Source organism: Medicago sativa, chromosome 8 (genome assembly GCF_051527215.1).
Source record: "Medicago sativa cultivar Bolivia chromosome 8, Bolivia_mono, whole genome shotgun sequence".
NCBI lineage: Eukaryota > Viridiplantae > Streptophyta > Magnoliopsida > Fabales > Fabaceae > Medicago > Medicago sativa.
In genome coordinates, this window is record NC_140756.1 from 13,187,111 (window position 1) to 13,259,199 (window position 72,089).

Sequence of the window (72,089 nt, forward strand, 5' to 3'; positions counted from 1 at the left end):
GTCAGCATGCCACATGTGCAGATTCTGTTGACAGGATTAGAGGAGGGACCAAAAGTGGAAGAATCTCAAATTACAGGGACAGAATCTAAACTTTTTTTTTTTACAGGGACCAAAACCGGATTTCCCTCATATTACAGGGACCGAAAGGGGTATTAACCCTAAATATTATTTATTCTTTTCCTTTTTCGGACTTGCCTCAATAGTCAACTTTCACATATAAAGTAATAGAAAAAAGGTAATATTTTTAGGGTTAATTATGTTTTAGGTCCCTGTAAATAGGCGTGTTTCCAACGTTAGTCCCTACTTAAATTTTATTAAATTTTTGGTCCCCAACATTTTTTTCAGTTAGCAAAATAGGTCCTCGCTGTTAATTGTTGCTGATTGAGCAAACGGTGAAGCACACGTGGATGCCACATCTGACTTTTTTTGTTGGGTTAAATATGTTTTTAGTCCCTATAAAATTGAGGCATTTTAAGTTTAGTCCTTACTTAATTTTAATAGTTGTTTTAGTCCTTACAAAAATACTATGCACTCAATATTAGTCTCTGCTTAATTCAAATTTGTTTAATTTATGCTTAAACTCTTAAGTTTTTTAACAATTTTTTGCAGACATGTTAAGAACATTACTAAAAGTTCTTCCGCAAAAAATTATCGCAAAATTTGATTTATATGTCCAGATTTTATTACTTTTATCTTTAACTTTTATTATTTTTATAAATTCATATTTAATTCCCTTCATGTTAAAAAATTCTAAATTTTGTAATTGAACCTTTCATAGTGTTCTAAACTTGTCTTAAAAAAACCGTTCAAAAACTTAAGAGTTTAAGGATAATTAAACAAACTTTGTTTTAGCATGACTAAAATTAGAAGTATTTTTTTTTTTTGGAGGGACTAAAAAACCTACTAAAATATGATAGTATTTTCATCACGACAATTTAGCAAGATTGTCGGATAATACGACATAATCAATGAAAATTACACAAAACATCGTTTTTCTCACAATCACATAATCACACATAACGATCCAAACGGTCCAAATTACACAAATTCGCCGGTAATGACCCGTAATCACTTAAACACACTTAATGACATGTAAACGATCCAAATTACACAAATTTGTCCATAAATTTCTAAAATTACATTATCTCACATAAACGATCAAAATGACCCAAATTCATCGTTAAATTACAAAAATACAAATACATTAAAAATCAACATTACGGACATAAATTCGAAAAACATTACACTATTACACTCAAATTGGTGAGAATATTCCGAGGCACCGTCATGCTCTATCATGTAGATAACTTTTTTCTTCATCGTTAGAACCAATTCCTAGAATTATGAAACCCATATTAATTCGAACCAACCTATATGCTCCCATTTCATGCAAAACTAGTGGCAGTATACAAGATGTCTACAGATCAACCGAGTAATGCTTAATTCAATTCTACAAAACCAGATGGTATTGTGAGGGATGCCTCCTACTTATAAACACCTTTTCAAGTTATAGTATAGTCCTTACTTAATTTTAATAGGTTTTTTAGTCCCTACAAAAAAAATTACTTCTAATTTTAGACCCTGCTAAAACAAAGTTTGTTTAATTATTCTTAAATTTTTGAACGATTTTTTTGAGACAAGTTTAGAATACTATGAAATGTTCAATTACTAAAATTTAGAATTTTTTAACATGAAACGAATTAAATATGAATTTTTGAAAACGATAAAAGTTAAAGATAAAAGTAATAAAATCTGGTCATATAAATCAAATTTTGCGATAATTTTTTGTGAAGGAACTTTTAGTAATGTTCTTAACACGTCTACAAAAAATTGTTAAAAAACTTAAGAGTTTAAGCATAAATTAAACAAATTTGAATTGAACAGAGACTAATATTGAGTGCATAATATTTTTGTAAGGACTAAAACAACTATTAAAATTAAGTAAGGACTAAACTTAAAATGCCTCAATTTTATAGGGACTAAAAACATATTTAATCCAACAAAAAAAGTCAGATGTGGCATCTGCGTGTGCTTCACCGTTTGCTCAATCAGCAACAATTAACAGCGAGGACCTATTTTGCTAACTGAAAAAAACGTTGGGGACCAAAAATTTAATAAAATTTAAGTAGGCACTAATGTTGGAAACACGCCTATTTATAGGGACCTAAAACATAATTAACCCATAATTTTATATATCTTTCTTATAATTTTGGCCTACGGTTATAGATTTACTATTTTATCGTTCTTTTTCCAAATAAATTTTATCAAAATTTCTGTATCTCTATCTTTACCTTTATAAAGTTGATATAATGTTATTATTTCGGTACAAACTTTAATAATTAACTTTTAGATAAATAATATAGTAAAAATGTATCTTTCAAAAAATAAAGTAAAACTGTAATTAATAATAATAATCAAGAAAACACAATCTTCCCAAAAAGTTAAGAAAATAAATGAAAAGATACTCTGAATTTATAAAGACAAAATCAAATATTTTTACAATATCTTTTCAAACACAATCTTCCCAAAAAGTTAAGAAAAGAAATGAAAAGATACTCTGAATTTATAAAGACAAAATCAAATATTTTTTACAATATCTTTTCAAAAAGTTAAGAAAAGAAATGAAAAGATACTCTGAATTTATAAAGACAAAATCAAATATTTTTTACAATATCTTTTCAATTAAGTAAAAAGATATGATATATTAAGAAATATAAAATTCATTTAGATTTTAAAATTTCTTATCAACTAAGTAAACAAATCTTTTCTGGTTTATAAATTATTTGCAATTTATCTAATAACCCCAATCCAACAAGCATACAAACCTCTCTATCCTTCATCATAGAGAGATTTTAATTCATGGCTGCTGCAACACATAAGCTGGTGAGTACTACTTACATTCCTAACGACCTTGCTATCCCTATTCTTTCCAAATTGCCTCTTAAATCCCTCAAACGATTCACATGTGTTAAAAAATCATTTTCTCTTTTGTTCGAAAGCCCTGATTTTATGACCATGTTTCGCACCAATTTCATATCCAAACACGATGAGGACAACGAAAATACACTTCTCATCCTAAAGGAAAGGACACAAAGGATTCCCTTTCCCTACACCTTCTGCACATTTGTTGGTGACAAGTTGGAGGTTGGGGAGAGATTAGATTTTCCACCTCCATTAATTAAGGGGATTCAAATTGAGATTTTAGGTTGTGCTAGTGTTAATGGCACTCTTTGTCTCTACCAAGGAAATTACTATTACGATAACACAAGAATTGTGTTGTGGAATCCTGCTACCACAGAATTTAAGGTTGTTCCACCTAGCTTTCAACTGTATGACAACATAGAGTTGAAGACAAGTCCTAAGGCATTTGGTTATGATCGTGTTAGATATGACTATAAGTTGATTCGCATTGCATATTATCCCTCAAACTTTGAAGGTAATTGGGTTAAAGTACCTGATAAGGATAGCTATTTGTGGGATGTGGATTATGATGAGTATCACACTGTTTGGGATAGACTAGTAGTGGAGACGAATGACCCTTTCTGGGAGATATATAGCCTCAAAAGTAACTCTTGGAGGAAAATCAATGCCATTGAGATGAGTTTTAATTGTTGGCCAGATGGCCATCCGGTGAACTTGAATGAATTTTGCCATATGTTAGGCCCATCTGATGATATTGTGTCATTTGACTTTATCAATGAGATATTCTCTACCACGCCTTTACCCCCGGATGGGCGCTTAAGCAACAAGTCTTCCTTTGCATTAGGAATCTCATTCCCATGTTTTTATGAGTTACCTACATTGGAAAAGTACTTAGTGTTGATACATGGGTCTATTGCTTACATCTCTCATATTGAGGCGTCATGTTTTTATGACATATGGATTTTGGGTGAACTTGGTGTTAAAGAATCGTGGATTAAACTCTTTGTTGTTGGACCTACACCTTGCATAATGCGTCCTTTTGGGGTAGGCATAAAGAGCTTTGTATTCATCAGAAAAGATGATGAGGAGATAGCTTGGTATGATTTAAGTACCCAAAGGATTGAGGAGATCAAGGTTAAAGGAGAGTTAGCTGGATTGAAAATTATAGTTTATAAGGAAAGCTTTCTTTCTTTTGAAGGAATTAGTATTTAATGTGTTGGTAGTTTAATTTTCATTTGCTTTTACCCTGCAATGATTTTATAAATAAACCAAAATATAAGCTTATAAATAAGAGGTTATAGGAAATAAGAGTTTCTACACTAATTTTAGTTCAAATAATGTTTAAATTATGATGATGTAAAAGAGAGAATAGTTATGGGAAATCCTACGAAGCAAAAAGTTTATTGTGTCTCTATTTGTGTCTCTATTGGTAATTGATGGTCTCATTAAATTTTATTGAAGCCTTTACTAGTGTTTTTCTTGGTTTTGACCACTATGATTAGTTAGGAAAAGGAGTTCTTTGTAGATTCACTAATTTTTGAATACTATGATTGGTATTTAGAAATGGGAGTCAGAGAGGACAATTGATATAATTTATAGGTTCTTGTTTTTTTTTTTTTTTTGTTACACTTATAGGTTCTTGTTTGGATTTACATAAATAGTATTTACATAGGAGTAATTTTGTTTGAAAGCAAAAATGAGACAAGCGTATTCACTTATATAGATAGCAAAGTCTTTTACAAATTTTTAAATACTCTATCAAATGAATGTGATCAACTTTTCATTACTTTCCATAGAAACTGCTGAGAAATTCACTATTTCAAATGAGTATGAAGTAATGTTTTTGTGTTGGATAGTGAAGAAGCCATAACTGTGTTTGCAATTACAAGTTCTGACTCAATTATTATTTATTGAACATTGTTTTGTTTTGGTTCTTTTACTTCTTTTATTGTGTTTTGTTTTGTTTTAGAACTTTTATATCATTTTCATTCTACTGCCTAGCTTTTCTATCACTATTCTACGCAGAACTGAAGTAGAACTAGTTCGATGGCAGCACATTCTAAGATTTTCAAGAATAACCCTAATAACGAAGCTAACAAGAGGCAAAGAGCAGTTTCGTCCTCATCCCCTTTAGTGCCTAAATTCGATCAACAGAAATTGAGGTATTTGCTTGTGAAGATGTTTATAGGCTTGGAACTTCCTTTCACTAAAGTTGAGCATCAAGATTTCCAAGAATTTGTAACTAACTTGAACCCAAATTCAATCTTATATCACGCACTACACTTGCACATGATTCTCTGTTGCTATGGGATGTAAGAAAGGCGAAACTGAAGATCTTTCTCGCCCAACACTGCCGAAGAGTTTGTCTAACTGCTGATACATGGACATCTATCCAAAATCTCTGCTACATGTGTGTTACTGCCCACTTCATTGACAATAACTGGACCTTGCAAAATAGGGTTTTAAGTTTTTGTCAAGAGGTTATGGCGAACACTATTGATAATTGTTTGACAGGATGAGGAGTTAATAATATCTTGACTGTCACACTTGATAACGCCTCCTCAAACGATCATGGAATTCAACATGTGAAGAAGAAGCGATTATCTTGTAATAGCTTACTTATGAAGGGGGAGTACATAAATTTGCGTTGTTGTGCGCATATCCTAAACCTCGTTGTGAAGGAAGGGTTGAAAGATATTGAGAAGTCTGTTTTAAAAATCCGAGGTGCAGTGAAATATGCCAGGTCCTCTCCTCATAGGTTTGCAAAATTCAAGACATGTGTAGAAAGGTCGAACACCAAGTACAAAGTTCTTGTGTGTCTTGATGTAGAAACTAGGTAGAATTCAACTTATCTAATGTTAGATTCAACTTTGAAGTGCAGTGATGCATAATTACCTAACTTATGTATAGTTTCCTCGTAAAAAATTGAATCAAGCAGAGCATGTGACAGCAGCTACTTCACAATAACACAAGCTAATGAGTTACTATACTTTACATTTTTCACATTCTTTATCACCGAGGTCATCATGAAACCGACGATCAGCATAATATTCAAACAGTGCTGTGTATAACATAAATAACAACCAAACAAATCGTCTAAAACAAATATAGCAACATCTGCCACTGCCTTTACTAAATCCACACTAAAATTTTACATGAAAAACTGAACTTTATTGTTTTATACCATGGAAGGGAATTATCCTAGTATCTATCACTCGGACAAGATTAAATTCAGCAGACAAGTCGAAGACAGATGTGGTGTTTCTTTACTCCTTAATGACATGAAATAACCTTCATTCTTAATACAAACTACTTTACTCCTTAATAACACTTATGGTTGATTGCTTCATTACCAGGAAACTAAGAATCTTCAACAATCACCACCACCATTAGTGAAGAAACTACGGATTCCATCTTATTCTTATACTATCAAACTAAATCCAAACACCTTAATGGCTGCCGAGAGTTCATCAAGTAAACCTTCTTTTTCAAAGGATTCAGAATATTCTCTTATCGATCATTCTGAATATAAGAGAATCCTTGAAGAAGACCCTTAGGCAATCATGGACAAACTCTTATCTAATGAACTTGGTCATTCTTCACAGACTTCTCAATCTACAGCACAAGTAGAAGCTACTGAAACCCAGAGTGAGTCAATCAAGACGATACTTGATGAATTAAGGGATTTGGCATTTTCAAGAAACTTAATGAAACATTTACCCAATGATATGACTCTTGGAGAAGAGGTGAAATCTTTACTAGTTAAATTCAATTATAGAGCTAATGAGCTTTCTGATAAACAAAGTTCTGGTCTTACTGATTTCACCAGAATCTTCACAGAAGCCACAGTGAATATTGATGAAGGAAAACTGAGCAATGTTACTCTTCAACATCTTAATGTGGATAATAAAGATTCAATGTCCAAGCTTCAAGCATCCAACGACATAATAATGAAGTTTGACGAGTCCATCAGTGCCGCTGAGGATAAGATCAAGGCCAGGTATGTTGAAATTTAAGATATCAAACCACAGATTCGTTTGCTTGAGGAGAAAGCATGTAGGGTTCGACAAGAGAAGTCACAGTTAGAGGATGCTTGCTTGATGTAAGGAGAAGAGAACTGAAATTGTGGAAGAAGCTAAAAATGTAGTCTCTATGACCATACAAACCCACGAGAAGATTGATAATGTAAACAAGAAGAAGCGGGAGTTGGATTCAAATTATGATACGCTTGAAGGAAATTATGCCATAATGAGACTGTCAATTTTATAAACCATCAATTTAGTTCACGTATATCACTCTCTCGTACTTAATCCTTAAATTATATAAAAATAATAATAATGATTAAAAATCATCAAAAGTTTCTCCTTTTCTTGTGAATTTCATCCAGAAAATGACATCCTATATTGAGAACCTTTTCGAAGTCTTTGTCATGACTAGAAAAATGGTTGAGGATCACATTGATGCTTTACGGCAAAGAGAAAAGCTTATGCAGCGAATGAGAGATGCTAAGAAACAGAAGGAATCAAAACATAAAGAAAAGTTGGATGAAAAAAATTAGAGTTCTTGCTGAGCAAAAGAAAAGTACTGAGTTGGAAAAATAACAATGTTGAGAACATAGAAGATATTGCTAAGAATATGGTAATTGAAAGAGAAAAAGCCGATGTTGAGTATTAAGAATTCTAAATCTTCATAAGCTTAAATTCAGATTGAAGGCATGTATTTATTTGTAGTCCTTCGACGGCCCCTTATAGACAAAGAGATCGGTCTCCTTTTTTTCTTCTCAATTATGAAACGAAGTGTCATTTTGTGAAAAGTTATACTACATCAATAATCACAATGACAATACATATATCTTCATCACAAATTTGAATGCTAATCTTATATCTATATTCATCCTTACATCTACATTTTTACTAATGTATGAGCTGTTAGTGTAAAGGACACTTACACAGACTGAGCAATGAGAAAGAAAGAAGGAACGATTGAAAGAGGATATGATCAATTGTGTATACGACTTATCATTGAATCAGTAGTAAAATCAATTACATATACAATGGTATTTTTAGACTTGTAACACAAGTAAAACAGTTACACAACTAACTACTAACTAACAGCAAGTTAGGTATTTTCCTAACTATTCATGGTTGAATTACTCACACCATTCTCCCTTAATTCAACCTCTTATTCATCAAATTGAATTACACCTAGTTCATCTCTAACTAACAAAAATCCGTCAACTTTTGCTCCATTCATCAAGGCATCTGCAATTTTAGACTCAGTTGGACAATGCATCACTTTAAGCCTTCCATTGTTCACCTGCTCTCTTAGGAAATAAAATATTACTCCTATGTGTTCGCTTCTGCCATGCAACAATGGGTTATTCGCTAGATTTATTGCTGACTTATTATCTATTAGCAGTTTGATTGATTTCTTCACTTCAGCCATTAGCTCCTTAAGCACAAAGCCAAACCAAATTGCTATGTACTCAGTCTCGCATGATGATAATGACACCATATGTTGATTCTTTTAACACCAAAAGATTAGTGCTCCAAGAAACTTAAAGAAATATCCAGCAGTGCTCCTTCTATCTACTGTCTCCTCATCAGTCAGCATCAGAGAAAACAAATTAGCAATGCATCTGTCTGCTCTGCAACTTTTAGAAATATAATTCCAAACCACAATGTGCCTTTTAAGCACCTTAATTTTCTTATTGCTACATTCATTCGAGATCTTCTAAGATCATCCATAAACCTACTTATTAATCACACTGCAAAATATATATCTAGCCTAAGTGAACCAACAATTTGTTTGAACAATGTTGAATCCACTTTTTCTTCTTCAATTAGTTTCTCAAGCTTGAAATTCACTACAACTGGTGTATCTGCAGGGTTGCAATTATTCATATTGAACCTTTTTAAGACTTGCAGTTGCATACAATTCCTAATGTAAAAAAATTCCCTTTGAACTTTTTGATTTGATGCCCCTCCTTGTCTTTTATTAGAGGATTCACGTTTCTCATCATATTTAGTATTCTCTTAATTCAACCAATTACCTTTCTTGTACTTTCCCTAGCCTTTCTTCCATTTGAATCTATCAATTCCACCACCTTTCTTGAATGTTTGAGCTTGCTTGCAACAAGTCTCAGCTCATGAGCCTCTAGTGATCCTTGCAAATCTTCAATTTTTGACGATGCTAGATCGTTATAAGCACGTTGAATAATTTGATATATATAAATCTATTAATTTTATTGATATTTACCCATGCATGAATAGAAGCAAGCTGCTGTCACTAATCATTTTTCAATGGCTAAACCAATGGTTTTGAAATCAACATTCATAGACCCAGGGGATACATCATTGCTCATTGCTACGCATGACCCTTTGAACTCTTTGTAGGAGATCAACGGCCTTTGGTACTAGAAAACAAAACGTGTCAAACACATGCTATAAAAATATGTTGATTGCGGGAATACACTTTCTCATGTTTGACCTCATAATAAAAATCTCAGTCCCCCCAATCCCACAAGTGGGGAAACCTTTATCAAGTCCACACACGAATGTTTCCCTCCTACCCACTTGTACATCAGAAACATCTATTAGTGTTGACAGATTTTCCTTCTGTGGGTAAGTAGCGTATCACAATTGTCTATTTCACTTCAATTTTCTTTCTTATATTTTAATTTTGTCCTTTACTTAAATATTTTATTTAAACAATAAAATCAAAAGTAGTCAATTATCTGTCAAAAAGAAAAAAAAACAAAAGAGTTAATTAATTAGGTGTATTTTTTTATAAGAAAATATATTATTAAAAAAAGTTTGAATTATTTTTGAGTGGAAATAAAAAGTTTGAATTGTTGATTGCTTAATTTTTTTAATCATTGGAATCAAATATGTACTAGTTTTTTTACTGGATATGTACAAGTTGCTTAACGGATGTTTATAGATAATATGATTTTTTTGACTAATTATAGATAATATGACATTGTGAGGGGCATATATTTTAATAATGGAAGTGGAGGGACTAAGGAGTAAATTCCTTATTTTATCCAAATCGAATATATGCTCTAACCAGCCGCCCTAAAGGGCAAATGGACAAGCATCACATTATTATAGCCTATTCCTTACAAATAAAACGGCACAATCAGTCAGCATAATAAGTGATGACAGCCTAAGATTAATTTTTTTAATATCTCTCCCTTGTCTCTTTTCAAAAGTAAAATATTATGTTGTCTCCTTCACAGTTCACATGACTTTAACTTACATTTAATAAAATACTACACAGACTAAATAAATGATATTAAGTGTAGTTGTAATATGGAAAAAGTAAGGGTGGTTGTAGTAACAAACAAAATCTTACCTAAAAAATATTATTTTAGTTTTTTATTTATTTATAATTTTTCATTAAGTTTAATGTTATGATACATTTTAAGCGACGACTCTAAGTCTTCGCCTCCAAATTGAAGTATAATAATGTATTAATATATTTTAATGCAATTTGTTTTATCTCAAGTATGTGATAATCTAAGATGTGAGGTTATGATAATATACACACACACATAACAAGTTCAAGTTCTGTTTTCACCTAAATAGGTTCATGTTCTAATCGATCCTTTTTACACTTAGGATAGCTAATTGATTACCTATATCTAAATTAGTATGGTAACCTCTACCAGAAAAAAATACGATGTATTCATTAGCTTTAGGGGTGAAGACACAAGGAAAAATTTCACAGGAAAGCTTCATGAAGCTCTCAAAAAGGAAAATATTGAAACATATATTGATTTATATGTTAAAGTTGGAGATGAGGTTGGACCAATGCTTATCCAAGCAATCCATGACTCACAAATATCTGTCATTGTTTTCTCAAAAAACTTTGTAACCTCAAAGTGGTGTTTGGAGGAACTCCTCCATATACTAGAATGTAGAAAACATCATGGACAAGTAGTTTTACCTTTTTACTATGAAACCGATCCATCAAATATTGTAGGTTCTGGGACAGGGAGTTATGAGAAAGCATTCGCAAGATATGAGAGAGAGCTCAGGAACAATCAATGTGATGATCTCACGAATCCGGAAAAAGTGTCCAAGTGGAAAGCTGCTCTTGCAGAGGTTGCTGCTATATCCGCACGGGACTCTCGTCACTATAGGTAAATTACTACATGCTCTTTCTTGGATTTTGATTTTCTGCGATCAGTACTTTATGAATTCACGCAATCACAACATCGATATCAAATTAAGTTTGGTGTTTCTGCTTTTAAATATCAAGATCTACATTATATCTAAATCGTTATAATAATGGATCAAATAGGAGAGAATTTTATAGTTTAAGAACTAAATTGAAACTTTAGTCAAAAGTATATATATTTTTGGTCACTTAATCTAGTGGTTAGATACTCATCCTATGAGGTGAATAAATGGTGAATCCGGGATTCAAACTCCGTTTATTCGCCTTATGGGGTGAGTATCTAGAAAATTGAAGCATTCATGATTAAGTCTATTTTATTCTGTATTTCATATTTGTATTCATATTTTTTTACTTATATTTTTTTGTCTAGTGATGATTCTCAATTCATTCAATGTATTCTGAAAGACGTTTTACAAACACTATCCCGGTTGTATCCTAATGAACTAAGAGATCTCATTCAATTTGATGAAAAAGATGAAGAAGTTGAGAATTATCTTAAAAAGGTTCCAAGAATTGGAATTTGGGGTATGAATGGATTAGGAAAAACAACCATAGCTAGACAAATGTTTTCCAAGCACTTCATGCATTTTGACAGTGCATGCTTCTTAGAAAGCATAAGCCATGGGTCAAAAGAATTTGGACTTCCATATCTGCGTGATAAGCTTCTCAATGATCTCCTAAAGCAACTAATTACTACATCTAATTTTCATGAAATTAGTGGTAAAAGAGTTTTCATTGTACTTGATGATGTTGATAATGGTATGCAATTAGATTATTTGTGTGGAGAACTCAATGAACTTGCACCAAATAGTAGAATCATTATCACAACAAAAAATAGGGAAACTCTTAATGGAAGAGTTGATGAGATATATGAGGTCAAAAAATGGAATTTCAAAGAATCGATAGAACTTTTTAGCTTGGCTGCCTTCAAGCAAAAGCATCCTAAAGTGGGTTATGAGCGTCTCTCTAAAAGGGCAGTTGCGTGTGCACGTGGTGTTCCTTTAGCTTTAAAAGTATTGGGTTCACATTTTCATTCTAGAAATCTAGAATTTCTGGAATTTGAATTGAACAATTTGGATAGGAAGGGAGAATCGTTGTGCGAAATACAAGATGTGTTAAGAGTGAGCTATAATGGATTAGAAGTGCAAGAGAAAGAAATGATTCTCGACATTGCATTCTTTTTCAAAGATGAAAATAAAGATTTTGTTATAAGTATACTAGATGCTTGTGGCTTTGATGCTTCTGGTGGAATACATATCCTTAAAGATAAAGCTCTTATCACCATTACAAATGACAACAAAATACAAATGCATGACTTGCACCAAAAACTGGCTTTTGATATAGTTCAATACAAAAAAGATCAAACAAGAAGAGACCCACGGAAATGTAGCCGATTGAGAGATATCGAAGAAGTTTGTGGTTTCCTTAAAAATAACAAGGTATGAAATTCTAAAATCTTGTCAATATATGTTTCTAGTTAAAAGTTATATAGCTAAACTTGTTACCATTTTCTTACCTCTTTATTTGAATTGTTTGCTAGGGGGCTTATAATGAAGTTGAAGGTATAGTATTTGATTTGACTCAAAAAGTAGACTTACATATCCAAGATGACACGTTCAATTTGATCACTAAACTAAGATTTCTTAGACTACATGTCCCTCTGGGTAAGAAGAGATTGACTACCTTGTATCATCCTGATCAAGGCATAATGCCATTTTGTGATAAATTGAGATATCTTGAGTGGTATGGATACCCTTTTAAGTCTCTTCCCCAACCTTTTTATGCCGAGCTTCTTGTTGAGATTCGCTTGCCGCATAGCCATGTAGAACATCTATGGTATGGGATTCAGGTACGGTTATGCAGTGTGTTCACTGTTTATGAAGTTTGAATTCCTTATAGAATTTAAAACATATTTAATACTTTAAATGCAATTTGAGGAAATTCCTTTTTTACTTGTTATAGGAGCTTGTGAATTTAGAGGGAATTGACTTAACTGAATGCAAACAATTGGTGGAGCTCCCTGATTTATCTAAGGCAACAAGACTTAAATGGTTGTTTCTATCTGGTTGTGAAAGTTTATCTGAAGTTCAACCATCAACTTTTCATAATGACACACTTGTTACTTTGCTACTAGATAGGTGCAAGAAATTGGAAAGTCTTGTATGCGAGAAGCATTTAACATCTCTAAAGAATATTGATGTTAATGGCTGCTCAAGTCTCATTGAATTTTCTTTGTCCTCTGATTCAATTGAAGGGTTGGATTTAAGCAACACAATAGTCAAAACATTGCACCCATCAATTGGTCGTATGAGCAATCTTTCCTGGCTTAATCTACAAGGTTTAAGGCTGCAAAATGTGGCAAAAGAATTTTCTCACTTGAGATTGTTAACTCAGCTTTGGATTTCCAATTGCAGTGTGGTAAAAAAATCAAAGTTGGAAGAGATATTTGAATGTCATAATGGTTTGGAATCATTATTAAAAACATTGGTCTTGAAAGATTGTCGCAACTTGTTTGAGCTTCCCACGAACATCGATTCATTATCAGCATTGTATGAATTAAGACTAGATGGAAGCAATGTGAAGATGTTGCCTATAAACATCAAGTATCTCTCAAACCTAACAATTCTATCCTTAAACAATTGTAAAATGCTTATTTCTTTGCCAGAGCTTCCTGAACACATCAAAGAACTTCGTGCTGAAAACTGCACCTCATTGGTTGAAGTATCAACTTTGAAGACTATGTCAAAACATAGGAACGGAGATGAGAAATATATTTCATTCAAGAATGGAAAAATGTTGGGATCAAATGAACTTTCACTCAAATGCATCACGGAAGACACAATACTAGTAATGAAGAGTGTTGCATTGTACAATGTACTAGTAGATAAACGTTGTTCAGAAATTCATAGCTACAATTATGATAGTGTTGTGGTGTGTTTACCAGGAAGCAGAATTCCAAGCCAGCTCAAATACAAAACATCAGATTCCAAACTAACTATTGGATTGTCGGACATATATTACTCGTTGGGATTCATTTTCGCCGTGGTTGTTTCTCCATCCAATGGAATGAAGAATGAGCGTGGCAGTGGTGCTAAAATTCGGTGCAAATGTTACAGGGAAGATGGAAGTCAGGTGGGAGTTTCTTCTGAGTGGCATAGTGAACCTATAACAAATTTGGATATGGATCATGTTTTCGTATGGTATGATCCATACTGTTTTGGTATCATACAATACATCAACGAAGGAAATGTTTCTTTTGAATTCAATGTTACAACTGATAGTGAGGAACATGATTGTTTTCTCAGTGTGAAAGAGTGTGGAATATGCCCAATATATACCTCAGAATTTATTTTTTAGTCTTTTAGGCATGTTGAAGTTAGACAATGATGTAGAATCATGTATGCGTAGGAATATTCAGTGTGATGAAATATGTCATGAGATAAAAGACAATGACATTGATTCACATGAAGGATAAGAAGAGGAGGAAAACACTTGTACTTTGACACATTGGATTATTCAATAAGAAATTTTTATGATTCTCATATATTATTATTCTTCACCTTTTTGGTTACTTAATTAATTTGATTGTAATTTAATATGCTATGTTTATATGGAGGAGTCCCATAGGTGCAACTCAAATGGTAAAAGATCGTGGTGCATTTGAATATCGCGAGTTCAAACCCGCAATACCCAAAATTAGGAACAAAGCTAAGATATTATAATCCATTTACATTTTCTCATTCCTTTTATCCAAAATTCTCCCTCTCCTCCCTTTTTAAACTTCCAAACAAAGGCTTAAATTTTATTTTAACATGTTAGTATAATTTATTGAATTTTTTTATGTAGCTATCACATCATTTATTACATATGGAAATTGTTCACATCTATTTTCTGGAGAGAAGAAAATTAACGTCAAAAAATTGTAAACACAAGATCTTGACTTATTTACATAATTATAAAAATAAAAATAAATCCTCAAAGAAATTTATAAATTGTTCAAGCATCTTCTAACTGCGACTTCTCTTGTTGAAGCTTACGTACTCTTTCCTCGAGCAAACGAATATGTGCTTTAATATCTTGAATTTCAACATCCATAGCCTTAATCTTATCCTCACTCGATCTTGATTAATGTCTTGATTAATGTAGTGTTTCTATTTATTATTTTGTTATGTTACATGCAACATACCGTTAAATATTTGTATCACATTCGTTACATATTTGATGTTCTTATATATGCGCATACAAATTTTTATATAAGGATACAAGACATTCTTTGATCACATGTAGATCGACGAAGTGATTTTCAAGTTTTGTGTTTTTATTAAATATTTTGTTATGTTATATGAAAAACACCATTAAATATATGTATTATGCACTCGTTACATATTTTATGTTCTTATATCTGCGCCAATAAATTTTTATGTATAGATACAAGACATTCTTCGATCACCTATAGATCGACAACGTGATCTTCAAACTTTGTGTTTCTGTTAAATATTTTGTTATGTTATATGCAAAAAAAAAAAAAAAAACGTTAAATATTTGTATCAAACTCGTTACGTATTTTATGTCCTTATATTTGAGCAAACAAATTTTTATGTACAGATACAATACATTCTTTGATCACCTGTAGATCGATGACATGATATTCAGGCTCGATGACAAACATTGTCAAACGTGTCTATTCGACGACATATGTTGGTACTCCGATTGGATAAATTGCGGTTGCAATATGATTTATCATCACATCCAGGGCCGGCCTTGAGGGGGTGCAAACAGCTCAACCGAGCTGGGCCTCCCCCAAGGATGGGCCTCAAAAAAAAAATTATACCCAGTAGTATACTATCCAGTAGTATACTATCCTGCAATAAAGGGGGTGCAAACAGCGCATGACTTTTGATTGTTTTGTGCAGGTTTAATTTTCCTCTTGCTTTTGGTGTTAGGTGGGGATTCCTCATGTATACGGTAGTTATTTTCACCTATGGGTGTACCGCATATATACGGCACGTTGTATTTATCTTTTAAAAAATATAAATAGAGCATTGCTCTTTTAAAAAAAATACGTTTTGATTTTATCACTGGCCTCTTTTCATTCCCAGAGCCGAGCCTCCGAATTCTCAGGGACGGCCCTGATCACATCTCGGATGTGCGATGAGGCGGTATGAACATATTCATACCATTTTGATGCATTCTTCTGTTGTACCGGAGCTGAATGTCTTCCAAATAGACCATACACTCCAAGATTTTTTGTGCATGATAAACTTGAGAACATACATGTTATTATATTTATGGAGACACACTATAGTACATATCAAGTTACATTTCTTGGTTTCAGGACCAACAAACGTGGAGGTTATGATAGATGAATATCATGTATTTTCTTGGAAGAATTGGTCAATTGATAGTTTATTACCCACTTAAGCTTAATCGACTAATGAATTATTTTGATCCGAATCCAAATCGAAATAATCCATTTTGCCACATCCTAAGAGAGAGGTGCAAATAGCAACCTAACCCAATTAGTGTAACTGGGCCGGCCATACCGGGTCGAATTTAACCCAAGAGTCTTTCCCTTCCCTCATTCCTTTCCTTGGTACGTAAACCTTATTCGTTCTAAAACCCCTAACTAGTGCAGCCAGCCTCTGCAGCTGCCCCTTTACACCGTCGGAGTATCACCCACCGAGTTCCAGTGAAAAAGTCCATTCAGGTTTTCCTTTTCTTTCATTCTTTCCAATTTTCGTTCCCCTTTCCCGGTTAAGCTCTGTAGTTTACTCTTTAAACTAAACTTAGGGCCTGTTTGGATCTTAGATTAGATTTTTTTAAAAATTTGATGTTGTTATAGTTATGTTTGTGTGTGGGTCGGTCTATAGCTACGGGATTGTTTGTTTGTTTCATTTCTAATAACTTGGAATTATCTTTTTTTGATAGGTTGATACAAAACAAAAATGGTGCAATACAATTTCAAGAAGATTACCGTCGTACCAAATGGAAAAGATTTCGTTGACATCATTCTCTCACGAACCCAACGTCAAACACCAACCGTTGTTCACAAAGGCTATGCAATTTCACGTCTCCGACAATTCTACATGCGAAAAGTCAAGTACACCCAGACTAATTTTCATGAAAAGCTTTCAACCATAATCGATGAGTTTCCTCGTCTTGGGGACATTCATCCTTTTTACGGTGATCTGCTTCATGTGTTGTATAACAAGGATCATTACAAGCTTGCACTTGGTCAGATTAATACTGCTAGGAATCTTATTGGTAAGATTGCCAAAGATTATGTTAAGTTGCTTAAATATGGTGATTCGTTGTATCGCTGTAAGTGCTTGAAGGTTGCTGCTCTTGGGAGGATGTGTACTGTGCTTAAGAGGATTGGACCGAGTTTGGCGTATTTGGAGCAGGTTAGGCAGCATATGGCTAGGCTTCCTTCAATTGATCCAAATACCAGGACTATTTTGATTTGTGGGTATCCCAATGTCGGGAAGAGTTCTTTTATCAACAAGATTACTAGGGCTGATGTTGAAGTTCAGCCGTATGCGTTTACCACTAAGTCGTTGTTTGTGGGTCATACGGATTATAAGTATTTAAGGTATCAAGTCATTGATACACCTGGGATTTTGGATAGGCCGTTTGAGGATCGGAATATTATTGAGATGTGCAGTATTACTGCTCTTGCGCATTTGAGAGCGGCAATATTGTTCTTCTTGGATATATCAGGGTCTTGTGGGTATACTATTGCTCAGCAGGCTGCTTTGTTTCAGAGTATTAAGTCTTTGTTCTTGAACAAGCCTTTGATTGTTGTGTGCAACAAGACTGATTTGCAGCCGTTGGATGGGTTATCTGAGGAGGATATGAAGTTGGTGAATGACATGAAAGCTGAAGCGTTGAAGACTTCAATTGGTCATGGAGGTGAGGGGACGGATGCTGATGTGTTGCTGACGATGAGTGCGTTGACTGAAGAAGGTGTGATTGCTGTGAAAAATGCTGCCTGTGAGAGATTGCTGAACCAGAGGGTTGAGATTAAGATGAAGTCTAAGAAAATCAACGACTGTCTGAACAGGTTTCATGTTGCAGTTCCGAAACCACGTGACCAGAAGGAAAGGCCTCCGTGTATTCCCCCAGCAGTTTTGGAAGCTAAAGCTAAGCAAGCAGCCGCTGAGGAGAAGAGAAAAACTGAGAAGGATCTGGAGGAAGAAAATGGAGGCGCTGGTGTATACTCCATGAATTTGAGAAAGCATTATATTCTGGCTGATGATGAATGGAAAGAAGATAATCTGCCAGAAATTTTGGATGGTCACAATGTGTATGATTTCATTGACCCTGACATTCTACATAGGGTGGAAGAGTTGGAAAGAGAGGAAGGGTTAAGGCAGGCAGAAGCTGATGATGATGATTTTGAGATAGATGGAACTGAATTGACACCGGAACAGCAAGAGGCTTTAGCTGAGATTAGGAGGAAGAAAAGTATTCTAATCCAACAACATCGGATTAAAAAGAGCACTGCTGAGAGCCGACCAACCGTTTCAAGGAAATTCGACAAGGACAGGCAGTTCACAACAGAAAGAATGGGAAGGCAGCTGTCGTCTCTTGGGCTTGATCCTTCTATGGCTATTAACAGAATGCGTAGCAGATCTGCATCTAGGAAAGGTCGGAAGAGGGAGAGATCACCAGAAGGAAGAAACGATGGGATGGATATTGATGACGACACACCTAGCAAGAAACAGCGTCTCAGTAGATCACTGTCTCGTTCCAGGTCAGTCTCTCGACCACCACATGAAGTTGTTCCTGGAGAAGGCCTTAGGGATTCTGCTCAAAAGATCAAAGCAATTAAACTTGCGAAGGGATCTTCCAAGAAGAGAAACAAGAATGCCAAGCGTGGAGAAGCTGATAGAGTCATCGTTAACCTTAAACCAAAGCACTTGTATTCTGGAAAGCGCTCCAAAGGAAAGACAGACAGGCGCTAAAATAGGTATTAAACTTTGTCTATGCAACTTTGATTATTTACCATGTAGCAAGTCACGGCACTCCAAAATTTTCATTAGTTTTCTTGAACTTATACACATTTTCGTTATGTTTTGTGGTACTTGCATGATTTATTATATTTTTCTTTCTCAACCATGAATATTATATGGTAGTTGTGGCAAAGAATAATCGGTCACCCAATTGTAAATCAATTGTTGCTTTTAATTTTTTTTTTTTAGTTATGTTGAAAATTTTTTCCATTTCACGAACTTTTAAAAATACACTATTTTTTCGTTTTATGTTCTGTAGTACTTGCCTGATAATTACATTTGACATCTCAACCTTGAATATTACAAGGTGACTGTGGAGAAGAATTGGCTAGATTTAAATAAATATTTGCATATAATGTTTTTCCTACTAGTTTCTTTATGTTAAAAATTTACACGATTTCATCAAAAACTTTATAATGATTTATTTTTCCATCTCACTGTTAAAATGGATTGAAGGAAATGTGCGGCTGTTATAACCAAGCAAGTTGTTTTTCATTTTATTAAGTGGGGTGATTTACAAATCTTGTTGCATCAAGTTCAATTTCTGCATATGCCATTCTAGTCATGAGTTTTCTAACTGCACTCCAATATCTGACTGAGTTTCCATTTTTCTTGAATCATGCATGTCGTAAGTCTTAATTTTGTTTGTTCCCCTGCAGCACTATGCAAGCCTTGGTCTTGATGATATCATTTATTTAAATCCTGTTTTTGTAAACCACTGAATGAATATCTGATTTTGTTTCTTGGTCACGGTTTAAGGTTCCATAATTTTATATACTTGCTGAGCCCCATTTCTCTCTGTCTTTCAAACAAAGGATGTTGATTTCTCTCCCTAACCCTTTCCCCCCTTCTCTAAATTCCAATCTAAGTCTTGAGTTTCGTCTAAAATTAGATAATATGTTGTGTTCTTAGACAATTCTTTTTTGTAACAATCCACCAGTGTCACTAAAATAATTATTTTCTTTGCAGGCAATGATGATGGCTTTGTGGGTGTCAAGAATTTTGTTCTATCATATTATTTATGTTCTCCTGGAGTTAAATGCATGGTGCTTGCTGCAGAGAAGTTTTTGTTATACACTTACACCTTTTATATTATTATTTATTAATGTTTCTTTAGTTCAATTTTGGATGCACTTTATGAATTTTGAGTTGTTTATGTACGCTGAGATATTTGAGTATTTGTTTCACATTTTGCAACTGTGGTTGTTGGTTATTCGAAGTTTTGTTGTTTTGTTTCAACTGCGATGACCTGTTAAATTTGTTGCTCGTTCTTGTTTCTGTTTTCATTTTGATATGAACACAGCATAAAAAATTTGATGTAATATTTCTTAAACTGAAGTTGAACCCACTTTTTCAAAGTGAACAGAATATGATTTTATTTAGGTGATGCAAATCAATAATTAGTATACTCTTCCAAATCAATTGCATCCTATTCCCAGATTAGTCTAGAGGTCTATCTACATTGGTAAAGGGCAAGAAAATAATGAATCTATCCCACAATTTTTATTTGAAAAGTAGGTTATAAGGCAACATTTATAGTCTTTCCGATTAAATGATCCGACACTTAATATAAGGATGTAATGACCAAAGTAATGTCATTAACACATGAAGAAAAAAACGTTAGGGTGTGTTTGTTTCAAGTTATATTTGTTGATTCCCGGGAATAAAAGGATAGGAATATATATGCTTATGTTTGTTACAAGTTTACTAAATTTTATTCCCGGGTATAAAACGTTCCTGGGAATAGAAAAAATTTCCCAAGGAAAAGGGTGGGAATAAAGTTCCCATGGAGATGAGTATAAATTTATAAATAGTTACCTATTATAATCCCTATTTTTATGGTTCCTAGGAATATTATAAAGTTAACCAAACATATTTTTTCCAAAATACCTTGGAATAAAATTCCCATCTTTATATTCCAAGGAATGTTATTCCTAGGAATAAATTTGGTAAACTTGAAACAAACACACCCTTAGGGAAGGACAAGATTTTAATAAACTCACCAAACAAGAAAAAAGATAGGTTTGACAAATAATTATCAGGTTTCTTTATACAATTTCCATTGGGACAAGGTGGATTGGCATATCACGACCTGATGCTATAGAGTATGAAGGTCGAATTGCATGATTGGAGTGAAAAAAGCACAGTGCACAATAGGACACAAAAACTAAGCTTATGCAATGTTCATACCAGACACATCACTTATGGAGTAGATCAACATCTTTTGTTTATTTAAATTTATTTTGTTGATATATAAAAACTTAACAAAATATTATTAGCATTGTTAATATGAAAGCAAATTATTTAAAAATTAACGGTTATAAAGACTATTTTATATCAATTTAAAGTATACAAGAATGAAAAATTAGTGAAACTATAAGAATAGTTAAGAACTTAGAGATTAATTTAATTAGAATAAACCATCAAACTACTCCCTAAATTATCAACTTCTCTCCAATTTAATCCCTAATCTACATAAATATATCAAGTAGTCTTCAAACTATATAAAATTCATTAATTTAGTCTTTTGTTATTAAGATGTTAAGAATTATAATGATGACTTTTTAAAAAATTTAGAGACTAATTGATGAATTTCATATATGTTAAAAGTTAATATTATATTCATGGGTCATACTAATTTGTACCGTAAAAAAGAAAATAAAAAAAGTTTTATATTCATGGATGAATAGATATAAGATTAGCATTCAAATTTGTGATGAAGATATATGTATTGTGGTTTTGATTATTAATGTAGTATAACTTTTCACAAAAATGACACTTAGTTTCATAATTGGTCTACAAATAAATACATGCCTTCAATCAGAATTTAAGCTTCATGCATGCTATCAACACTTCTCAGCTATTCTATACTTCCATAGTTGTCTGCAAAAAAGCAGCATATGAAGATTTAGAATTCTTAATACTCGACATCGACTTTTTTTCTTTCAATTACCATATACTCCCTCCGGTCCCATTTACAAGAGAAAGTTGACTTTTTAGATACATTAAATAATGTATGTACCTAGTCAAGAACCTAAACTAAATACATAAATTATTTAATGTATCTGAAAAGTAAATTGTCTCTTGTAACTAGGACCGGAGGGAGTACTTAGCAGTATCTTCTATGTTCTCAACTTTGTTTTTTTCCAACTCAGTACTTTTCTTTTGCTCAACAAGAACTCTAATATTTTTTCATCCACCTTTTCTTTCTCTTTTGATTCCTTCTGTTTCTTAGCATCTCTCACTCGCTGCATAAGCTTTTCTCTTTGCTGTAAAGCATTCATGTGATCCTCAACCACTTTTCTACTCATGACAAAGTCTTTGAAAATGTTCTCAATATAGGATGCATTTTCTGGACGAAATTCGCAAGAAAAGGAGAAACTTTTTGAGAATTTTTTTTTTATCATTATTATTATTTTTATATAATTTAAAGATTAAGTACGAGAGAGTGATATACAGTGAACTAAATTTTGATGGTTTATAAATTGTTCAAAAATAAAGGAAATATAACAAGCATAATAATAAGGCAAATTCTAAAATGGAGGTGCCAGTCTCATTATGGCATAATTTCCTTCAAGCGTGTCATAATTTGAATCCAACTCCCGCTTCTTCTTGTTTACATTATCAATCTTCTCGCGGGTTTGTATGGTCATAGAGGCTACATTTTTAGCTTCTTCCACAATTTCAGTTCTCTTTTCCTTACATTTTGAGCAAGCATCCTCTAACTGTGACTTCTCTTGTTGAACCTTACGTGCTTTCTCCTCGAGCAAACAAATCTGTGCTTTGATATCTTCAATTTCAACATCCCTGGCCTTGATCTTATCCTCAGCGGTACTGATGGACTTGTCAAACTTCATTATCTTGTCTTTGGATGCTTGAAGCTTGGATATTGAATCTTCATGATCCACATTAAGATGTTGAAGAGTAACATTGCTCAGTTTTCCTTCATCAATATTCAGTGTGGCATCTATAAAGATTTTGGTGAAATCAGTAATACCAGAACTTTGTTTCTCAGAAAGCTCATTAGCTCTATAATTGAGTTTAACTAATAAAGCTTTCACCTCTTCTCCAAGAGTCACATCATTGGGTAAATGTTTCAATAGGTTTCTTGAAAATGCCAACTCCCTTAATTCATCAAGCAGCATCTTGATTGACTCACTCCGAGTTTCAGTAGCTTCTGCTTGTTGTGTAGATTGAGAAGCCTGTGAAGAATGACCAAGTTCACCAGATAAGAGTTTTTCCATGATTGCCAAAGGGTCTTCTTCAAGGATTTTCTTATATTCAGAATAATCAATAGGAGAATATTTTGAATCATTCGAAGGTTTACTTGAAGAACTCTCAGCAGCCATTGAAGTGTTTGGATTTAGTTTGTTAGTATAAGAATAAGATGGAATCTGTAGATTCTTCACAAATGGTGGTGGTGACTCTTGAAGATTCTTAGTTTCCTGGTAATGAAACAATCAACCATAAGTATTATTAAGGAATAAAGTAGTTTGCATTACGAATGAAGGTTGTTTCATGTCGCTAAGGAACAAAGAAAAACCTCATTTGTCTTCGACTTGTTTGTTGAATTTAATCTTGTCGGAGAAATAGAAGGGTGTAAATCATCATCACTGGAAAACTTTTGTCTCTGTTGAAAGGTGAGAAAAGTAAATGACAAGTTAAAAGGAAATAAAAAAATAAATTCAATTTTTTTTTTTCACATGCAAAAATATCTCTGTTTTTGCTCTTATAGCTATAAAAAATTGTTTTCGCCCCTAACCCAGAAAAAATTTTGGTTTTGATATTGATTTTAGTCTTATACCTCTAATTCACAGAGGAAATCTATTCTAATAATTCGGAATTCGGCAACGAGGTATGTACCATCCGGATAAAGGCCCATTGTGATGGGCCAAAGAGGTTACTCAACATATTTGGTGTGTCCACTATCTCCTTGTAACTGATTTTGTAACCTCCGTTCAATTTGAATTAATGAGAATAACTTTCAAAGTCTCTTGCAATCCATTTTATTCTCTCAATTCTGTTGATATTGTTTGCTTTCTTATGTTGTTCATGAATTTTGTTAATAAGTAAAGTATGATGAAACATTGTTCCAAGTTCCAACCATGGATCGAACTTAGGTACTTCCAATAGAAATGGAATACTTCTGATTGACTCGACATTAACATAACACTCATTAACAAATTGAGTCCAAACAGTTGGTTTGGATTTTAGTATATGTAATATTTGTTCATGTTGGTTTTAATACTTGTAATATATGAACAGTATTAATTTTAGGACATGCTATAATATTGTTCTAATTGCTCATCTAACAGATTTTTTTTTCACACCCTTTCAAAGTAAGTTGTTCCTCTCATAAAGATGAATGCAACATAAAAATATATTACAAAGATTAAAACAAAACAACAATGATCAAGGTTATAAAAAAACGATGATCGAAAACAAAATTTCTTTATTTGAGGGGAGAGTGTAAGGAAAATAACATATGTGTATGTGGGTGTAGTGTGAGTGTTTGTATGTGTGTGTGTTCGCGCACGCGCGTGCCACTGTACGTTCTTCATTAGGCTCTATAAAATGGGTTTTATGCTGAGCTTTCATTTTCCGCTGCTTAGAAACATTACTAAAACACTATTTGAAAAGAGAAAGAGGATGAGTGTGATATATTTAGATGGAATAAAAAGGTCAAAGGTGCAAGTATTGCCTTAGCTGCTTTATTGAAAGACAAATCTACATCAGAACCTCCTCCAGTAGAATCCTTCTCCTTCTCGAATTGTTCTTGTTTGATGGAGGAAGTTTCAGTTTCGTCTCCAGACATCGCAGAACTCTCATGAACAATCTTAAATTTCATAATTTCTTTGGAATTATCATCATCATCCAAAGTTTCTTTCTCTTGAGGATTTTCATGTACCTGAGTATCATTAGAGGCTAAAGAAAAAGAAATGGTGAGGTTGACAAAGAAAAAATCGACTATCTTAAAGATTTAAAAGTTACAAGTAGGCAATTGCAATTCAGTGAAAAAGAAAGCATGCAATTGCAATTAATAAGGGTGTGGGTATGTGCATAATAATAGACTTAAAGGCAACTCTACTCTCTGAGACGATTGTAAAATTTGACGATGAAGGAAAATGAAATAAAGCAGTCTATATAATGTTTAGATATATAAATTTTTATAAAATATTGTTAGTTTCATCTGGTTTCTCTAAAATTGAATATGAAAGGGAAGAAATACGGACTATATTCTAAATGCTATTCAAACTATATTGTACGGAGGGATTGATTAACAACATAAGAAAGATATCATAAAACAATTGTGAAAGAGAGCAAAGAGTTTCGTACCAATTAAACCTTCATATGAACTGTGAAAATTTTCATTCAAGTCCGATTGTTGGTTCTGTATGCCAGTACCTTCCTTCTCATCATCTCCCTCATCATAGCCTTCACCTGATCTTGATTCAAATTGAATTTCCTCATACAACTCTAATTCTAATTTCTTGTCTAAATTCCCTGTGCCTAAAACCCTCCGACTTTCAGAGTAGTAAATTGGACAAACTCCACACTCTTTGATACTTAGAAGGCCATCAAGTTCTCTCCCGCTGCTTGTATAAGTTGTAATGTAGAATTTAAAAGAAATCTTTCTTTCAATACTGCTGAGTATGCTGTCATAATGGTATGGATCATACCATACAAAAACATGATCCATGTTCAAATTTGTAATCGGTTTATGATCCCACTTAGACTTATATCCCACCTCCCTCCTTCCATCTTCCGTATAGCATTGACATCGCATTCCAACAAAGTATCCATGCTGTCGTGTTCTCTTAGATGGAGAAACAACAACTGCAAAAATGAAGCCCAATGAGTTGGAAATGTTGATAGTTATGGAGGAAGATGTGGTTGATCGGTGTTTGAACTCTCTTGGAACTCTGCGCCCTGGCAGACAAACCTCAGCTCTGTTATAATTGAAGCTGTGGGTTTGGAATCTGTACTTTCTGACTAATACATTGTGAAAGGCAGCACTTTTCATTGTTAAGATGGCATCTTCCGTAATGCGGTCAAGCGAGGGTCCATCCAATTCCAGCATAATGCTATTCTTAAAGGAAATGTATTTTTTTTGGCCAATCATGTTTATTGAAAAGGTCTTCAAAGTGGATACTGTTATCAAGGAGGTGCAGTTGTCGGCCTGAAACTCTTTGATGCTTAAAGGAAGTTCTGGCAGACGACGAAGCTTACTGCAATTGTCTAAAGACTGAACTTCTAGCTCTGAGAGGTACTTGATGCTAGCAGGCAACTCCTCCACACTGCTTCCATCCAGTCTTAATTCATGCAATGATTCTAACGAACTAATGTTTGCAGGGAGTTCAATCAAGTTACAACAGTCTTTCAAGTGCAGTAATCTCAATAATGTCAGACCGTCAAAAAGGGCTTCTAAATTGGATTTAGTTACTACACTGCACTTAGAAACCCGAAGTTCAGTAAGTGATCTCAAGCGAGACAATTCAATCGGTAGATTCGTTAGATTTAAATCTTCTAGATTCAACCAAATAAGGTTGTTCATGTCACCGATTGAGGGGTGCAATATTTTGATTCCGGTTTTGCTTAAATCCAACCTATTTATTGAATCTGAGGACAATGAAAATTCCTTCAGACTCTTGCAGCCTTTGACACTGAAGTATTTTAGAGATGTTAAATGCTTCTCACCCATAAGACTTTCCAGTTTTATGCACCTATCCAGTAGCAAAGTATCAAGTGTGTCCTTAGAAAAAGCAGAAGGTTGAAGTTCACATAATTCTTCACAACCGGAAAGGCGCAACTGTTTGAGTTTCAACGCCCCAGACAAATCAGGGAGGTGACGTAACTGTTTGCATTCACTTAGGTCGATGGCCTCTAGATTCACAAGTTCCTGTACCAATTCAAAAGAACACGTCAAAGGTTATTAATATTCTCATATTTTATTTAAATTGGTCTGTCAAGCATCCATTCATTTTCACACCATGCAATCGAAGAAAACACAACTGCATGTGACTCGCATTATTTAATAATTTTTCTAATTTTCATTTGTATAAAAAACTAAGAAAGAATTCCATAATTCAAATGAATTGGTTTAAGTACACACACGCACCTGCATTCCGTACCAAAGATGTTCAATGTTGCTGTGCGGCAAAGAAATCTTAATCAGCTGCTCAGCATGAAAAGGCTCTGGAAGAGACTTCAGGGGATACCCATTCCACTCAAGGTATGTCAGTTTGTCAAAAAATGGCATAATATTTTCAGGAAGATGCACAGTGCCCAATCTCTTCTTACCCTTGGGTATGTGGAATTTAAGAAATCTTAATTTAGTCATCAATTTGAATGTGTCAGCTTGAACATGTATATCTAGTTTTTGAGACAAATCAAATATTATTCCTTCAATTGCATCATTCCCCTGACAAATTGAAAGTCACTACATTATTACCACAACAAATCAACAGTAATTTTTTATATAGAAAAATTTAATACTCCATACCTTGTTATTTCCAAGTACATCACAAATGTCTTTAGCATCCCTCAGTCGGCTACGCTTTCCTCGGTCATTATATTCTTCTCGAACTATATCAAAGGCCATCTTTTGTAGTAAGTCGTGCATTTGTATTCTACTGTTGTTGGAAATGGTTATAAGAGTTTTATCTTCGAGGATTTCTATCCCACTAGTTGCATTGAAACCAAAGGCATCTAGTATTCTTGTGACGATGTCTTTGTTTTCACCTTTGAAAAAGAATGCAATGTCTAGAAACATTTCCTTCTGTCGCCATGATAATCCATTATAACTCGCTCTTAGCACTTTTTGAATATCGGGCAAGGATTCTCCTTTGTTCTCATGCAAATTCAACTCAGATTCCCAGAATTCTGGTTTTCTGGAATGAAAATGTGAACCCAAAACTTGTAAAGCTAGTGGAACACCTCCTGCACATTCAACTGCCCTTTCCGAGAAATGCTCGTAACCCTTTAAAGGATGGTCTTGCTTGAAGGCTCTTAGGCTAAAAAGCTTTAGAGAGTCTTTAAGCCTCCATGTTTTGACCTCATATATTTCATCAACTTTTCCACTAAGAGTATGCCTGTCTCGCGTTGTGATAATGAGTCTACTGTTAGGTCCAAGGTCACCAAGTACTCGACACAAATCATCTAACTGTGTAGCATTATCAACATCATCAAGTACAATGAAAACTTTTTTGCGAAAGAGCCTCCTCTTGATGAACGTGTGAAGTCCGTGGACATCAGATGTTGTAATTTCTCGCTTCAGTAGCTCACGAAGAAGCTGATTACGAACATATATTGGTCCCAACTTTTCTGAGTCTTCACTTACCTTTTCCAAGAAGCATACATTGTCATAATGGGCAAAGTTCTTGGCAAACATCTGTTTTGCTATGGTTGTCTTTCCTATTCCACCCATGCCCCAAATTCCAATTCTTGGTATTGTTTTCAGTAATAATTCAATATGTTCACTGTTCTCATCAACTTTAACAAGGTCTTTGAGTTCATTAGGATACATGAGGGACAACTTTTGCAAAACATCTTCCACAATTTTATCGATGACTTGAGAATCATCCCTAGGAAAATAAATAAATAAATAAATAATAAACAAATTAAACTTAAAGGAAAATTTCAATTTGGTAAGTCTCTAAATAAGAACAGAATCAACTTGTTGACATGATCATTTGTGTTTGTGAACTGGTCATGATTCAGTTGGGTATGGAAGAGGAGACTAGCCCCCCCATATGCACCTACACAACTATTTCCTCCGATCCTTGTTATAAGAAACAATTCACTTTTTAGGTTCATTGAATAACTGATGTATCTAGTCTATATTATAGACCAGATAAATCAGTTATTCAATGAAATTTTGAAGTGAATTGTTTTTTATAATAAGGACCGGTGGGAGTATTTATCTATATGTTCGTCACAAATTCATCAAATCATGTGTTCATCAAACATTCAGCATACAACATAACTATATACAGTTTCAAAAGTTACTTAGGGTATGCTTGGATTAACTTATTTGAGTTTATCTGCAACAAAAGTTTTGTGTGTGACTGTTTGGGAGAACTTACGAAAACAACTTATGACAGTTTTCACAAGCTTTTTTTGACTTATTTTCATAAGTTCTCCAATGCAGTTTATAAAAACAGCTTATAGCATATACAAAACCAATTTAGCTTTCTTTAATCTTTTTCTATAAAAATAGATTATATGTAAGCTTATGCATAAGCGTTTATCATGATATAACATGAGAATTAATGAGTTTAGAGGAATAAATTCAATATGTACCGATATTTGCGAGAGTCCCATCCAGATATATTGGCAGCCAATTTGAGAGCAGCTTTCCACTCGGACACCTTGTCTAGTTGAGATTTACTGTGGGCGAGATCTCTCTCATATCTTGCAAATGCCATCTCGTAACTTTCTTTCTGATGACGAACATGTGATGGATCTATGTTATAGAACACAGGTATTAATACCTGACCATGATGTTTTCTGCATTCGAGTATGTGCAGGAGTTCATCCAAGCACCACTTTGAGGTTGCATAATCTTTTGAGAAAACTACAAGAGATATATGTGAGTCCTCAATTGCTTTGGTAAGAGCAGGTCCAACCTCATCACCTTTAACAAGATTGTAATCAATGTATGATTCGATACTACTATCGATGAGAGCTCGATGCAGCTGGGCAGTGAAGTTTGTACGTGTATCCTCTCCCCTAAAGCTAATGAATACATCATACTTTTTGTGAGAGATACGCATATCTCAGAATAAATATTCAACACTTTCTTTCTTTAGGTTCTCTTTGGTTCAAACTTTGAAAAGGTAAATAAGAGAGTGGAGGGGTTTATGCAGATGATAACAGACCAAAGACAAAAACAGAATGCTTAGATCTATCACAGACAAAACAAACTTGAAATAAATAAAATAAGGAAAATTCCTTGATTTAAGGAGTTGTGTTGGGTATCAATAAGCAAAATAACTCAATTTAAGGAGTCATGAAAAGAGTATGTATATTCTCTTTACACAAAAAAGAGGAGTGAAATAAAGCAGGGACCCTTTTTTTGGGTGTTTTTTGTAAGCAATTTTGAAGAGAGAGGAGAAAGACAAACATGTGGGTCCCACAAGTTGTGTTTTTCAATCTTCGTACATGTGCAAAGAAAGATCAACAAAAAAAAAAACTGGTTTCACTCTTTAGTCAACGCTTCTGCTGTGGTGTTGACTGCGTCATCATAGGTATTAAAAGATATGGTGCACTATCCACCACCCAATTTGAATAAGAGAGTGGAGGGGTTTTGTGAGGGTCATTGATTGTATATGCCTGTAACCAACTACCATGCATCTTTTGACTTTTTATCAATGATCTTGCAAGTTGAGGATGGAGGTGTTGTGACATGTAAGTGTTAAAGTGTTCGATGTAAAAATTGAGGTTGAACAATATATAAATGAAAAAAAAAATCATAAATTCAACGTCTTAAGTTTTAGATGAAGATACAAGGTCTAACCTCAGTTATGCAATTGCTCTTAACTCAAATGTGTTGATACATACTTGGAAAGTTCTCCATCGTGGCAGAGCTCTTACTCGTAATGTATAACGAAAAGGACGACTAGTAAATTCAATAATTAAAGTTTTGAATAAAGATGTAATGTTTGATCTCACTTTGTTTTAAAAAATTAAAGTGTAAATAAATAAATATAGCAAGTATACAACCCAAATAAATAAATAAATAAATAAATAAATATAGCAAAAGTATACAACCCATGAACCCAAATAAATGAATTATTCATCTCATTTCATTTTATAATTTCCTGTTTCCTCGTAATCCCAATAATATTTTATAAATAATTCAAACTTCAAAAAAAAAATATATATATATAATTAAGTTGAAACTGAAATTACCTTAAGCTCGGTAACAGTACAATCAATCCTTCTCCTTCTGCGACGGTAGTGAGAGATGCATCATGTATGGCTCCATTTATAGAAAGCAAAAGGAATGATACGAGACGGAGACAATGGTGATGATTTGATTTTCACATATCCAAGTCACCATTTCATATGTTGCTGTTGACTGAACTCTGAAGAAGTACCACTCCAGAGTGAAAGAACGATTAGCGTCTTTAGTTAATTAATTCGTTAAAGAACAATTTGCTCCATTTCAAATTCAGTTTTAATTCATTTTCTTTTCAACTTTTTCCACAATAATAATAAGAAGAATTAAATGGTGAGAAGAATTTTTTTCCTGCAATTGGGTTAATTCGTTTAACTCATATCATATGATAGTGACATTATTTAACATATGGTTTCTCTATTTCAATTTTTGAGTTTTGGTCCATTGCCTAATATTTGGCGGTAAGCCGGTAACACACATGTTAAACTTTATTAATAAGAGAAAGGGCGGGGTAATTCATTTCCAAAAATATAGCATAAAATTAGTAACATAATTTGATTTTATATAAACATTAAATGCGAAAATGTGGAGGAAAAAATTAGGTTAAAATTAGGTTAAGTATAGCGAGACTCGTTAAGTTTTATTAATAAGAGATTTCTTATTTTTATTTTTACAAGAATACCTATTTCTTATTATTATTATTATTATTATTATTATTATTATTATTATTATTATTATTATTATTATTATTATTGTTTTATTTATAAAATATATTACTTATTCCTCTAAAAAAATTATTTTATTTATTCAAATAATTAATTAAAATATTATTTTAATTTAATACTACTTCAACTTCAATGTCAAATATAAGTAAAAATATTAAATAAAGTAAATGTATCTAGTTAAAGATTTGAATCAAATACATCTACTTTATTCGACTTTTTTTTATGTTTATATTCAAAACCAAAGGGAGTATATTATTATTTACTAAAACAACATTATTTTAATTCAATTCCTTCAAAAAAAATATTTTAATTCAATATATTCTTAATTAATGAATAAAATGTTTTATTTAGTTTAACGTTTAAAATATTTTACAAAATAATATACTATTTTAGTAATAAAAATATTATGTTTTTATCATAAAATATTATGATAATAATCTAAATATTTTATAAATTTTGTTTTAATATTTTTCATCATATCTATAATTTAATAAATAATAATTAAATTGTTTTATAAAAAAATAATTAAAATATTTTCAATCACATTTTAAATTAAAATATTATTTTCCATCACATCTTCAATTTAATATATTATTTTAATAATGCAAGTATTTTTTTTTTTTTTTAAGAATAATGCAAGTATTTTGTAAAGTAGTAATGGAGTATTGTTTAATTAAATGGCGAACAAGGTGTTTAATTTGAGAATCGAGAACGTGGAAAAATGGCGAACAACAAATACTTCCCAAGAAATTTGACTAACGTAACACAACAAATACTTCCCAAGAAATTTGACTAACGTAACACAGGGATTCCTCATACATGTGTCTCGAAGTAAGGTAAGTTTTTTTTATCTATAATATTATAGTATATATTTTGGATTGTTTCTAAAAAATTTTTTTTTTTTGAGGGAAGTAAGTTGGTAAACGTTATTTGTCATTTTGTTGTTTGTCTTCTTTCATTTATGTAAACTATTTTCATGATGACAAAGATAAGGTTTCACCGCAAAAAATAGTTTATGTTTGATCTAGAACCATTATATTTAAAAGTTGGATTTACGAGATCAAATATATTGGGACAAGCTGCAATCATATCCTTACTTATGCATCAAACCCTATCGGAACTCTACATTCAAGTGTGTTAAGAGGATAATAGTATTAGAATGGATGACCTTCTCAAAGTCTTGTGTTGCACCTCTGTAATTTAGACCATACACAAGCTAAATAATTTAGGCAATAAAAGGAGGACGTTTCAATGACGTAATATGTATTTTTGTTTTTTCCACTGCTTCTGATGAATGATGTACAATGGTATTTTAATACCACAACAATTATGTCAAAATTCATGTATATTGGTATTTGTTCATGGCGTTGAATTTTATATCAAAATTTTGAGCCAATGTTGAATGATTTTGAAATTGAATGCGTATGAATATTTTGTGTTTGAATTTACTTGAATGTCAAAAAATTGATGTCATTTTTAATGTTGAATGAATTTGAGTATTGAATGTGTTGTCTTTGAATGTGTTTGAGTGTGTTTTGGTAAATGTTGTTGCTTCTGTCCTGTTGGTGTTCTATGTTATCTATTGTGTTTGTGTTCAGGACGGTTCGGTTCCTAATTCTCAATCCTAGATCGGTTTTTAACTCTAGAACAACAGCGACCGGAAGTTAGATTTCGAGACGGACGTTTTTGAAAATTTGAGGAGCATGTGAACATTTTAAGGGATTAACAATTCCGAAAGAATGCCTAGTCAGTGCACGCGGAAGACCCAAATAGACAAGAATAAAGGTTAAGGATAGTATCTTTAGATCAATTACCCCATTAATCACTCTAACCTCATCCATACCTTTCCTCTTAGAAATGAAGGAGGATTGTTTATGTAGAAACTCCGAAAGATATAAAAGAACATTTGTATTTCATTGTGTGTCTCAAGTACAAGTAGGTTGTCCTATTTATATTATAGGATTGGAGACAAATAAACATAAAAAATAATTACACATAAATACTAATTACTCCTAGCATAATTACAATATTATTACAATAAATGACAAATCATAATATATCTTAACATCCCCCCTCAAACTCAAGTGGGTGGAGCTTCAATCAACTTAAGTTTGGACACTAAAGAGCGGAAACGTCTTGGAGAATGAGGTTTTGTGAACAAATCAGCCGGCTGGTCAAGCGTGCCAATGGAGATAAGATGAAGTTCACCATGGAGAAGATGTTGACGAATGAAGTGACAATCAATCTCAATATGTTTGGTTCGCTCATGGAAAACATCATTGTGGGCAATTTGAATGGCACTACGATTATCACAATATAGACCAGTTGGTGAAGACTGTGATGTCTCTAAATCAGCAAGAAGCCAACGAAGCCACAATATCTCAGAAGTAGTATCAGCAAGAGCACGATATTCAGCTTCAGTGCTAGAGCGAGCCACCAATGTTTGTTTCTTGCTACGCCAAGATATAAGAGAATCTCCAAGAAAAATACAAAAACCAGTGGTGGAACGACGATCACTAGGATCACCGGCCCAATCAGCATCAGAGTAGGCTCTAAGAATTAATGGGGATGTAGTTGAGTAATGAAGACCATAAAATAAAGTACCCTTGATATATCGAATAATTCGAAGGACGGCTGCATAATGTGTGTTGCGTGGAGAAGTCATGAATTGACTAACAAGATGAACAACATATGAAATATCCGGCCGAGTAACAGTGAGGTATATTAGACTACCTACGAGTTGCCGATAAAGAGTAGCATCATTAAGTAAATTACCATCTTGAGGAGTAAATCGAACATTTGGTTCTAGAGGAGTATGTTCGATTTTACAATCAGTGAGACCTGCTTGAGAGACAAGATCAGAAGCATACTAGCCTGTGAGAGAAACAAGCCATCACTCAAAGATAATACTTCAAGCCCCAAAAAGTAACTTAATGGCCCAAGATCCTTCATCTCAAAATGTTGACATAAGAATTGCTTGAGTTCTTCAATTCCAATGGAGTCATCACCAGTGATAATCATGTCATCGACATAAAGAAGTAAGACAACGGTGCCATTTTCAGTTTTTTGAGTAAAAAGAGCAGAGTCATGAGCACTGGAAGAGAAATTCAGCCGAGTGATAGTCCTGTGAAATTTAGCAAACCATGCTCTAAGGGCCTGTTTGAGACCATAAAGAGCCTTGCGAAGTCGGCATACCTTGTTTTCCGGACATGTATATCCTGGAGGAGGACGCATGTAAACCTCTTCTTCTAACTCGCCATTGAGAAAGGCATTTTTGACATCCAGTTGAGTGAGTTTCCATTTGCGAGTGGCAGCAATTGCAAGAAGAGTTCGAACAGAGTTGATGCGGGCAACAGGGGCAAAAGTTTCCTCATAATCAATTCCATACACTTGAGTGAACCCTTTTGCTACAAGACGAGCTTTGTAACGCTCGATTGATCCATCAGAGAGAGTCTTTATTTTGTACACCCATTTGCATCCTACAAGAGTCTTATCAGAAGGAGGATCAACAAGGTCCTATGTGTGGGTTTTCTCCAATGCCAGTAATTCTTCCTGCATAGCTTGCTGCCAACGAGGATCTGTGGAGGCTTCCTTATAGGATTCTGGTTCATGATGGTGAAGCATAGTTGAATAACAATGGTAATCACGAAGATAAGGAGGTGGATTTCTTACCCTCGGAGGAAGCTCAACGGTGGGAGGTGCAGGATCAACGGTCGGAACAACGTCATCAGAAGTGGATTGGACATCGGAAAGGGTTGGAAGCTCACCAGAAGAACCTGCATATGTCTCAGAACCTGCATGTGTGTCACTAGGAAAAAGATCGACATCAGGATTAGTAAAGAGAGGAGTGGAAGTAGACGGGATCGACTTAAACTTTGATAAGGAAGAGAACATTAAATGTTCCCAAAAGACAACATGACGAGAGATGCGAATACGCTGAGATATTGGATCCCAACATCGATAACCTTTGTGTTCAGTGCCATAACCAAGAAAACAACACAGACGAGCACGAGGTTCAAGTTTAGTATACTCATGGGACTGAAGGAGAACAAAACAAGCACAACCAAACACCTTAAGTGATTTATAATCTGGTGTAGTGGAATAAAGACGCTCAAAAGGAGAGACATTACCAATGACAGAGGAAGGGAGACAATTGATTATATGGACAGCAGTAAGAGCAGCTTCACCCCAAGCACGTTCTGGACAAGAGGCTGAGATAAGCATGGCACGGACTGAGTCAAGAATGTGACGATGCTTTCTCTCAGGGCGACCATTTTGTTGAGATGTGTATGGACAAGAAAATTCAGACAATGTACCCTGCTCACTAAGAAAAGACAACAGTTTAGAATCACGATATTCCATGGCATTATCTCGTCGGAAAACTTTAATGACTTTAGAAAATTGTGTTTGAATCATTTTGGCAAAATTAATGTAAATTTGAGGAAGCTCATGCCTATTTTTCATCATATATATCCATGTAAAGCGAGAATAATCATCAATAAATAGAACAAAATATCGAGAACCTCCCATGGTAGGTGTGGGAGCAGGGCCCCAAATATCAGAATGCACTAGATCAAATTGTGAAGCTGAAATGAAAGTACTTTTATTGAAAGATAAGGCTGGTTGTTTAGCAGTTTGACAAGCAGTACAATCAAAAGACTCATTAGTGACAGATCCTAAATAACCTTGAGACACTAGAGGACGCAATTTACCGATAGAACTATGAGCAAGACGACGATGCCAAAGTTGAATGGAAGAATCTTTGGTAGCGGCACAAATGCTGGACTCGATAGGAATATGCAGTTCAGTGAGCTCATATAGCCTTCCGATCTTACGCCCACTCCCTATGAGTTGTCCTGTCCGCGGATCCTGCACACAACATCCAGAGGAAGAGAAAGTAATTTCATATCCAAGGTCACATAATTGACCAATAGAAATAAGATTAAAATTTAGTTTAGGAATAAGATATGTGTTAGGTAGGCTTAAATTAAAGAGAGAGATATGACCTGTGTGGCTTACATGCATAAGGGATCCATCAGCAGTGTGGATAGAAGGGTTAATATCATTTTTAGATAGGGAAGAAAATAAATGAGACGCAGATGTCATATGGTTACAACATGCAGAGTCAAAATACCATTTAGAATTACCTGGTGTGGTAGAAAGAGCGGCCGGAGTATTACCAGAAGGAAGAAGTTGTCTAAGAAGAGACTCAATATTTGTGATAGAAAAGGCTGGTTGGGAAGATTCTAGAGATCCATTGGCAGCAGCGATTGAAGAGTCGGGACGAAGTTGATTCCTATTTTGATTATATCGCGGAGGACGAGTAGGACAATTTTGAATCAAATGTCCGGCTGTCTTGCAGTATCGACAACAATTTGAAGCAATATGACCCTTTTTCAAGCAATTATAACATTCAACGGTCGGACAATTAGAGAAAGAATGTCCATACTTACAACAACCTCGACAATATTTCTCCATTATAGCACAATAATATTCAAGAAGGTAAACCACTCGACTTGAATTGGAAAAATCAACCGGAAAAGAAATAAAAAAAATGAGAAGTTCTCACCAAGGTTCAATAAGACACACGTGTGATGCTATGGGATAAAATCAGCCAATTTGTAATTCACAAAAGTGGAACAGCGGAGTGAATCACACAAATTGATGAAACAGCGGAGATGGTGAACAAGAGAGAAAAAAATAACGTAAAACCCACAGGAAGGAAAAAAAAAAGGAATCGAAAGCTTAAGCTATTGATACCATATAGAAACTCAGAAAGATATAAAAGAACATTTGTATTTCATTGTGTGTCTCAAGTACAAGTAGGTTGTCCTATTTATATTATAGGATTGGAGACAAATAAACATAAAAAATAATTACACATAAATACTAATTACTCCTAGCATAATTACAATATTATTACAATAAATGACAAATCATAATATATCTTAACAGTTTAAACGATGATGATATAATAGAAACCACTGTAGAACCCAATAAAGTGGCAAGACTTTTTGTACCAAAAAAAAAAAAAAAGTGGCAAGACTTTTGCGGTAATCTTATACAAACAAACTAGAATTGGGGCGATAATCACCTATACATTGAGGGAAATACTTGTGTGACATTAATGTCACGGTGACATTAAATCTGGGCCACACATTGAATGACATTAGATGTGTTGTGTGACCCAGATGCAATAACAATGACAATGTGTGGCCCAGATGCAATGGCACGGTGACATTAATGTCACCAAAGTGCCACCCATACATTGAGGACAAACATATTTAAGGTCAATGGTTACTAAATACTAAGAAGAGAGGTCCAGGGAGATTGCCATCATTGTATAATTAATCCAACATACCCTACACCACTTGTTCTAGAAGATCCCAAAAGGATTTAATAAACATAAAATTAAACTCATCTGTACTTGGCCTTGGGTGCATATTCCTATCATATTGCATTAATCATATTTTTTGTCCTCCACACAAGAGCAATAAACATCATTTTGATAACGTAATAAATAAGTGAAGAGTTTACACAATCAAGTGCATGATTATACATAAAAATGGATTCATCTATTTAAACTTACTTAGAACTTTGAACTTAAAAGTAGATTTATAGAATTCTCATTCTAAAATAACTTGATAAGATGGGAATACTCCCACTCATTCAGTTCAACCACCAAAATCATTTTTAGCTTCATGAATGCCATCCACTCTTTAATTTCAATTCCAAAATCAGGGAAAATTTATATCAAACAAATAAATACATAAGTTCAAATCTTCAATCAAATTTCAAAATTTCAGCCACACACAATTGAACCCAACATCAATACTTCTCAGCCACTGCTACTTCCGTAGTTGTCTGCAAACTCTATTCTGAAACCTTCCCATTTGTCTTTCAACTTCTGCTGCTTTGACAGGGCAGCAGCATACGAAGATTTAGAATTCTTAATACCCGCCATCAGCTCTTTGCTTTCAGTAATCAAATTCTTAGCCTCAGCATCCACTTTCTTATTTTCACCTTGACATCTTTCCATGCTCTCCTTCAACTTGGTTTTTTCTGACTCAATACTTTTCTTTTGATCAACAAGAATTCTAATCTTTTCATCCACCTTTTCACTCTCTTCCTCGAGACGCTTGGCTTCATCCTCAAACTTACTCCTTTCTTTCTGCTTTGATTCCTTCTGTTTCTTAACATCTGTCACCCGCTGCATAAGCTTTTCTTTTTGTTGTAAAGAATTATTGTGATCCTCAACCACAGTTTTAGTCATGACAAAGTCCTCGAAAAGGTTCTCAATAGAGGATGTCATTTTCTGGACAAGCTTCACAACGTTAGGAGAAACTTTCTCATGAGATGTTTGTTTTATGCATTCCAAAGACATGTGTAATTGCCGCTGTAGCTCGACATCATTGAGAATTAAATCAAGTGAATTTTCCAATAGGCATTCAAGGTTATGCAAAGCTTCTCTTAGAGCAACGTCACTTGTGGAACTGGTTGCTTTTGGCGAGGAGTCTGGACTTCCCAACAGGATGCTATCAAGTTTAGCAAAAAGGTCATCATCTGATCCATCTTCATGTTTGCTAAAATCAATTGTTGGTGCATTTTCTTTTTCCTGCTCTGGTTCACTTATCAGATCATTGGTGTCAAGAACAGTGATTTGTCCTCCTTGTATATATGGTTTTTCTTCTTGATTCTTGGTCTCATCAAAATTGTCTTGCCAACCATAGATGCTTTCACTTGACTTGTTATCAGAATCATTTCCTTCTACAGTTAACACTAGAGGTAGATGCAATGCAGCTTCAGATTCTGTTGATCTTCCTTCGTATCCAGTGTTTTTGAACTGCACGATGAAAAAGCATTTATCAAGACAAGATCGAGTGTCTTATAGAAGTTCAATAACCATACTATGTTCTTCTATTTGTTAGGATTGTTGAGTCATGATCTCTTGTATATATTTGTATTCCAGTTTTAATTTAAGACTCAACATTTTATTATTAATGCATGCAATGTCTTAAGAATTGGGGGAGCGATGGAAAGATGAGGTACTATGATATTAGAAGAAAATAAATGTTAATGTTGGTTTTAATTCAGGTAATATGCAAGAATTGTAAGAACTGTGACTATATCATCGATCATACCTAACTTCTTATACTTAATTTTCTCTTCAAATATGGATAATATAAAGACAAACTCAAACATTAAAAAATTACAAACAAAAATAAAAGATCAAAAATAAAAATTCCTTTATTTGAAGGGATGAAATTATGAATGAAAAGCTATAAATTAGTGAGAAAATACAGATTACATCAGAACTGTAAAACTTGTATATTTACTGAATGAACGAAAAATATATATACAGACACATAATGACATAATACCTCGGCAGATTGTTTAGTAGGCTCAATATATTGGGTATTTTTCCGAGCATTCATGTTCCGTTTCTTATCATCGTTATTAATTAAGACGCTATTTGAAAAGAGTAAAAGGATGAATGCAATATAATTAGAAGGAATAAAGGGGTCAAAGGTGTAAGTATTACCTTGGTTTCTTCAGTGAAAGATTGTTCTACATCATAACAACCTCCAGTAGAATCAACCTCCTTTAAAGAAATACTCTTATGAAGAATCTTAGATTTCATGATTTTTTTTGAATTATGATCATCATCCAAATTTTCTTTCTCTTGAAGATTTTCATGTACCTGAGTATCACCAGAGTCTAAAGAAAAATAAATGGTGAGGTTGACAAACAAAACATTGACTATCTAGTCAAAGATTTCAATTATACAAAATAATGACTATCTAGCTATGAATAAGCATAGCATATATGATAAGACTACGGAATGGAGCAATTAAGAAGTTGCAAACCTAGTGAAATAGTTACGGAGTGCATTTCAACTGGCTCCAAGGTTATAATATGTCTTGATTCTACTTCCACTGATTTCTTCAACTCTTCTTTCTTTTGTGAATCCAAATCCAATTCTGGCAAAACACTCTCCAATTCTTCAGCACTTACCTGTCGTACCCCGCACTCTTTAATACCAATTGAACCATCAACTTCCCCGTCAGTATCGTTTGTAACAAAGAATTCAAAACAAATCTTTGGTTGATAAAATTTGAGAATACTGTCACAATGGAATGGATCATACCACATATAAACATGATCTGAGTTCAGTTCTGTGACATTGGTATTTAGCCAGCTAACCTTTATATGTTCTCCCAATTTGCATTGACATTTTATTCTAGCTACTCTACCCTTCATTCCATTTCCACCTGCTGGATAAACAACCACTGCGTATATGAATCCCAGCAAATTGGAACGATCAGGAAGCGATGTAATGGTAATGGAAGAGTCGGAAGTTGTTCGACATTGGAACAGCCTCAGGATACTTGTTCCTGGTCGACAAGCATCAACACTGTTATAGTTGTAGCTATGGAATTTCTCACAGAGTCTTCTTACAGAGACATTTTGATACACAGCACTCATCATTGTTAAATTGAGATTTTCCATTATAAGTCTGAGTGAATGTCCATCCAAATTCAAGCTGTTATTGAATGAAATGTGTTTGGTTTTTCCGGACATCTTTTTTGCTAAATTTTTTAGATTTGACACTGAAACCAGGGATGTGCAGTTGACTGCATTTAACATTGTGATTAGAGTTGGAAGCTCTGGTATGCACTCAAGCTTCCTGCAATTCACCAAAGACAGAATTTCCAGTTCTTCAAGTTTCTTGATGTTTTGAGGCAACGTCTTCATGTTGCTTCCATCAAGGTTTAATTCCATTAACTTTGATGCAACATGGATGTTGTTGGGGAGTTCAAACTGGTTTATAAAATCCTTCATATGTAGTATTCGTAGGGAACGTAAGCCATCAAACAGCTCATGTAGCTGTTGTTTCTCAACTATTAGTGCACTGCCAGAAAACTTTAACTCACTAATAGATGTCACACTAGATAACCCCTTTGGAATACTATTAAGCCTTAAACTATCTAGATTAAGTCGTTTGAGTTTTTCAAGACTCCCAATTGATAGGTCTAGTGTTTGGATGCCAGTACTGCTTAAATCCAAGTTTTCAATCAAATCCGAGGACACTGCAAATTCTTCCAGACTTGTGCACCCATCCACACTGATCTTCTCCAAATAATTTAAATGTTTTTCACCTCTAACGCTCCTAACCTTTGTACACCTATCCAGTATCAAAGTAACAAGCGTATCAGCGCATAAAACAGATGGATGAAGATCAACTAGGCTCTCACACCCAGAGAGATTAACCCATTTAAGACTTGACGCCTTAGACAAATCTGGAAGATTTGTTAAATGCTTGGATTCACTCAGGTCAATTCCCTCTAACTTACCTGGTTCCTGTAACATTCAAAAGAAGATATGATCAAAATGCAAAATCCGAAGAAGAAAATATATGTTAAGTGTGTAAGTAATATATTACCTTCCTCCCCTGCCACAGTTGTTTAACATTGCTGTTCCGCATGCGGATTTCAACAAGAAACTTGGCATGAAAAGGCTGTGGAAGAGACTCAAAAGGGTATCCATACCACTCAAAATAACTCAGCTTAGTTGAAAATGGCTCAAGATATTTTGGAAGGTTGAGGTACGTGTTAGTACCGCTCTGCAGGTTAGAGGATGCATGGAATTTAAGAATTCTCAAGCCTTTCATCTTGGTGAATGTGTCGGCACTTAAAGGCAAATCATTATTTTGAGACAAATCCAATGTTATGCCTTCAATTGAGCTACTTCCCTGAAGACAAGAAAGTAAAGTATGTATGTATGTATCCAATTAATTAGCTACATTAATTAATTTGTATTATAAATTTAACTGTGTTGAAAAATGTATGCTTTTCTTCTCCTTACCTTGTTTTCTTGAATAACTTCACGAGCTTTATTCCCACTCAACCAGGTATGTGCTGCCAGGTCCTTACCACAATCATTACGTATTATGTCCAAACCCATTTTTTGTATCAAGTCGTGCATTTGTATTGTATGGTTATTTGAGATGGTTATCAAAGCCTTGTCGTTGAGAACAACTATTCCACTATTTGGTTCAAAACCACAAGCATCTAGTATCTTCGTGACACACTCTTTCTTTTCTCCTATGAAGAAGAATGCAATGTCTAGAAATATTTTCTTCTCTAGTGCATCTAGTTCATCATAACTCACTATTAAAACTTTGTGCAACTTGTCATCAGGATGATTATCAAGTTTCTTGAAAGAACTTTCCCAAAACTCAATCTCTCTTGAACGAAGAAGTAAAGCCAAAAGTTTAAGGGCAAGCGGAACGCCCCCTGCATAAGTGATTGCCCTTGGCAAGAGATGCTCATACTTCTCTCGGGGATTACTTGGCCCGAAGGCTTCTCGACAAAAAAGCTCTAGAGATTTTGGATCATCCCATTGCTTGACCTCATATATCCAATCAACTCTTCCTCTCAACAATTGTTTGTCTCTTGTTGTTATAATGACTCTACTGTCTTTATGTAGCACACCATAATCTTTGCATAAATATTCAAACTGCTCTAAACTGTCCACACTATCAAGTACAATCAAAACTTTTCTACTTCTCAGCCACCTCGTATAAAAGTTAGATGTTACAACATCAGATGGGGAAATTTCTTCCTTTAGTAGCTCAGAGAGAAGCTTACTAGCTGAATATTCTTTTGCATTAGCAAAGCAAACATGGTCGTATTGGGCAAAGTGTATGGCAAATAAGATTTTGGCAATGGTTGTCTTACCCATTCCGCCCATACCCCAAATTCCAAGTATTTGAACGCTTTTCAGTAATGATTCTGCAAGTTCATAGTTTTTTTCGTTTCTCACGATGCCTTCTAGTTCATTAGGGTGCCTCAGTTGTAGCTTTTGCAATACATCATTCACAATTTTGAAGATGAGGACAGATTCTTCCCTAACATTGTAAAAATAAAAGAACAAATGACACAAAAAAAAAAACATTAATTCAATTTATCATAAATATGTGAATTTTGATGTACTTTTAATTTTAGTAAAAAAAAAAAAGTAAGGTTCCTTGGCACATGAAAGGATGAGATTTATGCCATTCATTCATTTCCGGGATCTGATTTAATAAATTATAATAATAGACAGATAGATAGTTAAAACACAAATTAAATTGTTGAGTATGGCGCACTGTCATGTGGGTAGGAACGAGCGAGACATCATGTTTTTCATTGTTTTGCGCTTTGTCGTTTATTTTCTCTTAGGTTACTAATTGATGTTCTAATGATTGGTATTAGAATGTGATTAATCCTATGTGAAATTTAAAAGGGACAAGGTTCAACGGAACGAGCAATTTCGGATTATGCAAAAGGAGGGTTAATGATTTGTTTGTTTTGAAATTTAGAGAAGGTATTTTGTGGAATCGAAGGGACTATAAAAGTTTTTTCTTATTCTAGGTTTTATTACTATCATTTTATTATTTTAGAACTTGTAGCTATTGTATGTTTACTGCACAAAATTTAGTTGGTGATTGGTGAATGATATATTCAATCTTTGTTCTTTTTTATCCTTACATAAATAGCTAAAAGTTTTGCATTTCTTTAGTAACATTTATTATTGCTAGAGATTGGCTACTATTAACTACCAAAATTGGCGATGAATTAACATTTTTGCCAGGAACAAGATAATATAGTATCTAAAATTTGTTTGCTAGAGATTGGCTACGAATTAGCTACCAAAAGAGTTACATTTTTTAAATGTTACTAATAAGACTCTTAAGGGTTACTAAAACCATTTAGTAACACGGGCTTTATCTGACATTTATCAAATTGTTACAAAGATCTAAATAGTAACATTTGTTTTTAATTTAGTTACAATTTTCAAGTGTTACTAAATCTCATATATGTTCTAGTGTTGGTTCAACAGGGTAATTACTTAAAATCTTTCAAAGACAATTTAATTATCCTTTTTGTGCTTTTTTAACTACACTTTGAAAAAATTTCTTGAAACTATTTCTTATTTGTGTAGCTAGACTTTTTTTTACAAACTGTAACTAAGGGTGTTTGTTGTGCAATTTAGAAAACAATATGTGATTGTACCCAAAAAAAGATAAAATGTGATTTGATTTGGATGGTTCATTAAAAAAAAAACGATCCAATCTAATCTAATTTATTGTAGTTTATTTTGGATTGGTTTTTGTATATCCAACTTACAAATTTAAAAATTCCATTAATTTACATATTATAAATACACAATAAAGTATTAGGTTTAGTGCAAAATATATTTTTTTTTTTGAGAGAAGTTTAGTGCAAAATATATAACATGTAATATACTAAAAATTAACATTATTGAATGATAATGATCGATTATGTTTGAAACATGAAATAATGAACAAAAAATAGATTACGTTAAACTGATAAGTATTATTAAAAAATTAAAAACCAACAAATAATACATTGAAGCAAAATATCATATATGTATGTGGTTCAATCCGGTTGGTTCTATTTTGAAAAAAGCAATTCAAAATTCAATCGGATCCGTGTGATTTTAAAAAAAATAAAAAAAGAAAAATCCAAATGCATCCAATAATATTCAGTTTTGTGCGATATGCAATTTTAATTAAATTGGTTTGAAGTTAAAAATTTGATCAAAAACAGCTTACTTACTTGTGGGTGTGAGTATCCCATCCGGATATATTGGCTGCTTCAGTAAGGGCAGATCTCCACTTAAGCACTCTAAGATCATTGGTCCCAAGATCTCTCTCATGTTTTGCGAATGCTTTCTCATAGCTGCCAGTCTGATATCTTATGTCTGACGGATATGTTTTATAGAAAACAGGTATAACAACTTGACCATGACGGCAATCTTTTCTGCATTCCAGCACTTTGACCAGTTCTTCCAAACACCATGTTGAGGTTGCAAAATTTTCAGAGAAAACGACGACAGAGATGTGTGAGTCTTCAATAGCTTTTGCAAGTTTTGGCCAAACATCTTCTCCTCTCACCAGCAGGTAATCTATGTATGTTTTTATTGATTTATTAACCAGAGCATCGTAAAGATGTTTGGTGAAACCATTCCTAGTGTCCTCGCCTCTAAAGCTAACAAACACATCGTGTTTTTTGGGAAAATTGTGAGAGGTACCGTTCAGATTCAATACCGATCGCGATGACATCCAAATTCTTACAATTTATTATGTTAAGTATAAAAGAACATGAAACTTGCATGACGTTAATATATACTGTGAAGCTTAGGGTCAACACATTTCAAGAAGAAGAAAAGAAAAAAAACTTTAGACAAAACAACGCATATCTTTTTTAAAGAAATATATAGGAAGGAAACAAAATTAGCTCAAAATTAATCTTTATACTACAGTTTCTAAATTTTTTTTTTTTTGTGGTGGTCAGGGTTCGAAGCCCCAACCTTATATATATTATGCAATGTCCATATCAACTGAACTAAGTTCACGAGGACAGAATTTTCTTTTTATAAGAACGTAGGACAGTACTTTTGTTTACTTTAATTTGATAAATCTAAAATTTATAAATTGGTTCAATTATGTATATTTATAACATATATAAAGGGAATATATTATTTTAAACTGACTTTTTCACTTTTAAATATACTTTTAACAAATTTGTTGTACAAAAATATAAGAATTTATATTATATTTGTTATATTATTGGTACCAATGAAAAGATAAGTATAGTTTGTTACAATATAAAAGAGAAAAAAAAATATTTCTTCAAAAAAAAATAGAAAAAAATACCTATAATTGTCATCGGTAATTTTAATAAAAATCAAATAATTTTAATCAAAATACTATAAAAATTATTGTTCATAATTTATACACGTCACCAAAATAATTTATATAACTTAAACTATATCCGGGATTTTTTTAAAAAATATATTGTATAAAGTATATACCTTTAATTTATTAAATTAGATAATTAAAGGAAATACCTAAAATGTTTTCCATTTTTTATAAATCTAGAAACTTTGTACCAATATTTGTGTCTATCCTTTAAATAATTTATGTTCGGGATATCATTTATTTTAATTTAACATTTTCCTGTGAAAGTAAATAGAATTATTTTACAAAATAAAAACTAATTTGACTTTTAAATTATTTGAGTCGAACAGATAGTTAAACTTAACAAGCTGGACTGAGTTTTTACATAGAAACTTTCTCATTGAAACTAATTTCTCACCATTTTCTTTGGAAATATTTTTCATTTCAAGAAATCTTCTATATCTCTCCAACAAGCTGGCCCTAATTTTCTCTTTTAAGGTTCTCTCTTCCATTCTCTTCATTTAGGGAGATGGTTTTGGGTCAATTTGTGACCCGAGATCACCCATATTCATCTGTTTCTCTCTATTGCAATCTAAATAAGTTGTTTTCACATATATTTTGGTTTTTTTCTGTGATTTTGTCGTCTAAGTGTGGCGTTGTGTTTGTCGTCTTGTGTTGCTTTGTTTAAATTTTCGTCTTGTTATGGTGTTAATTTGGTTCATATTGAAAGATAAATTATTCAATTAATAGTTTGGACGTCAACATTGCATATACGAATGCATAAGTATTCTGATCACTTTAATTTTATCATATTATTTGTAGCATTTTACCGTTGTATGTTATTAACTTGAATGTTGTGAGTTTGTTTGTGGATTCATTCTTTACGTTTTTAGTGATGTTGAATGATGTACTATATCAATTTGAATGAATGAAGAACGTTTTTCTTTTTGTAAAAAAAATTGAACTGAGTTGTTTGTGAACTTTAAATGAGCCAAGTTTGAAAGAAACCCATATTGAATTTGAGTCAAATTTAAATTTAAAGTCAAACAAATTCTTTAAAAGTTGAGGAAAAGAAAACCATATCGAATTGGAGTCAAGTTTCAAGTCAAACAAATTCTTATCAAGTTGAGTTGAACTTAAACGAATTTGCCTCGACTCTTTATAAACCCTAAATAAGAGGTACTTTAATTAGGAAGATTTAATTAGAAAATGGACATATCAAATTGATTATTCACATTTTTTTTTAGGGAAATTATTCACATTTTTTTAATCAATATGAAAAAAGTAATTTTTTTTTATATTTGAAAATAGTAAGATTAACTTCTATTCAAAACAGAGAGTATATAATATAATCTTGAGGGTCATCATAACCTCACATCGTATATTATCACATGCTTGAGCTAAAACAATATGCATAAAAATATTAGTACATTATTTTTTTGAAAGAATATTAGTACATTATCTTTTTTTTTTTTGAAAGATTGAATATTAGTACATTATTATACTTCAATTTGGACGCGAAAAACTTAAAAGTTAATGAAAAATTACAAATAAAAGCTAAATTAATTGGTCTTAAGCAATTTTTTTCACCACCTTAGTTACTATTATTTTTCCACGTTACAATCACCCTTATATCATTTCTTTAGGTTGGGTAGAATTTTTCAAAGACAAAGTTTTCTTTTTTTGCTAAGCAAGGAGTAATGGCAGACATCGGGAGGAAACACCGACATACCAACTAGGTTGGCATCTGGGAAACAAACAAAGACAAAGTCATGTGACGGAGACAACGCAATATTTTACTTTGGATACAAACAATGCAGATAAACTAAAATATTTTTTTGAGCAAAGATAAACTAAAATTTTAAATCTTATATTGTCATACGGGACATACTAAAGATATTTGTTAAGTAAATTAAAAATGACAGTTTTGAATTGAAAACTATAATTTTAAAGAATTTGAGTTCATCTTTAACTATTTTTTAATACAGCATTTCTGTTTTTGTTTCTTTAACCATGGCCTAAAGGTACACGTTCATTTCCCATACTTTTATGCTAACGGATGGTGCCGTTTTATTAGAAAGGATGTGATGAATAAGAGGAGTGTTATTTGAACAGTATTTTTTGTTGGATCTTGTGTTGGGGGTCTGCTGCAATAACTTGACCAAGAAGATGATGAAGATGACTATGATGAAGTGTGTAACACCCCGTTTTCCCAACTTGAAAATTTCATCATAAATCAGAGTATTTAAATCACAAACGGAATGTCACATACTTCCTTAAAACCACAAAATAGATAATAATAATTATCTTTCAAAATTCAACGTCAAAATCTATAATCATGCAGCGGAAATTATTCGACATAATAAAAGTCTTGGCACACAGGCCTTATCAGAAATCTCATAAGTTTTAGTTAATGTTTATTCATAAAAAGTTCATGAAAGCAAGCCCCATCCCGTTACATATCAGAGCACCTAGACACAAGTGAGGAGTCCTCTCACGAACACTTCTAATCTTTATTACCTGCACATTACCCATGGTCGAGGCAACATATACGCAGAAGGGGTGAGATTTCACAGTCAATAAATTAAACATATAATTCGTCAAAATGCATTTAACAACATAAATCATCATTTACATTTAAAACATTTACCATTTAGCATTATATCAAATCATATTCAATTATCATTGTCAAATATCATCATTAGTTCGTAAACAATTATCATCTCTAATTCATAAGCAAAAATCATCATTAAGTCATAATCAAGTATCATCATATATTTAACAACTTAAGACATCATAAACATCAGCATTAATAATCATTTAGTATCATATTATTATCATCATCAATCATAAACAGACATTATCATCAAAATATCATCATCAAATCATAATCAAACGTCATCATCAAAGCATCATCATCAAAACATAATCAAACATCATCATTAAAGGCATCATCGTCAGACATCATCGTTAAATCATCATTAAATATAAGTTATGACGACTCTACAATGCAACTACAACTTCAACAACAACTCAGACAACTTCAACAACAACTCAGACAACCTCAACAACAACTTAGACAACCTCATCAACAACTTAGACAACTTCATCAACAACTTAGACAACTTCATCATGCATGTGGTACCAATACAGAGCATCAAGCTCCCAACCAACTTATATGAGCGTAATTAGGCTCTTCAGGGCATCAAGCCCCCAACATAGTGAGCAAAAGCTCCAGGGCATCAAGCCCTCACCAATCATGTGAATGACTAAGCATTCCAGGGCATCAAGCCCTCAACCAACTTATACGAGTATGCAATGGACTCAACTTCCAGCAACTTAGACAACGACGTGTACAACTCATACGACTCATAATCATGGACAACTTCTTAAATTCCAACAACATAGGCCGACTCATGCAACCTCAAGACACTAACAGTCGACAACAGAAAAACAGCAGCAAGATACAACATATAATAGCGTCTAAATAACATATCAACATTAAAGGGAATGAATCATAACAACTTATAATCATAACGCATCTTAAATAATTCTTATACATCGTCACCACTAATCTCAGTCACCTAAACAGACCTCTGGAACTTCTGAAAGTATCCTAAACAACCATTTTTCTTACTTATAAGATCAACTCATGACTACACGTGCGAAAGGATCGCATCGGGACAATTTTGGGCAACTAACAGCCTAACTCGCAGTGGCGAGTAATTTGCTCGCAATGGCGAGCTCGAAGGTCCTACTCGCAGTTGCGAGTAACGTTGCTCGCAGTTGCGAGCGATGCGGTGCAGCTCGCCGTTGCGAGTGTTTCTACTCGCAGTTGCGAGCGATGAATGTCAGTACGGCCAGAAACCTAAAAATCACAACTTTTCACCTATCTTCATGATTCTTTCATCCATATGGCATCTAATTAACACCCTAGACAATATCTAAGGTCTGTAAACTAATTTTGCATCAATCTAACATCTTTTCATGGTTTAATCATCAAATCGGTCATTTAACCCTAATCTCAATTCTCACCAAAACTCAACCTAATCATGTTAAATTCAATTCTCAGAACCATACCCTTAATTATATTGAAAGCTAGTCTCACCCTTACCTTAATTCAGATGAACAAAGCTTGCGAAAAACAAAGTGATGAAAACACCCAAAAATACTGCTTCAGTGCGCGATAGTTTTCTCTCAACTCAGACCTTGTTTCGACGATCCGAACGGTGAAAAGGTAGACCCAGGTGCTGTGAATGCTGTGTCCAAAAATCGTCACGATCCAACGGTTAACGAGTGAGATATCATTGTTTTACTGAGGTAGGTTTCAGAAAAACGGAAATTGCTTTCTCTCTTCTTTTTGGTGGCTACTCTTCTCACAAAACAGTTTCTACGTAATAGCTATTCCAACCTAGTCTCTCATATTTATAACCCTCCAACTATTCTATTTTACTCTTTCTAATAATTATAATTACCTACTAAATATAATCTAATAAATAATAAACCAAATAACATATATATATTTTCACACAAAATAACAAGTATATTATACACCGAATAACATATATTCACATAAATACATCACATAAATATAAATATATTTCCAGGCTCACATTACATAATTATTCAGAACACATAAATCATATAAATATATTCTAAATTCACATCACATATATAATCACATAAACATATATAAATATATTTCTAGGCTCAATAAATAAACCAAATAAATCAAGTAACAAAGAATAAATCAAATAATTAAAAAAAAAGTGGGCGTTACAACTCTCCCCCACTTAAAGAATTTTCGTCCTCGAAAATTGAACATCCTGCAAACAACTCTGGATTAGTCTATACCACAAACAACAATTTTAAACAACATACAATCAAACAACAAGTCAGAACAACAAAAGACAATGTAAAATTATTACACAATACTACGTTGCTTGACACGACTCTACTACTTGGCCGGACGGACCGACCTGCTCTGATACCAATTGTAACACCCCGTTTTCCCAACTTGAAAATTTCATCATAAATCAAAGTATTTAAATCACAAACGGAATGTCACATACTTCCTTAAAACCACAAAATAGATAATAATAATTATCTTTCAAAATTCAACGTCAAAATCTATAATCATGCAGCGGAAATTATTCGACATAATAAAAGTCTTGGCACACAGGCCTTATCAGAAATCTCATAAGTTTTAGTTAATGTTTATTCATAAAAAGTTCATGAAAGCAAGCCCCATCCCGTTACATATCAGAGCACCTAGACACAAGTGAGGAGTCCTCTCACGAACACTTCTAATCTTTATTACCTGCACATTACCCACGGTCGAGGCAACATATACGCAGAAGGGGTGAGATTTCACAGTCAATAAATTAAACATATAATTCGTCAAAATGCATTTAACAACATAAATCATCATTTACATTTAAAACATTTACCATTTAGCATTATATCAAATCATATTCAATTATCATTGTCAAATATCATCATTAGTTCGTAAACAATTATCATCTCTAATTCATAAGCAAAAATCATCATTAAGTCATAATCAAGTATCATCATATATTTAACAACTTAAGACATCATAAACATCAGCATTAATAATCATTTAGTATCATATTATTATCATCATCAATCATAAACAGACATTATCATCAAAATATCATCATCAAATCATAATCAAACGTCATCATCAAAGCATCATCATCAAAACATAATCAAACATCATCATTAAAGGCATCATCGTCAGACATCATCGTTAAATCATCATTAAATATAAGTTATGACGACTCTACAATGCAACTACAACTTCAACAACAACTCAGACAACTTCAACAACAACTCAGACAACCTCAACAACAACTTAGACAACCTCATCAACAACTTAGACAACTTCATCAACAACTTAGACAACTTCATCATGCATGTGGTACCAATACAGAGCATCAAGCTCCCAACCAACTTATATGAGCGTAATTAGGCTCTTCAGGGCATCAAGCCCCCAACATAGTGAGCAAAAGCTCCAGGGCATCAAGCCCTCACCAATCATGTGAATGACTAAGCATTCCAGGGCATCAAGCCCTCAACCAACTTATACGAGTATGCAATGGACTCAACTTCCAACAACTTAGACAACGACGTGTACAACTCATACGACTCATAATCATGGACAACTTCTTAAATTCCAACAACATAGGCCGACTCATGCAACCTCAAGACACTAACAGTCGACAACAGAAAAACAGCAGCAAGATACAACATATAATAGCGTCTAAATAACATATCAACATTAAAGGGAATGAATCATAACAACTTATAATCATAACGCATCTTAAATAATTCTTATACATCGTCACCACTAATCTCAGTCACCTAAACAGACCTCTGGAACTTCTGAAAGTATCCTAAACAACCATTTTTCTTACTTATAAGATCAACTCATGACTACACGTGCGAAAGGATCGCATCGGGACAATTTTGGGCAACTAACAGCCTAACTCGCAGTGGCGAGTAATTTGCTCGCAATGGCGAGCTCGAAGGTCCTACTCGCAGTTGCGAGTAACGTTGCTCGCAGTTGCGAGCGATGCGGTGCAGCTCGCCGTTGCGAGTGTTTCTACTCGCAGTTGCGAGCGATGAATGTCAGTACGGCCAGAAACCTAAAAATCACAACTTTTCACCTATCTTCATGATTCTTTCATCCATATGGCATCTAATTAACACCCTAGACAATATCTAAGGTCTGTAAACTAATTTTGCATCAATCTAACATCTTTTCATGGTTTAATCATCAAATCGGTCATTTAACCCTAATCTCAATTCTCACCAAAACTCAACCTAATCATGTTAAATTCAATTCTCAGAACCATACCCTTAATTATATTGAAAGCTAGTCTCACCCTTACCTTAATTCAGATGAACAAAGCTTGCGAAAAACAAAGTGATGAAAACACCCAAAAATACTGCTTCAGTGCGCGATAGTTTTCTCTCAACTCAGACCTTGTTTCGACGATCCGAACGGTGAAAAGGTAGACCCAGGTGCTGTGAATGCTGTGTCCAAAAATCGTCACGATCCAACGGTTAACGAGTGAGATATCATTGTTTTACTGAGGTAGGTTTCAGAAAAACGGAAATTGCTTTCTCTCTTCTTTTTGGTGGCTACTCTTCTCACAAAACAGTTTCTACGTAATAGCTATTCCAACCTAGTCTCTCATATTTATAACCCTCCAACTATTCTATTTTACTCTTTCTAATAATTATAATTACCTACTAAATATAATCTAATAAATAATAAACCAAATAACATATATATATTTTCACACAAAATAACAAGTATATTATACACCGAATAACATATATTCACATAAATACATCACATAAATATAAATATATTTCCAGGCTCACATTACATAATTATTCAGAACACATAAATCATATAAATATATTCTAAATTCACATCACATATATAATCACATAAACATATATAAATATATTTCTAGGCTCAATAAATAAACCAAATAAATCAAGTAACAAAGAATAAATCAAATAATTAAAAAAAAAGTGGGCGTTACAAAGTGTGCACATAAATTCCAAAGATTTGTTGTATATCTTGATTGTTGGGAAGATGCTGCTGTACTTGAAACCTGAAAAGATTAATGGTTATGCATGCAAACTCAAAGCGTATGGGGTTGTCATACTAACCTTTAGGTTCGATTCGCCCCCACCAATAATTGTATATTGGATGCAATAAGGAATGACCGGCGAATCCCCTTCAGGATACTATGAGTTCCTTGACGTGTATTGCACAACCACACCAAGCGTATCTCCTAACAGTATTTTACAGATTTATGGTTCCAGCAATTCACTCATGCATTAGAGAATTGATGGATGATTTAGAGTAAGAGAATGATGGAGAATTATGTTGTTGTTCTTTTTTGTGTGTCCAACTAATGCCCAAATGCCAAACATTTATAGTGCATTATATGACTCTTCACATGAGAGAAAACACCCCTTTGACTTGAATCAATGCTATGATTCATTAAGCACCCATTTGCCAAAGATTATGATCATATACACTTGAATCAATGTTATGGTTCATTAAACACCCTTTTACCAAAGGTTATAACCATATACACTTGAATCAATGTTATGGTTCATTAAGCACCCTTTTGCCAAATGTTATAGCCATATACATTTGAATCAATGCAAATGTTCATTAAGCATCTCTTTGCCAAAGGTTCCAATGTATATGAATGATTCCCATGAAGAGTTACAACTTTTGGTTCTAAATTGATTCCATTATTTTGGAAATCACCAACAATCCCCCACCATTTTCAAAATACTAAATCACATAAATCCGGAAATTCCATGCCTTCAGATAATGGTATCTCGCGATTTGAACCATTACTTAGTAAGTTAAGTTTTCGCTCATTCCCAAATAGTATGGTAGGCAAGCTTTGAACCAACTATTCATTAGAACAAGTGTGCATAACTTACACATAGAATCTCGGTACCATTGATAAAGAGACTTGTAAGATGACACATTAAGAAGGCCTTGTGTCGTATATCCCTTTTCATGAGAATTTAAGAGTCAAACCCTTGAACTCCGTGAAGCGGCCAAACTTCATTCTCACATAGGTAGACTATATCGGAAATGCCCCATAAGTATGCATTCCAGCAAATATATGCTATATGTCCATTAAGAGGAAAACCTCATCCTACCCATTTTCTTCTTATGGTCCAAGTACTTTTGCCCTTTGGGATGTTATCTATTGTCAAGTACTTCAATTACTCTAATAGTGTACTTTCACCATTGAACCCAAGACTTGATGCTACTCAAGTGTGAGTTGAGTTTCCACCATTGGTAATCAATTAGATTTGGGTTTGTACCACATCCCTAATAATGTCTTCAATGTATTCAACATCATTTCCAAAGACATCATTCCTTGTCAATCATTTCGTCAAATAATTGCAAGATTTTCTTTTAACTTTTATAAACTTTGAATATTCAATTCTTCACATAGATTTTGTATTCTCATAGCTATGTCTATGGATCAACTTATATACTCTTGATAGTATTCACCAACTATCATCAAACCATGACACACTTTTGTCAATTGAGTATATTGTAATAATGCACAAACTTTTATGTCATTACACCTTTGCTATAACAATATTTAACATGCATTTCAATTTGAACTTCAACTTTTCTTTTATATCTAGCCAAGATATATCATACATTGAATGCATTAAACATACATAGCAAAATAAAAATTGATCATAAAAGAATGTCATAATCAAACTTCATAAGATGTGATTAAACATGTAAGTCATATACTCCACATAAAATTAAATATAACACAATCATTTTGATTTTAGTTATCATATAACTAATACATATATCATAAATTCATTGTGTTAAATTCAAGTTTATGTTTAAATATGTTCAATACTAAATTTCAATAAACAATGACATAGAAGAATAAACAATGAACCAAAATCATTAATATTTTCTATGACTTTCTTCCATGAACATATATCAACTTACAATAATTCAAAACATACCCAAATTATTTTAATATCATGATAAACAAAAAATTAACCATTACTTTTCATATTATCATGTACATATAATATGAACACAATATTAATGATAATAATTTCTTACACAAAGTAAATAATATCATTAAAGCAACCACTTGATATTTTGACAATTTATCTACACTACTTTCATAAATAAAATAGTGTTTAAACATTCTTAACATATTAATATACTCATCAAAATTCATATACTTGAACAATTTCTAAATCATGTACATATATGTCACCACATGTTAAATCTAACATATTCATATTTACTTAGATACTATACACATGCATTTAGAACACCAAATATTTCATAATAGGTAATCACTTATATGCACATTATCTCATGTTCAAATTAACATCAAACAAATTTCAAACAATAAATTTCATATATATCAAAATTTGTCATGCATATATTATCTACAACCACATGTAAATTTAACATAAACACATCACATATGAAATATTTATCCATAAATTTCCACAACATATGTTCATAAAAGGAATTTGTTTACCGTTCACCGTAGTCATGAATGAAAATGTAAGCTTTCATCTCACCCAAAATTGCAGCCATTAATCACAAGTAAATCATAAATCGAACCTAAAGATTGTTGGATCTTGTGTTGGGGGTCTGCTGCAATAACTTGACCAAGAAGATGATGAAGATGACTATGATGAAGTGTGCACATAAATTCCAAAGATTTGTTGTATATCTTGATTGTTGGGAAGATGCTGCTGTACTTGAAACCTGAAAAGATTAATGGTTATGCATGCAAACTCAAAGCGTATGGGGTTGCCATACTAACCTTTAGGTTCGATTCGCCCCCACCAATAATTGTATATTGGATGCAATAAGGAATGACCGGCGAATCCCCTTCAGGATACTATGAGTTCCTTGACGTGTATTGCACAACCACACCAAGCGTATCTCCTAACAGTATTTTACAGATTTATGGTTCCAGCAATTCACTCATGCATTAGAGAATTGATGGATGATTTAGAGTAAGAGAATGATGGAGAATTATGTTGTTGTTCTTTTTTGTGTGTCCAACTAATGCCCAAATGCCAAACATTTATAGTGCATTATATGACTCTTCACATGAGAGAAAACACCCCTTTGACTTGAATCAATGCTATGATTCATTAAGCACCCATTTGCCAAAGATTATGATCATATACACTTGAATCAATGTTATGGTTCATTAAACACCCTTTTACCAAAGGTTATAACCATATACACTTGAATCAATGTTATGGTTCATTAAGCACCCTTTTGCCAAATGTTATAGCCATATACATTTGAATCAATGCAAATGTTCATTAAGCATCTCTTTGCCAAAGGTTCCAATGTATATGAATGATTCCCATGAAGAGTTACAACTTTTGGTTCTAAATTGATTCCATTATTTTGGAAATCACCAACATTTTTGTTGATAACTTATGAGACAATCAAAATATATAAAGAAATATGAGTATGACATAAAAACCTAAGCAATAAAGAGAGAAATAAAAATACAATGTGAGTATAAGAGATAAAGTTATCATAAAATGATTGTTAAAATATCATTTCTTGATAAATAACTAGATGTAAGACACTAATGTCAAAAACAAAAACACTATAAGACACTAAAAAATAAATTACGGCGATTACTTAATAAAAAAATTATATTGCAATTATTAATTTTTTTCGACAGAAATATTGCAATTATAAATTAAGAAATACGCTATAAGAATGGGATGCTTCTGTCTATTTGTCTATTTGATTAGTTTAAAAAATTTCCATCATAGACCAGTTGAATTTTTGCCTTTGATTTCAGTCATTTGATTACCGTTAGTAAAACAAAATTGATGCAAAGAAAGTCTTAAAATTGTTATAAAAAGAAACATGTCGGCAATTACATGACAAGATTTCCCGCCACTTTAGCATCTCTTATGTGACTAGGTTGTTAAAAAAAATTAAAATACGAAAAATTCATAATGACAAGGATGTAATATGTATTTTTCTTTTTTCTTTTTTTATAAACGCTATTTTCAAACCTCATCTAAATTATAGAGGTTATTTTAGATAGTAACTCTTTTTGACTATTCTCCATTGAATTTTTTCAATCTCAATTTAGTCAAATATGACTGTATATAAAATTCCCTATTAAATTTTAGTGGAACGTTGATATTTTCTTAAGACAGCATATTTTATTAATATAAGAAGCACCTTGCACAAGTTGTACCAAGGGTCCTTAAAAGATATTACAATAGCCACGATGACTCACACCGTGTGAAGCACGTATACTTTAAAATTGATGACGCAACGTATTTGATATGTATTTTGCACTGATACCTGCTCAATATGTATCAGAAGAGTATTCAAAAATTAAATATTATTTTTTAAAAAAACAATTGTGGGATACTTTTCAGATACTTCAAATATACGTGAACCGTGAAGAATACAGTGGTGGAAAATCGATACGCATGAGATACATGATTTTTTTTATGGTTTTTTCCTGTTTTTTCTTAAAAAGGAAAAGAGGATTATTAGTGTTAACTCAAATAACACTTAACTCTTAAGTAATGAATATTAAGTAATGATGTTCTTTTTGGGATATTGATTATAGCGCTAAAAATGTTGGGCAAGTTTCTCACTAAGTTGTTCATCTTCATGAAGATTAAAGCTGAATGATGGAAGTGGCCCAATCTCTTGTGCCAAAGCTTGTACTACTAACCTCTTTGTGCATTGCAGCTTGCTCATTGTTCATGAATTTTAAGGCAAAACTTTTGCCTTTCATTAGAACTTTGAACACCTTTCTACCTTTCGAATCTTTAATCATACATTTTTTATCTTCAAAAAACATCTTGTAACCTTTTTCCATCAAACGTGGAATGTTCAACAATTTTTCATTTATTTCAGGAACATATAAAACATCATAGATAAGTTTCAGACCTGTGTGATCTCTGATAATCTTAGTTCCTTTGCCTTTTACTTCAATGTATGCTCCATTTTCAAATTTGACTTTAAAGATAAAAAAAATTTCAAGCTCTTTGAGAAGCTTACCATCATAAGTCATGTGATTTGTAACACCACCATCAATAAGCCAGCTTTCTGTGGAATGATTTGAAGCGAAACATAATGCAATAATGCTTATCCTGTGATTCATCCTCATCAACTTTGACCTCTTCTTGTTGTTGTTGAGATTTGCATATCCTTTCCATGTTCCCTAGCTTTTTTGCAAAGATGGCAGGGTGGATATGACTGAGTGATACTGCTTTGATTGTTGTTTTTGCTGTTTGAATCAATAAAGGAATTTCATGCATAAAAATAACAGCCGCAACAACAAATTTGTGACAGACTGGTGGCCCACGCAAAAAACAAGGTTGCAAAGATTTTCGACGGACTTCTGCAAAGGGACATGCTAAAAAAATTTGTTGACATTTGCATGGGCTGAAAACCGCCACAATGCAAGTTTTTTCTAAAAAAAGCAATTGAGAGGGCCAAAAGCTGCCGCAAATGATCTTATTTTTTTAAAAAAAGTTATGTGTTCATCAACTTTAAACCATCGCAAAAGATTGCGGGATTGAGTGTTGAATGTGTTGTCTTTAAATGTGTTTAAATGTGTTTTGAGTGTGTTTTTGTAAATGTTGCTTCAGGAGGGTTCGGTTTTTAACTATTGAACTACAGCGATCGGAAGTTAGATCTTGAGACGGGCGTTTTTGAAAATTTGAGGGGCCTATGGGCATATGAAGTGACATATTGAATAAATATTAAGGATAGTATTTTGTCTTTTTCAAAAAAAAAAAAAGATTAAGGATAGTATATTTAGATCAATCACCTCGTTAATCACTCTAACCTCATCCATACCTTTCCTCTTAGAAATGAAGGATGGTTGTTTAAATGATGATATAATAGAAACCACTTAGAACCCAATAAAATGGCAAGACTTTTGCGGTAATCTTATACAAACAACCTAGAATTGGGGCGATAATCATCCATACATTGAGAACATACATATTTAAGGACAATGGTTACTAAATACTAAGAAGATAGGCCTAGGGAGATTGGCATTGGCATCATTTTATAATCAATCCAACATACCCTACACCGCATGTTTTTTTTAGGGTGTGCTTATTTCCATCACATTGCATTAATCATATCTTCTATCTCTTCCAAAAAATAAGAGGAAATTAACTTGTCATTTTAATAATGTAATAAACAAGTGAAGAGTTTACACAATCAAGCGCATTATTATACATAAAAATGGATTTCATCTATCGGTGTTTTTTTTAAAATTTTATGAAATTCCGCATACTTGATCTATTTAAAGTTACTTAGAACTTTGATCTTAAAAGAAGATTTATAGAATTCTCATTCTAAAAAAACTTAATAATTTATACAAAAAATGATAGACAAGTGGGAAATTACTTGCGTCGCTAATTTTTTTGGATGACAAAATCAATCTCTTAAAAACTTGTATTAAACTAAGTAAATACATAACTTCAAATCTTCAACCAAAATTTCAGCTACACACAATTGAACCCAACATCAGTACTTCTCAGCTACTGCTACTTCCATACTTGTCTGCAAATTCTATTCTGAAACCTTCCCATTTGTCTTTCAACTTCTGCTGCTTTGACAGGGCAGCAGTATAAGAAGATTTAGACTTCTTAATACTCGCCATCAGCTCTTTGCTTTCGGTTATCATATTCTTAGCCTCATCTTCCACTTTCTTCTTTTCACTTTCACATCTTTCCATGCTCTCCTTCAACTTGGTTTTTTCCAACTCAAGAATTTTCTTTTGCTCGACAAGTATTCTAATTTTTTCATCCGTCTTTTCAACCTCTTCCTCGACACGCTTAGCTTCATCCTCAAACTGACTCTTTTCTTTCTGTTTTGATTCCTTCTGTTTCTTAGCATCTGTCACTCGCTGTATAAGCTTTTCTTTTTGTTGTAAAGCATTATTGTGATCCTCAACCACATTTTTAGCCATGACGAAGTCATTGAAAAGGTTCTCAATAGAGGATGTCATATTATGGACAAGCTTCACAACATTAGGAGAAACTTTTTCATGAGATTCTTGTTTTATGCATTCCAAAGACATATGTAATTGCCGCTGTAGCTCGACATCACTGAGAATGAACTCAAGTGAATTTTCCAATAGGCATTCAAGGTTATGCAAAGCTTCTCTTACAGCAACATCACTTGCGGAACTGGTTGCTTTTGGTGAGGATGATGGACTTCCAAACAGGATGCTCTCAAGTTCAGAAAAAGGGTCCTCATCTGATCCATCTTCAGGTTTGCTAACATCTATAATTGGTGCATTTTCTTTTTCCTGGTTTGGTTCACTTATCAGATAACTGGTGTCAGGAACAATGATCTGTCCTCCTTGTATATTTGGTGTTACTTTTGGATTCTTGGTCTCATCACAATTGTCTTGCCAATCGTAGTTGTTTAGACTTGACTTGTTATCAGAATCATTTTCTTCAACAGTTGACACTAGAGGTAGATGCAATGCAGCTTTAGATTCCATTGGTCTTCCTTCATTTCCAGTGCTTTTAAACTGCAGAATGAAAAAGCATTGATCAAGACAAGAGTGAGTGTTTTCTAGAAATTCAATAACCATATTATGTATGTACTTTTATTTGTTAGGATTGTTCATGAATCATGATAGCTCGGATATATTTGTTCATGAATCACAAGAGATAAGATACTAGATTCTTCAACTTTCTTTTTGATAAATGCCTACATATAGAAAGATAAGAGACTAGATTCTTCAGCTTTCATAATGCATTCAGTGTCTTAAGAATTGGGTGAATAATAGAAAGATAAGGTATAATATTAGAAAAATTGTTAGAGTTGGTTTTAATTCATGTACTATATGAACTATATTAGTTTTAGGATTAAACTTAGATACAGTGATATAAACACTATTCTTATTGTTCCTCTCACAAATATGATATTTTATCTTTCAAGATACAGTATGATCACACCCTTTCAAAACTATTGATGACAGTTATGCTATCTTTTCAGTAGAGAATTGTAAGAACTGTGACTATATCATTGTACCCTACTTGTTATACTTAATTTTATTATTCAAATATGCATAATATAAAGACAAACTCAAACATACAAAAAAGAAAAATGATAAAAAGCAAAAATTCCTTCATCTGAGGGGATGATATTGTGAAAAACTACATACTAATAAAGAAAATACAGATTACATCAAAACCATAAAACTTGTTTATTTACTGGAGGAAATAAAAGATACACACACACACACACACATAAACACATAATGCCTCTGTAGATTGTTCAATACGCTCAATAACTTGGGATATATAATGAGCTTTCATTTTCTCGTGCTTAGTATCGTTACTATGAGACACTATTTGAAAAGTGTAAGAGGATGATTGTGATATAATTAGTACGGATAAAGCGGTCAAAGATTTAAGTATTACCTTAGTTGCTTTATTGAAAGATGATTCAACGTCAGAACATCCTCCAGTAGAATCCTTCTCTTTCTCAAATTGTTCTTGTTTGTTTGAAGAAGTTTCAGTTTCATCTGCAGACTTAATAGAACTCTCATGAACAATCTTAAATTTCATCATTTCTTTGGAATTATCATCATCATCCAAATTTTCTTTCTCTTGAGGATTTTCATGTACCTTAGTATCACTAGAGACTAAAGAAAAAGAAATGGTGAGGTTGACAAATTAAAAATCGACTATCTTGAAGATTTAAAAGTTTTCACATTGGTGTTTATTTCATATTTAAGTTTCAAGCAGGCAATTGCAATTCAGTAAAAAAGAAAGCATGCAAAAGGGGTGGGAACAGGTCAAGCCAGGCCGCCCGACAAGGACCTATCTCCTAGCCTATTTAAAGCCTAACCCAGTTCAGTTCATTTAATAAGAAGGCTGATCTCAAGATTTTAACAAAGCCTATTTCATTAAACAGGTCAGGCTAAGGCTGACAAAAAAGGCTATTAAGCTCGTCAAGCCGACCTATTAAGCTTTTTATACATAATATATCTTTCATTATTTATATTGTTGAAGTTTTTTTATAAACTCAAGCCTTCAAATGATTTGGTTATTTAGTAGCAGGTATACTTACTAGTGTGATTAGATATTCGTAAGATTTCGTTATATCGTAGCAGACCTATTTGTGTGTTTTATACCTTCATAAGATTTTGCCTATTTAGTAGTAGGTTTATAGGTGTGGCCAGACCTTGGTATAAAATTGGCTTTTAAATAGGCTTCATCAGACCTTTAAAAAGGCCAGACCAGACCTTAAAAATGAGTCTATGACAAGTAATAGGCCAGACTTAGGCCTATAATTTTTTAAGTAGGTCAGGCTTAAGCCTTACAAAGCCCGGTCCAGCCTAACCTATTTCCACCCCTACATGAAATTGCAATTATAAAGGGTGTGGTTATGTGCATAATAATAGTTGTAAAGGTAACTCTACTCTCTGAGACGATTGTAAGACTTGACGATGAAGGAAAATGTAATAAAGCAAATCTATATAATGTTTGGATATATAAGTTTTTATAAAATTTTGTTAGTTTCATCTGGTTTCTCTCAAATTGAATTTGAAAGGGAAGAAATATTGGAGTTAGTATTGAATTGAATAAAATGAGATGGGCAATATTTTAACCGTTATTCAAAATATATTGTAACGGGATTTATTAACAAGAAAATAAAGGTATCATATAAGCAAAAAGTTTCATACCAATTAAGCATTCATATGAACTGTCACAACTTTCATTTAAGTCCAGTTGTTGGATTTGTATGCCAATGCCTTCCTTCTCATCATCTCCCTCACCTGATCTTGACTTAAACTGAATTTCCTCATACAATTCTAATTCTAATTTCTTGTCTAAATTCACTGTGCCTAAAACCCTACGAATTTCAGAGTAGTAAATTGGATAAATCCCGCACTCTTTGATACTGAAAAGGCCATCAAGATCTCTCCTGGTATTTGTCAACGTCGCAATGCGGAATTTAAAAGAAATTTTTCTTTCAGTACTGCTGAGTATGCTGTCACAATGGTATGGATCATACCATACAATAACATGATCCGTGTACAATTTCATAGACGGTATATGATCCAGGCGAGATTCATGTCCCACCTTCGTCTTTCCATCTTCCGAATAACATTGACATATGATTCCAACTGAGCATCCATGTTGTTGTGTTATGTTATGTGGAGATACGACGACGGAGACAATCAAGCCCAACAAGTTGGAAACATTGATAGTTATAGAGGAATTGGTTGATCGGTGTTTGAACTCACTTGGAACTTTGTGTCCTGGAAGACAAACCATGGCACTGTTATACTTGTAGCTTTGAGTATGGAATCTGTACTTTCTAACTAATACATTGTGAAAGGCAGCAATTTTCATTGTTAACATGGCATCTTCCGTTATGCGGGCAAGGGAGGGTCCACCCAGTTCGAGCTTAATGTTATTCTTAAATGAAATGTATTTATCCTTTCCAATCATGCTTATTGAAAAACTCTTTAAAGTGGATACTGTTATTAACGAAGTGCAATTGTCAGCCTGTAACTCTTTGAGGCTTGAAGGAAGTTCTGGAAGACATCGAAGCTTACTGCAGTTGTTTACAGACTGAACTTCGAGCTCTGAGAGGTCCTTGATAGTAGCAGGCAACTCCTCCACATTGCTTCCATCTAGTCGTAATTCATACAGCGACGATAAGGAACTAATGTTTGCAGGGAGTTCAAACAAGTTACAACAGTCTTTCAAGTGCAGTAATGTTAATGATCCCAGACCATCAAAAAGAGCTTCTAACTTCGATTTAGTTACTACACTGCACTTAGAAACCCGAAGTTCAGTAAGTGATCTCAAGCGGGACAATTCAATCGGTAGATTTGTTAGATTTAAACCTTCAAGATTCAACCAACTAAGCTTGTTCATGTCACCGATTGATGGGTGCAATGTTGTGATTCCTGTATTGCTTAAGTTCAACCTATCTATTGAATCTGAGGACAACGAAAATTCCTTTAGACTTAAGCAGCCATTGACACTGAAGTTCTGTAGAGATACTAAATGCTTCTCACCCATAAGACTTCGCAATTTTGTGCACCCATCCAGTAGCAAAGTATCAAGTGTGTCCTTAGAGTATGCAGAAGGTTGAACTTCACGTAAACTTTCACAACCGGAAAGGCGCAACTGTTTGAGTTTTAAAGCCCCTGACAAATCAGGAAGGCTGCGCAACTGTTTGCATTCCCTTAGGTCGATTGCCTCTAAATTCATGAGTTCCTGTAATAATTCAAAAGGACACGTCAAATGCTATTAATATTTTTAAATTTTATTTAAATTAGTTCGTCATACATCCATTCATTTTCACACCATGCAAGAGAAGAAAACACAGCTGAATGGGGCTCAAATTATTTAATCATTTTCTCATTTTCATTTGAATTAAAAACAAAGAAAGAATCCCAGAATTCAAATGAATTAGTTTAAGTACACACACGCACCTGCATCCCGTACCAAAGATATTTAATGTTGCTGTGCGGCAAAGAAATCTGAATCAGCTGCTCAGCATGAAAAGGCTCTGGAAGAGATTTCAGGGGATACCCATTCCACTCAAGGTATGCCAATTTGTCAAAAAATGGCATAAAATTTTCAGGAAGATGCACAGTGCCCAATTTCTTCTTACCCTTGGGGATGTAGAATTTAATAAATCTTAATTTATGCATCAATTTGAATGCATCAGGTTGAACATGCATATCTAGTTTTTGAGACATATCAAATATTATTCCTTCAATTGCATCATTCCCCTGACAAATTGAAAGTCACTACATTATTACCACAACAAATCAATAGTAATCTTTTATATAAAAAATGTGAACACTCCATACCTTGTTATTTCCAAGTACATCAGAAATGTCTTTAGCGTCCCTCAGTCGGCTACGCTTTCCTCGGTCATTATATTCTTCTTGAACCATATCAAAAGCCATCTTTTGTAATAAATCATGCATTTGTATTCTACTGTTGTTTGAAATGGATATAAGAGCTTTGTCTTTGAGGATTTCTATCCCACTAGTTGCATTGAAACCACAGGCATCTAGTATCCTTGTGACAAAGTCTTTGTTTTCACCTTTGAAAAAGAATGCAATGTCTAGAAACAATTCTTTCTGTCGCCATGATAGTCCATCATAACTCACTCTTAGCACATTTTGAATGTCTGGGAAAGCTTCTCCTTTGTTCTCGTACCAATTCAACTGAGATTCCCAGAATTCAACATCTCTGTCATGAAAATGTGAACCCAAAACATGTAAAGCTAATGGAAGTCCTCCTGCACATTCAACTGCTCTTTCAGAGAAACGCTCGTAACCCTTTAAAGGGTGGTCTTGCTTGAAGGCTCTTAAGCTAAAAAGCTTTAGAGAGTCTTTAAGCTTCCATGTTTTGACCTCATATATCTCATCAACTTTTCCACTAAGCGTATGCCTGTCTCGCGCTGTGATAATAAGTCTACTGTTAGGTCCAAGGTCACCAAGTACTTGACACAAATCATCTAATTGTTTAGCATTATCAACATCATCAAGTACAATTAAAACTTTTTTTCGAAAGAGCCTCCTCTTGATGAATGTGTGAAGTCCATGAACCTCAGATGCTGTAATTTCTCGCTTCAGTAGCTCACGAAGAAGCTGATTACGAACATACATTGGTCCCAACTTTTCTGAGTCTTCGCTTACCTTTTCCAAGAAGCATACATTGTCATAATGGGCAAAGTTCTTGGCAAACATCTGTTTGGCTAAGGTTGTCTTTCCTATTCCACTCATGCCCCAAATTCCAATTCTTGGTATTGTTTTCAGTAATAATTCAATGTGTTCACTGTTTTCATCAACTTTAACAAGGTCTTTGAGTTCATTAGGATACATGAAAGACAACTTTTGCAAAACATCTTCCACAATATAGTTGATGACTTGAGAATCATCCCTGAAAAAATAAATAAATAATGCATAAACAAATTAAACTTAAGAGAAACAGGATCAAATTATTGACGGTATCATCTATGTTGGTTAACTGATCATGATTCAATTGTATCTGTTGTGAATGCGGACCCAAAATTACACCAATAAACTTAGATGTGCGGTGCAAAAGAGAAGTAGTAACCAATATCAAGTAATCTTAAACACCAACAACAATAATAAACCTAGATTTAATCTAGGAACCAAGTGTAAAGCACAAAACCACAAGCAAAATATAAAGAGAGAAGAGCAACTAACACACAGAAATGTGTACCCGGTTCGGTCCAACAATGACCTACTTTCAGGGAGAGATTGATCTCTCTGATACACTATCAATAAGTTCTTTACAAAGAGATACAAAATGGTTACAAGAAATTAGCTTCAACAAGCTCTCCAAGAATAAAACCTAATTTCTACCTTTTTTCCCAATCTCTTCCCGAGAACAAGAGACTCATTGATTTCACTCACCCAAAGTGTTTACAAATGTTTCCCAACCCATGATAACCTCTCAAGAGAACCTCACCAAATACACTCAACCTTAAAGTTACCTTCTTTGATTTCCTAAGTTTCTCTCTCTTGAAGCCCTACCTCAAAAAGTTAACAGTGAAGCCTTAAATAGTGCCCATAACCTGTCAAAATCGTGTCAAGATTTGTCTAAATCGTGTCACGATTTGTCTAAATCGTGCCACGATAAAGCTAAGTACATAGTACAGTACTACACCCTTTTTCGAAAATCGTGCTACGTTTTTGTCATCGCTCCACAATTTTGCTTCAAGTGGCTCACATGCATTCTGGCAAAAAATCGTGCCACGATTTATAAATCGTGTCACGATCCCACATCTTCACAATTTTGAGGCAAAACACAACATTTCTCCACTTGGACTCTAAATTGGTTATGATGTCAATTTAGCCATCAACCACCTTGCTGCTTAACTTTGCATCTAACTACACCATGTAGCTTCACAAAGCTTCCACCTTAAACCTCTTCAACCCTCCTTGAAGATCCTTGCACCTAACTACACTAGGATTTTAGATAGTTCCTAAAGTCTACACCATAAACTCTTCAACCACAAAACTTTTTCCGTATACTTGAAGGTCTCCTTGCATCCAATTACCCTTGGTCTTAAAGGTAGGGGTGTAAGTGATTTGGACAAAACCAACGAAACTAAAAATCCAAACCGAACTAAATCGAAAAAGTATCCGACCTTGTTTGGTTTGGTTTGAAACCGAAACAAATCGATCTAAACTGGTCTAGTTTGGTTCGGTTAACGATTTTTTTATCTTGAGATCCAAAGAACCGATGAACTGAACTGATGTTTATCTTACCCCCCCAATTTACTGATATCATTATTGGAATTTGGCAATTTAAATTGAATTTAAATTTTTTCTTGGTCTTGTTTGTTTCTTTGTTTAATTTCATATTTCACAAATTTCGTACGTGGCTGGCTGATTCTATGTACGTGTCCCTCTTTCGAACATTATTGTTTTGTCCACTGCCTTGTTAAATTGATTCCATGGCTCTCAACAAAAAAATATATAATTTTTGTGTCCAATTTACCGGCAAAAATTATCCTACTTGGGAATTTCAATTTAGGATGTATGTCAAAGGGGAGAGACCATGGAGTCACCTAGACAATGTCTCGAAGGCACCGACAGAGAAAGTAGCTTCTCAACACTATTGATCCTCAAATGATCAATAATTTGCGCTCCTTTCTAACGGCTCAAGAAATGTGGAATTATTTGAAGCGTATTTACAACCATGACGCTGCAGCCAAATATTTTCAGTTGGAGCTAAAAATAGAAAATTACAAACAAGGTAATTTGTATGTTCAAGAATATTATTTGGATTTTTAAACTCTTGGATAGAACACTCTGTTATTACACATGCTGATGTTCCCAAGACTTCTCTTGCGGTCTTCCTAGAGGTTTATGAAGCTCCGCTCAGAATTTGAGGTTGTCAGAGGTGCTTTGTTGAATAGGAATCTTGTTCCTTCCTTAGATACATGTGTCAGTGAATTTCTCAGGGAGAAACAACGTCTCTTCACTCAAGGAGTCATATCTTGTGATGCTTTCATTTTCGAGTCTGCAAAAGTTGCGTATGCTAGCATATGCGACAAGTCTACTGCTTCTCTTGCAAACAATTTGGACATATTGCTCGTAGTTGCAGTAAGAAGTTTTGTAATTACTGCAAACAACAGGGTCATATTATTACAGACTATCCCACACATCCTCCACGATAAACATAAAGTCCAATGCAAGCATTCCGTGCATCTTCCATTACTAGTGCAGCTAATGGCGGTGCTTCACAACCTGAAATGATTCAACAGATGGTAGCACTTTCATTCTTGGAAGTTCAAGGTAAGTCTTCAAATGTTTCTCGCCCATGTGGTTTCTTGATTTTAGTGCATCCAATCACATGACGGGTTCCTCCGAATACTTGCACAATTTACATTCTTATGATGGTAATCAGAAAATTCAAATTGTTCATGGCAATACCCTTTCTATCACTGATGTTTGTGACATAAACTCTAATTTCCGGGATGTGCTTGTATCACCTGGACTTCCTTTCAATTTATTGTTTGTTTGTCAATTGGTGGATAATAATTGTAGTGTTAATTTTTCACGTAATGGTTGTCTTGTGCAGAGAAGGTGTTGGGGAATGTGGTCGCAAAAGGGACTAAAATGGGAAGATTGTTTCCAATCCAGTTTATTCCCAACCAGTTATCTCGTGCTTATAGCACTGTTTTGAATCCTTATGAGGATTGGCATAGAAAATTGAGTCATCCAAACTATGTTGTTTACTCTCGTTTATTTAAATCTTGTTTATTGAGAAATAAAAATGTTGTTTCTAATGCGTCTATGTCGTGTTATGTTTGCAAGTTAGCTAAAAGTAAAGTAAAATCCTTCCTTTCCCGTCTGATGCTCATCGTGCTTCCACTTGTTTTGAGATGATTCAAAGTGATGTGTGGGACATGTCTCCTCCAGTTCTCTTGCTCACCGTAAATATTTGTCACATTTATTGATGATTACAGTCGATTTACTTGAATGTATTTTCGTCGGTCTAAATCTGAAATGTTTTCTCTGTTTAAGAAATTTCTGATATATGTTAAAACTCAATTTCAAGCAAGTGTTAAAAAATTTCGCTCTGACTCTGGTGGTGAGTATGTGTCTCATGAGTTTCAGAAATATCTTCAACAAAAAGGTATGTTGCCTCAACGATTTTTTCCCAATACTCCCCAACAAAATGGGATGGCATAACGCAAAAATCATCATTTGCTTGATGTAACACGCGTCTTGCTTCTTCAATCTTCTATACCATCCCGTTTTTGGGTGGAAACTATTTTTGCGGTTGTCTTCTTGATCAGCCGCCTTCCTTCTATGGTTATTGATCTTGATTCTCCTTTCTTTTGTCTTTTTAAAACTCAACTTGATTATAGTTATTTACATACTTTTGGATGTGTGATTTGTCCACGTACGTCCGTTTGAAAGGCATGCGCTTGGAGCACAATTTGTTCAGTATGGTACCTTTCTTAAGGGCTTTGTGTGTTATGATGTCTCTAATCATCGCTTCTGAGTTTTGAGGAATGTTACATTTTTTGATAGTCAATTATGTTTCATTATATCTTTCCTGCCATAAATGATATTGCTATTCTTTCTAATTTTCTTAATATACCTCAATCTATAGAACGTTACAAACCAAGAATTATACAACGCAGAAAACAGGTTCCCACTGCCCCTTCCGACACTAATCTGCCATCTGATCCTGAACCGGTCAAACCAAGACGTTCTGGTCAAACATCTCAAGCACCAGATAAATTGTCACCAGACAAGTATGATTCCTCATATACTTCGCTGACTACCTCACTCTCTAGCATATCCATTCCTACTTGTTACTCACAGACTGTTAAAGGTGTGCGCGGGATAAAAGCAATAAACGAGGAACTTCAGGCTCTTCAAGAAAATTTTACATGGGATATTGTCTCCTGTCCCCCTGATATCAAACCCATAGGTTGCAAATGGGTGTATTCTATAAATCATGTCACGATCCCACACCTTCAAAACTTTGAAGCAAAATCCAACATGATCAGGGACAAGGAGACTAACCCCGATAAGCCTCTAGACAACTATTTATCTATATGTTCATCTCAATTCAGCATACAATATATTGACGAGAATTAACGAGTTTTAGAGAAATTAAATTAGATAGTTACCTATAATTGCGAGAGTCCCATCCAGATATATTGGCGGCCAAATTAAGAGCATCTTTCCACTCGGACACTTTGTCTAGATAGGATTTACTGCTGGCTAGATCCCTGTCACATCTTGTGAATATCATCTCGTAACTCTCTTTCTGATGACGTACATGCGATGGATCTATGTTATAGAACACAGGTATAACTACCTGTCCATGAAGTTTTCTGCATTGGAGTATGTGGAGGAGTTCATCCAAACACCACTTTGAGGTTGCATAGTTTTCTGAGAAAACTACAAGAGACATATGTGAGTTTTCGATTGCTTTGGTAAGAGCAGGTCCAACCTCTTCTCCTTTAACAAGACTAGAATCAATGTATGATTTGATACTTCTATCGCTAAGAGCTCGATGAAGCTGGGCAGTAAAGTTTGCACGTGTGTCCTCTCCCCTAAAGCTAATGAATACATCATACTTTTTCTGAGATATATCCATATCTCAGAAGAATAATAATCAATTATCTATGTTGCTGTTCTCTCTTTGTTCGAAACAAATCAAAAAGGAAGGTAAGAGAATGGAGGGTTTATACATATATGATAACAGACCAAAGATAAAAACAGAGTCCTGGATCTATCACAGAAAAACTTACTTGAGATGAATAATATCAGGAAAACTCCTTGATATAAAGAGAATTAAAAAGATATATAACATAACATGATCGGATTATATGCTTTCTCAACCAAACTCTAAAGTATAAGGGATAAGATGGTAAGGTTTTTGTCCAGCTTAATTGTTCTACTCGGTTCAAAATACCAGGCTCATAGAATATCTAT

The 72,089-nt window shown here is 33.6% G+C and overlaps 6 protein-coding genes and 2 pseudogenes across 8 annotated transcripts in view; 4 read left to right on the plus strand and 4 right to left on the minus strand.

The window, feature by feature from the left end:
- Positions 1 to 2,798: 2,798 nt before the first annotated feature.
- LOC146897094 (F-box protein CPR1-like) lies at positions 2,799 to 4,332 on the plus strand. Its single transcript, XM_085737500.1, has one exon. It carries the CDS (start codon positions 2,860 to 2,862, stop codon positions 4,132 to 4,134), a length of 1,275 nt encoding a protein of 424 aa, XP_085593626.1. The 5' UTR covers positions 2,799 to 2,859; the 3' UTR covers positions 4,135 to 4,332.
- Positions 4,333 to 10,457: 6,125 nt separating this feature from the next.
- Positions 10,458 to 14,650, plus strand: LOC146897095 (disease resistance-like protein DSC1; annotated as a pseudogene). The gene is made up of 4 exons (XR_015022140.1): positions 10,458 to 11,068; positions 11,477 to 12,545; positions 12,647 to 12,955; positions 13,069 to 14,650. The product of XR_015022140.1 is annotated as a disease resistance-like protein DSC1 (transcript).
- Positions 14,651 to 16,686: 2,036 nt separating this feature from the next.
- On the plus strand, positions 16,687 to 20,360 carry LOC146897096 (nucleolar GTP-binding protein 1-like). Its single transcript, XM_085731515.1, has 3 exons — positions 16,687 to 16,813; positions 17,035 to 19,078; positions 20,091 to 20,360. Exon 2 carries the CDS (start codon positions 17,052 to 17,054, stop codon positions 19,071 to 19,073), a length of 2,022 nt encoding a protein of 673 aa, XP_085587641.1. The 5' UTR covers positions 16,687 to 16,813; positions 17,035 to 17,051; the 3' UTR covers positions 19,074 to 19,078; positions 20,091 to 20,360.
- A 2,217-nt stretch (positions 20,361 to 22,577) lies between these two features.
- On the minus strand, positions 22,578 to 30,387 carry LOC146897097 (disease resistance protein RML1A-like). The gene is made up of 7 exons (XM_085731510.1): positions 29,424 to 30,387; positions 27,625 to 28,705; positions 27,241 to 27,543; positions 25,458 to 27,021; positions 24,823 to 25,046; positions 23,665 to 23,751; positions 22,578 to 23,566 (listed from the first exon to the last, which is right to left on the minus strand). Exons 1-7 carry the CDS (start codon positions 29,894 to 29,896, stop codon positions 22,655 to 22,657), a joined length of 4,644 nt encoding a protein of 1,547 aa, XP_085587636.1. The 5' UTR covers positions 29,897 to 30,387; the 3' UTR covers positions 22,578 to 22,654.
- Positions 30,388 to 38,233: 7,846 nt separating this feature from the next.
- Positions 38,234 to 46,002, minus strand: LOC146897098 (TMV resistance protein N-like). Its single transcript, XM_085731513.1, has 6 exons — positions 45,374 to 46,002; positions 42,615 to 43,659; positions 42,193 to 42,501; positions 40,616 to 42,110; positions 40,291 to 40,466; positions 38,234 to 39,591 (listed from the first exon to the last, which is right to left on the minus strand). Exons 1-6 carry the CDS (start codon positions 45,877 to 45,879, stop codon positions 38,587 to 38,589), a joined length of 4,536 nt encoding a protein of 1,511 aa, XP_085587639.1. The 5' UTR covers positions 45,880 to 46,002; the 3' UTR covers positions 38,234 to 38,586.
- Positions 46,003 to 58,751: 12,749 nt separating this feature from the next.
- Positions 58,752 to 59,240, minus strand: LOC146897099 (uncharacterized). Its single transcript, XM_085736383.1, has one exon. The coding sequence runs from the start codon at positions 59,238 to 59,240 to the stop codon at positions 58,752 to 58,754; it is 489 nt and encodes a 162-aa protein (XP_085592509.1).
- A 1,175-nt stretch (positions 59,241 to 60,415) lies between these two features.
- The window catches only part of LOC146897100 (disease resistance protein RML1A-like), an 11,680-nt gene continuing 6 nt past the window's right edge, over positions 60,416 to 72,089 (minus strand). Inside the window, exons 1-6 of one of the 2 annotated variants that reach the window (XM_085731512.1) lie at positions 71,279 to 72,089; positions 65,955 to 67,035; positions 65,571 to 65,873; positions 63,804 to 65,352; positions 62,536 to 62,639; positions 60,416 to 61,637 (exon numbers count right to left, since the gene is read on the minus strand). The exon at positions 71,279 to 72,089 is cut by the window's right edge and continues 6 nt beyond it. In XM_085731512.1, coding sequence (XP_085587638.1) covers positions 60,633 to 61,637; positions 62,536 to 62,639; positions 63,804 to 65,352; positions 65,571 to 65,873; positions 65,955 to 67,035; positions 71,279 to 71,751 — 4,515 coding nt within the window. In that variant the 5' untranslated portion in view covers positions 71,752 to 72,089 and the 3' untranslated portion in view covers positions 60,416 to 60,632. Of the gene's footprint in view, positions 61,638 to 62,535; positions 62,760 to 63,803; positions 65,353 to 65,570; positions 65,874 to 65,954; positions 67,036 to 71,278 lie in introns of both variants that reach the window. The other variant, XM_085731511.1, reaches the window with a different exon arrangement.
- On the plus strand, positions 68,582 to 69,430 carry LOC146897101 (uncharacterized; annotated as a pseudogene).

Bases quoted from the DNA above. Each gene is read 5' to 3' on its own strand.
- LOC146897094 (XM_085737500.1), top strand. From the start codon at position 2,860: ATGGCTGCTGCAACACATAAGCTGGTGAGTACTACTTACATTCCTAAC.
- LOC146897096 (XM_085731515.1), top strand. From the start codon at position 17,052: ATGGTGCAATACAATTTCAAGAAGATTACCGTCGTACCAAATGGAAAA.
- LOC146897097 (XM_085731510.1), bottom strand. From the start codon at position 29,896: ATGCGTATCTCTCACAAAAAGTATGATGTATTCATTAGCTTTAGGGGA. The intron at 25,047-25,457 runs GTACGAAACTCT...CTTTTTCTTTAG, and splicing joins TTCATATGAAGGTTTAATTG to CCTCTAATGATACTCAGGTA. The intron at 23,752-24,822 runs GCAATACTTGCA...ACCTTTCAACAG, and splicing joins CTTTCAATAAAGCAGCTAAG to AGACAAAAGTTTTCCAGTGA.
- LOC146897098 (XM_085731513.1), bottom strand. From the start codon at position 45,879: ATGTCATCGCGATCGGTATTGAATCTGAACGGTACCTCTCACAATTTT. The intron at 42,502-42,614 runs GTAAGGAGAAGA...TCTTGTCTTCAG, and splicing joins AAGTTATTCAAGAAAACAAG to GGAAGTAGCTCAATTGAAGG. The intron at 42,111-42,192 runs GTAATATATTAC...TGAATGTTACAG, and splicing joins AACTGTGGCAGGGGAGGAAG to GAACCAGGTAAGTTAGAGGG.
- LOC146897099 (XM_085736383.1), bottom strand. From the start codon at position 59,240: ATGAATCACAGGATAAGCATTATTGCATTATGTTTCGCTTCAAATCAT.